At 37.1% G+C, this 71662-nt stretch overlaps 5 protein-coding genes, 4 non-coding genes and 1 pseudogene across 9 annotated transcripts in view; 9 read left to right on the plus strand and 1 right to left on the minus strand.

Moving 5' to 3' along the window:
* The first annotated feature begins 26970 nt into the window (after positions 1–26970).
* LOC137716424 (protein CUP-SHAPED COTYLEDON 2-like) lies at positions 26971–29713 on the plus strand. Its single transcript, XM_068455880.2, has 3 exons — positions 26971–27606; positions 27812–28095; positions 28786–29713. The coding sequence occupies exons 1-3, from the start codon at positions 27423–27425 to the stop codon at positions 29344–29346; spliced, it is 1029 nt and encodes a 342-aa protein (XP_068311981.2). The 5' UTR covers positions 26971–27422; the 3' UTR covers positions 29347–29713.
* Positions 29714–33888: 4175 nt separating this feature from the next.
* On the plus strand, positions 33889–42469 carry LOC137715456 (uncharacterized). Its single transcript, XM_068454795.2, has 17 exons — positions 33889–34084; positions 34174–34237; positions 34420–34528; positions 34849–34911; positions 35129–35232; positions 35378–35444; positions 35562–35633; positions 36864–37025; positions 37437–37510; positions 37619–37713; positions 38377–38484; positions 38604–38701; positions 40105–40242; positions 40455–40502; positions 40975–41089; positions 41659–41759; positions 42154–42469. Exons 1-17 carry the CDS (start codon positions 34015–34017, stop codon positions 42238–42240), a joined length of 1575 nt encoding a protein of 524 aa, XP_068310896.2. The 5' UTR covers positions 33889–34014; the 3' UTR covers positions 42241–42469.
* A 124-nt stretch (positions 42470–42593) lies between these two features.
* On the plus strand, positions 42594–45358 carry LOC137715450 (small ribosomal subunit protein bS20c). Its single transcript, XM_068454785.2, has 3 exons — positions 42594–43741; positions 44025–44188; positions 44953–45358. Exons 1-3 carry the CDS (start codon positions 43585–43587, stop codon positions 45184–45186), a joined length of 555 nt encoding a protein of 184 aa, XP_068310886.2. The 5' UTR covers positions 42594–43584; the 3' UTR covers positions 45187–45358.
* Positions 45359–46605: 1247 nt separating this feature from the next.
* On the plus strand, positions 46606–46800 carry LOC137716639 (U2 spliceosomal RNA). The gene has a single exon (XR_011065706.2). It is a non-coding gene; the product is annotated as a U2 spliceosomal RNA (small nuclear RNA).
* A 1204-nt stretch (positions 46801–48004) lies between these two features.
* Positions 48005–48200, plus strand: LOC137716640 (U2 spliceosomal RNA). Its single transcript, XR_011065707.2, has one exon. It is a non-coding gene; the product is annotated as a U2 spliceosomal RNA (small nuclear RNA).
* Positions 48201–50009: 1809 nt separating this feature from the next.
* Positions 50010–50205, plus strand: LOC137716638 (U2 spliceosomal RNA). The gene has a single exon (XR_011065705.2). It is a non-coding gene; the product is annotated as a U2 spliceosomal RNA (small nuclear RNA).
* A 2125-nt stretch (positions 50206–52330) lies between these two features.
* Positions 52331–52525, plus strand: LOC137716637 (U2 spliceosomal RNA). The gene has a single exon (XR_011065704.2). It is a non-coding gene; the product is annotated as a U2 spliceosomal RNA (small nuclear RNA).
* Positions 52526–55353: 2828 nt separating this feature from the next.
* On the minus strand, positions 55354–56764 carry LOC148697784 (putative pentatricopeptide repeat-containing protein At3g15200; annotated as a pseudogene).
* A 7732-nt stretch (positions 56765–64496) lies between these two features.
* On the plus strand, positions 64497–65663 carry LOC137715490 (ethylene-responsive transcription factor 4). Its single transcript, XM_068454837.2, has one exon. The coding sequence runs from the start codon at positions 64589–64591 to the stop codon at positions 65279–65281; it is 693 nt and encodes a 230-aa protein (XP_068310938.2). The 5' UTR covers positions 64497–64588; the 3' UTR covers positions 65282–65663.
* Positions 65664–70982: 5319 nt separating this feature from the next.
* Positions 70983–71662, plus strand: part of LOC137715643 (Yippee family putative zinc-binding protein) — a 5142-nt gene continuing 4462 nt past the window's right edge. The window contains exon 1 of the mRNA XM_068454984.2: positions 70983–71292. Coding sequence (XP_068311085.2) covers positions 71197–71292 — 96 coding nt within the window. The 5' untranslated portion in view covers positions 70983–71196. The remainder of the gene's footprint in view (positions 71293–71662) is intronic.

Raw genomic sequence — 71662 nt, forward strand, 5'->3', positions numbered from 1 at the left:
TAGCATGGAATTCACCAGTTTTGAGAATAATCTCAGAGGTTGTATTTGATTAAAGATTGAATTGATTGAAAGATGATTACAATAGGAGCCATCCAATGGCTTAAATAACCTGATTACCACACTTGTAGTAACTCAAAGGCCTTAGGAAATTGAATGAAAGCAAAACGACATTAATCGAACGACAAATGAAACAAAAAGTTCGATTTTAATTATAGAATTTAAAATGCAATTTTGGAAGTCTAAATGACCTAAGATGGCCTTAAACACAACAAGCTCATGGTTTTCTACGAGTCACGTACTGCTCATGATTTTCTTCAAAATCAATATATTATACCTCAATTCTACCACCACAATATTATTTGTTGCTTTCTTTTTCAGAATTTGAAACATTTTATTTTATCCATCTTTATTCGTCCTAATTGTTTAATATATTGTCCTACATCATAACGGCACACAGTAACCAATTTGGGTATTGTACAGATTCCCATTCTCCTGCATCGGGGTTCATCATTTCGCAGGAAACAAAAATAAGAACAAATACACCAAATCCATCAATTTTTTTTCCGACAAATGAATATTTAGACCCAAATGATTACATAAAGAGAAAAAGATGAGAGGTCGTGAAAAGTACTTATGGTATATTAATTTGGAAGAAAAGAGATTGAGATGCCAGGCTTGAACATCCATGGATTTTAATGGTGAAAGGGAAGAATGATGTGTTGAGCTGGAGAGAGAGAGAGAGAGAGAGAGAGAGATTCATAACAAGAAAAAGGAAGGGTGTTCCTGAAAGATTACTAAACTATATTGGGTGTCTATAAAAAATGCGTGAGAGTAAATTGAGTGTATATAAAAATAAGGGTTTTCAGAGACAACGTGGGCTCAATCAAGAACCATGTAGAGACTGCCCTTAAACATGGAGCGTGATTGACCTCATTTGATCCAAAAAAAGGTCATGAATGTCATGATAGCTTCCAATCAATTGAATCAAATCAGAGACAGTGTCAATGGCATATCCAATCGGAACATCACCTCCATGTCCTCAGAACCGTCCATCAAATCCTCTTTTATGCATTGTTATGATCATCACCATCAAGTTGTGCTCTCTAGGCGTTGACAAAAGCTTTTTCAGAACCACCGGATTGATGGAAAGTCTGATTAATTTCGTCCAACATCAAGTCTTAATCAGTCACCCAATGTGGTGGAGGGTGCTTTGGAGAATTAAACTGATATGTAATTTTCTCATTTGCTCACAAATGACCATTTTTGTCCAAACATTTTTGTTTTTTCTTTTAGTAAAATATGTCTAAACGTCCTTGATTTGTGATGTGTCCGATTTACTTATTCCGTACTTACTAAAACAATTAAAAAGTTTACGAGTAATTAACCAAAATTAGAATTTAGGGGCGAATCAATATTGGGGCACATAAATGAATGGAACTTACTCTCTTTTTTTCTCAAGTGTGCCTGAGTAATCGACAATCATTAGTAAATACAAACTTATATTGTGTTTGGATGAGGAAAATAAACTTGTAATTTGGTTAAAAGTTAGAATTTATGAGACATGCACCAATTTCTTGGTTTGAATTCATAAACATAGAAATCTAGAATTTCCATATGGAAAAAAAAAAAAAAAACTTGAAATTTGGGATTTTCAATTCTTAAGTTTAAATTTCATATAAATATATGTCATTTTCCAATTTCTATGATAGAAAGTTTAAAAATAACAAATTTTGTATTCAATTTCATTGTTTTTTTAGGTTAACGAAACAAAGAAACTTACAAATTCTATAAAATAAAATCATGTCATTTCAATTTTTGTCATTTTAAAATTTCTTAGCAATCTTAAATTTCTTCTCCCAAACATATTGTTAGGATATTTAAGGGTCCATGAGTTGTTGATAATTTTTAATATGTTTAGTCCAATCTAAGCTACAATTTTCTTGCCTTGATAACGGAAACGTAATGCCAGCGTTTTTCTCGGTATAAACCGTTAAGTCATTAAAAACAAAGCATCATCATTTAGAACTATGGTTTAGTGGTATTCGTTTTCACTTGTAAGTAAGAGGTTTTATGTTTGATTCTCATCAAAGACAAATTGAAACCAAATTATTATGGCTATTCTATTGTAAGACTTAGACAACTCTTCTAACCGTTAGTATAAATAATATCATATATATTTTGAAAAAAAAATGCATCAAACTAGTTGATTTGGACCCGTGAATACGAGTAAAGATGATCACCATAAGGTCCAAAACCACTTGTTGTACATTGACATTAATGGAACGTCATGTGACAAATGGTAAATTTCCTGCGGTAGAAAGTGATCAAAAGTAGAATTACTTGTGGGCGGTAAATATAGACTGATGGAATCCATGCTTTCACGCATTTGTCAATCAGTTTCTCCTTAGATTCCGAGTATACATACCATCAGCCATCGGCCATCGGCCATTGGAGAATCCTGATGCGTTTTCTAAACTGTGCATGTAAAAAGATTACTGACGTGAGTGACAAATTGACAATCCAATGGTACGAAGATATGAATCAAGTTTGCCTCAAACCTCCTTTTTGGGCCCCTTTCATGCGAAGATAGTAGAATTTGACAAAGAATATCCACTTTATAGATCTTAAGGCTTACTTTATTGTTTGTGATCAAGTTACACAAAATAATATGTCAAAATCCATTCACGATATAGGGAGTGTATATCCTAATGACAACCATAAATTTATTTTTATGTCGAATTTAGAGTAGTACAAACAACATTTAAGCGTTGACGGATTCACAAAATTAGAGTAGTATGAATTTATTTTATTTGTGTTACAATATAAATTTTTTATGCAACAACATTTGTACGGATTTGGACTAAGAAAAATGACGGATCAAGTACATTATAGACATATAGTTGAATATGAGATTAGACATTGTGAAACAACACTATAAAATAACACTAGAGCGTCATACAAACAATTTGTTGACGATATGCAGTAAAATTGTGCAAGAACCTGTTAAATGGTATTTTAGGGTACAAAATTAAATTATGATAGCAAATATCATGTAATTAGGTGGCCGACACGTAACATAACAACAACACAACAGTCCAAAACGTCTATCAACATTCAGGTTCAAGCGATAAATAATGGAATCAAGTGCAAGTCCACAAACCCCAAAAGCCAAAAGCAGGACATGTACGGTGGCCCCAATATGATGGAGAGATTTTTAGATGACGGACGGGCCATATACAAGTGTTATAATACAAAATTGAATATTTAAAATAAATAAAAAATTAACCACTTGTATCATATGACTTCATGTGCGAAAATACACTGAAAATTTTCTCCACACGGTGATAGTGACATGTCAAAATCAGAGGAACTCTAAGGTGGCATTATTGGACTGGCGCGATTATTGTAATCAAGGCTCAATCCTCTCCTTCCTTTCCCCTTCTTTTAGACTTGTGGCACGTTTACGTACCCGTAATCGAAAACAATTTACGGAATTGGATTCCGATTACGGCATACACCTTTGTTTACATAATCTTGGGGAATCAAAATACATGTGGGGTCCAAACGCATTAAGGAATCCAACTCCTAATTTTGGAGGAATTGGACTCCCGTATTTCAATTCCCTGTGACTTGAGGAATCCGGAATGGATTTTATTCCAATTATGCCCTCACTTGTTTCTAATTATCCCAACATTACCCTTCATTTGACATTCATTATGCCATCTTTTAATAAATAAATAAAACCTATTTAGATATTTTTATATAGATGAATTTTATTATATAAATTTAATCCAATTAATTAGTATGAAAATAATTTATTTATGTAAGGGTAATTTAGTAATCAACCTAGTTTTCATTCCGATTGAAGTGAATTAGTAAACAATTTATATGGATTCAACATCATTCATGTCATCTTTTAATAAATAAATAAAACCTATTTATATATTTTTATATAGATGAATTTTATTATATAAATTTAATTATGAATTTAATTAAATTAATTAGTGTGAAAATAATTTATTTATGTAAGGGCAATATAGTAATCAATTGAGTTTTCATTCCAATTGAAGTGAATTAGTAAACAACTTATATGGACTCAATATCATTCCTACTTCGATTTCAGACAATTTTAGTAAACAACTTCAACAAAAATTCGATTCTGATTCCACCTGAATTCAATTCCTCCTCAATTTTATTCCTCTCAATTTGATTACGGATTAGTAAACGCACCGCCGAGATGTGCCTTAAGGTCAGAGGGGGTTGCGTACTGCGCATCCACAGTGCACCAGAGAGTGGTGAACCAGAAGGACCCGCAGAACCGCATCGAGCGGTGGAGGGAAGCTGCGTTGGTGGAGGGCAGCGAGGTGATTTCACGTTGTCGTCACGCGCGATTTGCAATGCCAGCGTGATCGATCTCGATCCACGTGCCCCTTGTTTGTTTCAAAAAACCACGACTATAGGACAAACATAAATCATTTTTCCAAAAAATAAAAAAAAAAATTGAAGCCCTCAAATCCCAAAATGTATAAGATTCACATATGAATTTATGTTTTTCTCACTCATTATTAGATGTTATTTAGTATTACGATTTAATGATATTTTTTCATTTATAAATGAAAGGTCTTAATTCAATTATCGTCAAAAATAAATTTGAACTATATTATTATTAACACATTATGAGGCTAAACACACACTATCTCTTTCTTTATGTAACTAATATCATTTGCTAAAATAAAAATAAAAAACTCATTACTTTCTATGTTTCACATATATTAATTTATCTCTTAATTATTACTATGCTCATCAATTTAGTCTTTGCCGACAAACTCTATTGATATGCTGATGTAGAATTCGTATCAGGTGTAATAACACATGGAATAAATCATCTTTTAAATTTTGAAACAATAAAAAATTAAAAATAAAATAAGAAAAAAAATATAAAAAAACAAAACAAAAATTCTCCCTTCCTTTTTTTTCTCCCTAGTTATCTCCTTCCCACTATAAAATTCCGAAAAAGCTAAACATGAACCCTCTATAATTATAACCCTATAAAAAGTTTCTTTTTAATGAACGTGTTTCAAACCATACTCATATACACACCATTAAATCTAAAAAAAACTGGCCAATTTAGAAAGATCGTCAACCAAAAAATTAACAAATCATATTCTACATTTCGGTGCAGCATTTGATCAACCACCCCATCTCGGCATTTCTTGACCAAAATTTAGCCCCATCCCCTTCCAATCGTGATTCCCTCCCTTCACCCTTTACTATGTTTCCTCAACTCCCCCTCTACCACGCCGTCATCGTCCCCCACCCGGCCAAATTTAAAATCAATTGTTCTTAATCATAAAATACTTCACAACCTTTGCACATATAAAATAATCATCACTCACAAATCATTACGGGCATCCAATCATCTTTTCATAATAAAAATAACAGAGTTATAGTGGCACGGTTCATAAGTTCTGCATTTCAGATCTACTAATGGATCCGGATAACAGGAAAAAGACCAGGTTTCCATACTTACTCATAGAAGTAGAAAGAAATAAATAGTTGTTGAATTGCAGACTTTCTCATGGCAATCCACGTAGAGTTTTTGTCCCGAACGTTCTCATACCTACAAAAAGAATCCCAAGGCTAGAATTTCTCATGACATACCTAGAATGAAGTTATTCAGAGAGATTTTAGATATACTCATCGAAACGAAAAAAGAAATAAAGAAATCTAGGATTCTAGACACTCATGGAACCAGAAATAAAGTATACAATGATAACAATTCTATACAAGCCATTTCAGTTCGCAATCATTTCAAGCATGGATATATACATAGGTAATGCTAGGGAGATCAAAATTTTAAACCAAATTTGTAAACCAACTGATGTGGTGGTTGATGAATGGATTTTCTAAATGTTGATTAACGTACTTATTTCCTATTAGTTACACATCATTTAGTTTAAAATTTTAATCTTCCTTGCATTATCCTATATATATATATATATATATATAGAGAGAGAGAGAGAGAGAGAGAGAGAGAGAGAGAGAGATTGATAACTAGGTAATAACATGTTTTTAAATCTACGATACACACACAAAGTATATAATAAGGGAATATTTCTGATGCAAAATAGTTTATCGCATATTATTAAAGTCAACTCACCTAGAGTTTAGACTATTATCAACTAACATGAAGATCGGAGCACTCACACACGATCAATGTGGCAACACCTAAGAAAATATACAAGTTTTATCAGAATTTTTTTAAATAAACAAGACACTAGATAATTCAGGCCACGTTGACTGAAAAATCAACTGTCGATCAAATTGGCTAACATTCCAAGATTCTCCAATCCATACCATCCTAACGTCAGATTTCCGTTCCATAAGTTTCCAAGGGTCCAAGAATCACAATGATCCAACTATCGGAGCATTGTCAGTTACGAAAATTGGACAACGGTATAATTATCTCAAAACTGAATAATCGAACCATTTATTGAGTTTCAACAAATGAGACTATGTATATGGGCCCAAGGCAACATCTCTCTGCCCAAAATCCACATCACTGAGTTTTCAACACGCTTAACGCTCGTGGTGGTTTACGACAAATGGAAATCCAGTTTTTCGATTAACTCCAAATTCTACCACATTTTAGAGGTATGTACAGCTTAACACGTGGAACAACTTTTATGCCTTCCATGAAGTCCAAAGTAGACGGAAGATGAAAAATTTTGCCAGTAAATGCCATGGATGCCGTAAAATTCACGACATCGATTTGCAACCTAAGGTGGTCCAACAACGTCGGGGTTGGTCAGGTTTATGACTGGGATGATGGTCTACAAACCAGATGGTGATGGTCGTCGCCATCCAATGGGTTTGCCAAAGAAAAAAGAAAAAGCCGCTACATTCTATAGAAACTTTGCGGTCTTCAACAACTACGTATGGTTTTTCATCGAGATGGTTATTGGGTGAGTTATGTAGAGTGAATTGAAATTTTCGAGTTGGTGATGGTGGCCTTGACAAATTCGGTCGAAAATGGCCGAAATTTGCGTTTGAAATTGCGAAGAAAACACAAGTTGCGGGTCGATGTTGTCTGGCTTCTGGGTCAGTGGGCTGGGTTGGCTTTCCAGAAATGGAAAGTTCTACTTATGTAAAAATTCAGAATTTCCAAAATAGGATATTTCCTATTTATAATAAGTTGTAAAAGACTAAAATGGCCTTCACTTTCAATGCTTGTAAGTTCTTCGTTTCAAATCCAATTCCACGAGCAGTGTTTGCCTTAATGCTTGCGGGATCAATCTCTATCAATCTATTATAAACTCACATCCAAACACTAAAGTGAAATTTAAAATGACCATAACGCCCCCAAAATCATTTTTTCCAAATAAAATCGATAAATAATCTTCGGGACTGGATATCACAAGTGTAGTTTAGAAAGTTTTCTGTTTTTTTTTTTAATGAAATTTAGAAAGTTAATAAGTGTTTGGTAGAATTATGTTACACATTGTCAGATAAATTATTGAGCTTAAATTAACAGTCCATGGTTTGTTAATTAGTATTACGATTAAGAACGTAAGTGGTGAATTGCACTAATAGTTAAGATCTTTATCTTCATCGACTACAGTTCGGATTCAAGCCATCCCTTCTTCCTTATTGTAAATTCAAGCATTGTGATTAGGAGATTTAAGGGAGTAGGATGATGATATTCGTGGATTAAAAAAAATATTAAAAGACAATAACTCTTGTTGATGTGAGATGTGAAAACTAGATCTTAGACCATCTCCAACCGAAGGGTCCAGAGGGCTAGAAGGCCAAAAAAAGGCCTGGAAAAGGTCTCCAACCGAGGGCTAGCCCAAGGGGCTTGTGGGCCCCACTGAACAAAAAAGGGCCAACTGACTGGCCCAAATGAGCTAGCCAGGCCCGGGCTAGGCCAAAAATTTGAGTATTCTTGTAGGATATAATTGACAGCAATATAAATATATTCCTGTCGGTTATATCCGACAAGAATGTTAGGCCAAATTTTCAAATGTAATGGCTAGTTACCGTTGGATTCTTTTTTTTTTTTTTTGGGCCAATTTTTTTTTTTTATTATGAATTTAAAAAATCTAAGCTAATGTTGTTTTTAAATTTAATTTGTAGTTTTTAAATTTAAGTTGTAGTTTTTAAATATAAGTTGTAGTTTTTAAATTTAAGTTGTTGTAGTTTTTAAATTAAAATAATAAATTATGTTTGGCCCTATGGCGCTTTGGTCCTCGGTTGAAAATGTTTTTTTGTGACAAGGCTAAAACGAGTCATATGGCCCTTTGGGCCTTAGGAGATGAAGGTAAATATGGCATTGTACTTTTCATTAAAATATTAATATCTTGGAGAGCCAGATGGCTAAAACGAGCCCTTTGGGTAGCCTTTGGTTGGAGATGGCCTTATTAGACTTTGTTAGGGGGGGGAATCAATGCGACCCAAGTGATATATTTGAACTTTTGTGGGAAGATGGTCAATTCATACTCTTTGGCAGAATTGAGTGGTGGATGTTTTTGCTTTGTCATATGTATTAACTGATTAAGCCTCGTCTACATATTTAATGGTGACTCACTTTGGGGTTATATATATATATATTTTTTTTTGAAGCAAGGGAAACCATACCAAGGCACAGAAGCCAAAAGAGAACAAGAAAGCCTACAGAGAGGCAAACACGAAGAAGGCAAACAAGTAGTGAACGAAGATAGAACATAAAGACACCTCCACCGAGTGGAAGCGTCACCCCAAACACCACCACAACGAAATTAATGTGGACACAGAAGACCATCATTGTTCAAAACAAAATCAACGAAGATGGAGGCCGATTGACCCAAACTGAATCACTCATCTCTGAAAAACCAACCGACGCAAGCTCATGCGCTGCACCATTAGCTGATCTGGACACCCAAAACCAGCGACAGTTCTGGAACTTCCCCCCCCCCCAGTTGCTTGACCCAAGCCAACAGTGGGTATGACTCCCAACTGCCCATATCAAGAGAACGGGAAAGACAAGTAACAGCATCAAGAGAGTTAGATTCAATAATGACAGATGTGACACCTAAAGCAGCACACAATGCACAACCACGAAGCAAAACGACAGCCTCAACAGCAGCAGCCGAGGGAGCTTTAAGAGAGTACCTTACGGCAGCCACAAACCTCCCCTCTTCATCCCGCATAACCACCCCAGCAAAACCCAACTTAGAGACATTTGACCAACTAGCATCCACATTAATCTTAATGTTAGGAAAGGTAGGAGCGCACCGCCGAGAAACCTGGCCAGCCCGACCTATCCCGTCTAATCTACAAAACCCAAAAACCGTCCTCGCAGCCAAGATAGAACCCAAAGCAGAAGAGATAGCAAAAAGCACATTAAAAGGGTTAATAGGCACCTGGTTAAACACAAAATCACAGCGTGCCTTCCAAATAAACTAACAGGTAAAAGCAATATAAGACTGCAGCCACTTGGCATTTGAAGATGAGCTAAAAGAAGGAGACAAAAGAGCTTGTAACCAAACCACCCAAGAAGGAATAGCTAAACGATCAATTTTATAGTTCAAGGCACCTCCAAACCAGATAGTCTCAACCCAAGAACATTAAAGAAATAGGTGCTCAATAGATTCATCATGGCAATGACAAATAGGACAGGTTGGGGAAAGGGAGGACCTCCGGCGAAAAAGAGCAGCATAAGTAGGGAGGCAATTATGCATAGTGAGCCAAAGAAAATGCCATAGCTTTGGAGGCACCTCAAGCTTCCAAATAACTTTCCATAACGCATTGGGGACCGCACGGGCAATAGATTACCGAGTATCCCTCAAAACAAGCGATCTACTTTGAATCCAACGATATCCCGACTTGACCGAGTAGGTTCCATTCTTACTATAATCCCAAACAAGCTGATCCTTGCGACTCAAATCACCAAGTGGTGTGTCCTTAATAGCCTGTTGATCCCTCACCGAGAGGAAGGGCTGCAGAAAACTAAGATTCCACCACCTCGAAACCAAACAGATAAGCGAACTAACATGCAAGCTTGGGGTGACCGCAACCAGGCCAAGTGGCACAGGATGACCAAAAGGCAGAGTCGGCAACCACCTATCCACCCAAACCTGCACATTCTGACCCCTCAAAATTTACCAATGGGAACCCTCTCGAAGAAAATCCCTACCAGTGATAAGACTATTCCAAGCCCAAGAAGCACGACCACCTTTCTTAGCTTCCCAAATAGAGTAATGAGGAAAATAACGAGCCTTGATCACACGAGCCCACAACGAATGTGGTTCTGTAATCAAACGCCAACACTGTTTAGCTAACAAACCATCATTAAACTCTTGAAAGTTTCTAAAGCCCAAGCCGCCCATGTCTTTAGGAAGACCCAGAACATCCTTAGAAACCCAATGAATTTTGCGAACTCCATCCAAGCTACCCCACCAAAAACCTGCCACTAAGCATCAAGTGCCTGACAAACAATGGTGGGGAATTTGAAAATACTTATAGGATATGTAGGAATAGCTTAGACAACAGCCTTAATTAACACTTCTTTTCCGGCTCATGATAAAGTACTTCGCTTCCACTCTTGCATCTTCTCCATTATTCTCCCTTCACATAAGCAAGGCATCGCTTCTTCGAACGTCCCCATATAGCAGGAACCCCCAAATAGGTCCCCGGATTACTAACCATAGCCATACCAAGAATACTCCCCAACTGGGCAGAAAGGGATTCTGGAACATTAGCCTCAAAGAAAACACTAGATTTCAATAAATTCACCTTTTGCCCCGAAGCATCACAATACATAGCAAGAAGATAGCTCAAATTCCGACAGTTTTGCTCATCTGCTCCCAAAAAAAGTAAGGTATCATCAACAAAAAAGAAATGCGAGATAACCGGTCCCGAGATACCTATTTGCACACCATCCAGCCATCCTTGATCCACCGCACCCTGAATCAGCCGTGAAATGACCTCCCCAACCAAAATAAATAAATAAGGAGAGAGAGGATCCCCCTGACGGAGACCCCTTGAGGGTGCAAATTTCGTCCCAAGTTGCCCATTAAGAAGAACAGCAAACTGAACCGAAGATACACAACCCCGAATAAGCGTTCTCCACATACTACAGAAACCCATTTTTTCCATAACCGCATCTAGAAAATCCTATTCGACCCTATCATAAGCCTTCTGCATATCAAGTTTGATATCCATCTCAAATCTCTTCTTAGATTTCCTCCCTTTTAGAAAATGAAAATTTTCATGGGCGATACCAATACTGTCCTGAATTTGTCTACCCACCACAAAAGCTTTCTGAGAAGGAAAGATAATTGTCGGCAGGAAAACTTTCAATCAATTGGTGAGAACTTTAGACATAATTTTGTAAGAATAATTACACAGACTGATAGGCCTGAATTCATAACAAAGTCCGGATTTAGAACCGTTGGGATTAGAAAAATATGTGTATCATTTAGATTACCTGAGCTAGTGGAGTCCTGAAGCAGCGCTCTGACCAAAGCGGAAACATCCTCCCTAACAACCTCCCAATAAGTTTGATAAAAGATCCATTGGAATCTATCCGGGCCTGGAGCCTTCAAACACCCCATTTTCAGAGCTGCTTCCTTAAGTTCATCATCCGAAATCGGCGCAACTAACGCCATATTAATCTCATTAGAAACCGCAGGAATGATACAGTCCAATAGCGAACCCCAGTTTCGAACCTGATCAGGACGCTCTACCCAAATCTCATTGTCATCCTTAAGTTTCATAATCTTGTTCCTACGACGCCGCTGAAGAGTGGTAGAATGAAAAAAAACTATGTATTAGCATCCCCATCGCGCAACCATTTAACCTTAGAGCGCTAACACCAAAAGCTTTCTTCCTGCCCCCTTAACTCACCTATCAACCGAGACTTCTCCCTTATCACTTCCAGGTTCGGACCCCAATCCCGCTGGAGTTCATCTAACTAATTAAGGAAAACTTGAATTTGATGATCCCGCCTCTTAAACTTAAGATTGCTCCCCCGACACAAACGAGAATGACAGTCGTTTAACTTTCTCACTCATTTTAGCAGAGCATCGCCCTGTTGCTGTCACTCCCAACAAATTCGCACCAATTCTTGACACTCGTCCTCTTTAGCCTAAAAAGCCTCAAACCTAAAAATCTTCTGGCCTTTCGGACCATCCAAATTAGATTTGACAATGATTGGACAATGATCAGACACCAAAACCTTTCCATGCGTAACAATGGACTTCGGCCAAAGGTCATACCACAACTCATTAACAAGGACCCTATCTAACCGTTCCTCCACCTATTCCCCGTTTCTCAAACCTCTCCAAGTAAAAGCCGGCCCATTGAAGCCCAAATCAAACAATTTTGAGGAAAACATAAAGTCCTCTAAAAACCTGGGCCTATTATACAATACCTCAACCCCTCCAGATTTTTCGTAATCCCAAATGTACTCGTTAAAATCCCCGCCACATATCCAAGGAATATTCGAAGGGATAAAGTGATTCATCATCCATCCCCAAAACATTTTTTTTTTCCATTATGTATGGAGTTCCATAAACACCAGTAACACAGATCCACTGGTGATCCCCCTTAGATCTCTGAACAGCATCAATAACATGTTTGGACGAAAAAACAACGTTAACCTCCAGTGTGTCATCCCACCACAAGCTCAGACCTCCAGCCCTTCCAATTGGCAAGACGTTAAAGCCATGTAGAAAACCAAACGCCTCATCACACTATCAATTCTATGATCTTTCATCTTAGTCTCAGATAAGAAGATCATTGAGGGTCTCTTATTTCATATAAGCCCATAAAGAGCCCTAATTGCCGTGTCCGACCCTAGACCACGGCAGTTCCAGAAAATATAACTCATGGCGGACTTGCAGCTGTTGAAGGCCAGCCGCCACCACCCCGAGCCATCTTGCCCACCTTCTTTGCCAAAAGCTTACCTTTGTCAGCATCCGAGACCTCGTCCAATAGCTCCCACATCTCGTGAGACTCACTTGGGACATCCTGGAATTCACCCTTAGCATATATTGCCCGTTCCACCATCAAATAACTTCCTTTAATGCTCATGCTCCTCCACAATTCAGCCAACCTACATTTGCTAGTCTCCTCCGTACCAGGACCCCTAAATTTCTTTTGCGGAGAGTGAGACAGCTCCATACTCTGCGAATCTACCCCTCTTTTGATACCTCTGGGGGTATATTTAGTTTTAGGGTGAACCCCTCATTTTTTATGTAGTTGAAGTTGATGGCCCCAGCGACATCTGAACTCACCCACAACACTACTTTCCTTACTTTCATTCTTACAAAATTCGATAAACCTATTGTAATAATTCGTGAAGATTTTGTATGAGATGTCAGGAAAAGAAATTGGAGAATTATTGTATGTATCATTATCGGATGATTACCAAATTAAAAATAGTGACAAAGATTGTCATGTCACGGGCGACATAGTGAAAACAGTACTATAAAATTAATTTAAGAATTTAGTTCATGTACCATGATTGTCGTTCATGAAGTGTTGCTATAATTAGCATTTTATTTTAACAAGTATGATTCCACCATATCTTAAAAAATATAAATGTTACAATTACACAGTTACCTAATATAAATTGAAGATAATATAAACTTAAAGAATAATTTATGCATATTTATGTTGGAGAACAATTTAGAAACAACAAATTAACAGAAATACATAATTGAAATACTTATAATTTATTATTCAAAATTACTTGCAATACATAATACAATTACACAATAAATACAAAGATTATAGTAATACTAACTTGAATGAATCGATGGTAGAGGCTAGCGCAAAAGCTATGTTCTTGGAACAATATTTCCGTCTCACTCTTGTGCTTGTGGTTCTACAACGTCTGCTCGACCAGGATACAATTACCTAATTCTACAACCCGCACTGGATTATAGAATTCTAGCAAATTGCTTTGTGAGTTTATGATGCGAAATAAATTAAGCACACAAATTAAACCCTCTTCTGACAATTGTAGCAAAGTATGTAAGTAGGGATCGTTCAAAACCGGGGATTAGGAGGGATTGCTAAACTCTTGAAAACTGACCTAAGAACTCCAAAACAAAGTTAAAAACACTAATTTGGACTCAAAGAATGAAAAACCAAAGTTAAAACACTAAAACAAAACAAAAACTCAAAACAGCAACTAGAAGACTCAAAACTGCCTAAAAACCACTTTCTGGGCAGTTTTGAGCACCTACACTAATTTGGACGAAATTGGTTGAAAACTTGACTCAAAACACTTAAAAACATGAACCAAAACAATTTCTAACTAAATTGAGACTTCAAAGTAAAGGGGGATTTGATTTGGACGAAATTAAAGTTGAGAAAACAGATTGCAAAGTAAAACTGATTTTGAAACGTTTTTGGGGTTTTTAATGGATGATGGACTAGTTAGGGGTTCTTTCTCCACACATGACAAGTATGCAAATGACTTGATTTCCAGTTATTCCTTCATAGAATTATGAATGACAATGCCCCAAATTAACCGTGACATCACTAGTTAATTCTCAAGTTTTCCTTGTGTTATTGAATTGGATGACATCATACGACAACCCAAAGCATTCTTCAAAAGTTTCTTACATGACATCATAATAAAGATACAATCAAAGATCATTACGTTCAATGAAAACTATAAGCATTGACAAAGCACTTGTGACTATGACATCATGACACTTATGCTAGGAATTGAACTTAACGCGATTGTGACTAGCAACCTTCACTACTTGTGAATATAAGTGTGTGACAATTATGTGAAACAACTTATATTCTAGCATCATATTCATGCAAGCCAATTAAGTGTCGACCCCTAATTAACAAACACAAATACGTTATTACTCGCACAGTTAAGCCAATTGCATTCACGATTCAAGAACTCATAACTGGAATTTATCAAATCAACTTGCACACATAGTTATGGCTTCGAAATCACCCCTAACCAATAGGGGTTTAGCCACTCATGTTCATAGCAAAATGAAAGGAAAATAAATTAAACATTGAAATCATAAAACGAATTACACCTAGAATGCACCAACGACGAAGCTTGAGCATCCAAGAGTCTTTCCTTCTTTCTCCTTGCTACGGCACAAAGGTGGATGGGATGGTTGGGATGTGTTTTAGGATCAGGGATTATGGAATTGGATGGAGGATAGATGAATGGACGAAAATTGAATGAATGAGTGATCCCCTTAGTGCCTTGCTGCAAAGCCTTATTTATAGGGCTAGGAAAGGTTTAGAACTTAGTTGAAACCAAAAGGTTTTGTACCAGAAATTCTATACATGAAACACTTAAAGGATATATGTGTGTAGCTTGGACAAGGTAGGAGACAAGATAGGACGGCTAGTAGACAAGGTAGGACGACTAGGAGACAAGCTAGGACGGCTAGGAGACAAGGTAGGACGGCTAGTGACAAGCTAGGACGGCTAGTGACAAGCTAGGAGACAAGGTAGGACGGCTAGTGACAAGCTAGGACGGACGGCTAGTGACAAGCTAGGACGGCTAGTGACAAGCTAGGAGACAAGGTAGGACGGCTAGGAGACAAGCTAGGACGGCTAGGAGACAAGGTAGGACGGCTAGTGAGAAGCTAGGACGGCTAGTGACAAGCTAGGACGGCTAGGAGACAAGCTAGGACGGCTAGTGACAAGCTAGGACGGCTAGTTCTTCCAATACAGAAATTAGGCACCATGTGTGAATAGATAAAGCCTTCTAGAAATAAGGTTTTTAGGCCCCCTTGCAGCTCCCTAACTGAATTCAAGCCTTCAAATTCGTCCATCCTCATGCCTTCATGCTTGCACTATCCAATCTTGGCCCAAAAATGCTCTAGAATGCTCCAAATTGCTTCTTTTTGCATAGTTTGACACTAAAACCTGAAATTGCACGAAAATGACTTTAAACACTAAACTAACTAAGGAAAAACAACATAAATGCATGAGAACAAGCCAATTAAGTCGCATAAAAATGCTCCTATCAGTTTACTCTCTAAGAATTTTGTACGGAAAAAAAGAGAGGAAGAAAAGATATGTGCCAATGGAACTGAGGATTCTAGTTATATAGGCTCTTTCATACCTCTTCAAATACCTTTTGGATATATCTGAAGCTATACAACTCTTTCCAAAGAGTTGTGTCTATTAATCAAAATGTTTTTAATTAATTTAATTAAAAACTTAATTCGAAATTAAAACTAATTAATCAAAATGTTTTTAATTAATTTAATTAAAAACTTAATTCGAAATTAAAACTAATTAATCAAAACGTTTTTAATTAAGGCCCTTGTCATGATTAATTAATATTACGGTATAATCATTAAGCCTAATCCACACAATTAGTGGCCCAAATCTCAATCCTCATTCCAAATAGTCCAACACCTAATCACTAATAGAAAGGACTTGACCTATATAAAAGCCTTTGACAAATGGTTGTTTCCCGATGTGGGACAAGAGGAGCTCAAAACTCCATCAATTTATGCACGCGATATAACAAGAATAAGTTGATAACATGACGTAACAACATAAAAGTCACAAAGAATTGTTTTACATCGTGTCATCAGTTTATTCCTGTTATATCGCGTGCACAAATACACAAATACATTCCATAGTTAAATTTTGGAAATAGTATTCGTGACTCTAATAAAAATTGAAACGTGTGCTATCCTCTTTCTATTTCCAAGCTGTGTACGTAAACCATGTCATAAGATAATCTCATGAGCAAGTAATCGCCTCTCCTTTGTCAATCCTCAATTCACAGAAGTTCATAGCCCATATTCTAGCTGCCAAATCCATGCAAAACTTTGCACCATCTCCGATCTTTCGAACAACTGAAAGCAGCAAATTGCACTCGAGACATTACATAGTTGTTTACGTCTTGTTATCGAAAACGGAAAAAGTTGCATGCAAGATAAATGTGTTATCACTAATTTGTTTATATATATACTAGTATATGGGCACACACAAAGTGTGTGAGAAATTTTTTTTTTTTTATGTTTTTGAAATAGAATGAGAGAGAAAGGGAGTGATAGAGAACGTGGGGGTGAGAAGTTTTTTATTTTTATTTTTATTTTTTTATAATTAGAGATATGTTAGGATTACATGTAGGTGAGACTTTGAAAGAAAAAAAACAAAATTTGGTTGTGTGAAATTATATTTTTGCTCCATATTTCTTATTCATGTTTTGTTTTAATTAGAGGGTTAGACTGGTAATTTCATAGAATTTTGGTTGACAATGAGTGTTTTATTAATTAGTAGAGATATATATACACACACTTTCGAGTTCCCAAATCCCAAACGTGATGTAATAGTCATAATGGCCGAAGTAAAACGGCTGAGTAGCCACAGCCAGCCAACTCATTGACATATCGAATGGAGATGAAGGGCAACAAATGATCGCTAGAGAGAAGCCGTGAAACCCTAGCCATAAAGCAAAAGTCACAAAGGCGGCCAAAATAGGAGAAGATCGTGGGGGATTTCTTTCCTTTTCTGTTAAACTATAGTTATGAATTGCCTTGGCAACTATAAATATTGAATGATAATATTTAGATGCTCATCTGAGTAATATATATTATTTTTTATTTGACAATTTTATTTTTAAGTTCAAGAAATAAATAACATTTATTTTTAAAACAATCAAATGTGCTAAAAATTATTGGATTAAAAAAAAAAAAAAAAGTAATCACTAGTGAATGTCCAAGTATTATTCAATATTAAACTCGCAAAAGCTACATACAATGCATATATATATATATATATATATTATAATATTATTCTATATTGTTCATTCTCCAATACCAAATAAATTAAAAATGCAAATTTTTATTTTAATATATGCATTGTGGAGAGTAGCTTATGAGAATTGGTTTAAAACTGTAACATTTTGGAAAGAAAAACTTATATATGGCAATTGTGGAGCAAAAACTAATCAAGAAAATTATGGAAGCGACATGTGTACTTTTGGGTTAAAAGGACAAAATTACCCTCGAGGCATACCGAGATTCCCATTCACATGCAACATACAATAACGGTTCAATCAAGGAAGAATCAAAAGTGATCAAAATGGTATTTATTCAAAACTCTCTCATCACTCCTGATCAAATCCTCACTTAGTAGGTAACTTCCAATTTTCCAATTCAATTTGGATTAATTGCCAAGTTAATTGCAAGATATTATTTCACATAATATCTTGCAATTACACTCACAATTCGACCATATGTGGCCAACCTTTATTCTCCAAATAGGGCCAGTCACTCCCTTATAAATAGCCATGCTTTCCCGCTAAAATGCCAGGCCATTCTCTCCCAAAAAATTCCTAAACACTCTCTCTCAAATTCTAATTTTGACATCGGAGATTCTTCTGCCAAAACCCCCCATTCATCGTGGGCGCGTGAGGCTTTTGGCCTTAATCTTAGGTGTTATTATTTTGCAGGTCCATTTTCGTCAAAGGAGAAGACAGCGGAAATTTGCATCCAAAAGTTGGTGCTTTCATTGAGAGTTTGATTCATGCGCTCAAAGAAAAATCTCGCATTCAAAGTTTCTCATTTCTCGTTCGTTTGTAAATTTTTCATACTTTCTTATTTCTAGAATTTTTTTAATTCTAATTCGAAAACCACGACGAATGGAACTTCCTACGTTCAAAGATTCAAATCAAATGATGGAGGACGGCACGTAGCTCTACCACGACGATCCGCGAAGCTCAACACGATGGCAAGATGAGCAACTTTGCCACCACAGAGCGCCATCACCATGGCACCCACAAGGACCACTGTGGTAGTGGGGAGTGGGCCAGCTCTATGGCAATGGGACCATCAGGCCACGGCCTAAGAGGCGCAAGCCCTGTAGGCAGCCCAGCTTGTTGCCACTTCAGCAACACAGGCCCAAGAACAAGCATAGGCCCAGACGCAGCAGCAACAGCCTGGCACGGCCAGGCCCATGCCACATAGCAGTGCTAAGCCAGGCCCGCATCACATAGTAGCCGGCCCAAGCTACTTCGATGAGAGAGGAGGCCCAGCGCACTAGCACTTTCACTGCCCAGCCCTGGCCAGCAGTCTATCTTGGTCTCGCGACCCAACCCATTTCCGTGGTCCAGCCCACTCCCGTGGCTCACCAAGCAATCCCAACCAGTCCAAGACCAGTTCAACCTTCTGGAGTTCATATTTCTAGACCGACGATTAAACTGGGGGTATTTTCACCCCATTTCTCCGTAAATTTGACATATCCCAACACAAATCTCGCCCCCGGAGTCCATTACATTTCCACTACTCAAAGAGATGTATGCCATCCAAGTTCTTCTATCCCAAATGGTAAACAACACATGTCTCGACAAGTTATAAAGTTAACAAGCGCCCTTGCGCAGCAGACGACCTTGGTGAATCAACTTTTGTAGCACACTGAGATGCAGCGTGCCCAGACGAGGTATCCCAAAGTAGGACAAGGGCATACAATAAACTTATCCAGCAGCGTCCCGACAATCATCCATTCGACCAGTTACGAACCAAGGGTTCTGGCAGCATACACTCCCGACTGGGCCCTCAAGATAACGTATATTCTCGTCTTAGCGCGCGGATGAGCGTGTACTCTCGATTAGTCCCACATATAAGCATACATTCACGGTTGGGGCCACACTCTAATAATCAACATGAGCAACCTTTCAGCCGTAGTGTACATTCGCGGCTAGGTCCGTAAGAAGTATCCTCCACCTCACATCGGAGTAAGCAACACGATGAAATGAGAGAAACGGTCACTTAATCTGGTTCAAGTTCAACCAGCAGCATGCGAATAATTCACTCGCCTGCTAGGAATGTACGACATACACCACAACAATAGAATAAACGAGCCAAGCACAAGAAAGAGCATCCTAGACCAACAAGTCACGACCAAGGGTAGCCGGAAGCTTTACTGCCTTAGATAGGCAAATCCAGGAAGAAGTTGAGGGGCTCCTGATTGCACGATTGCATGATTTCCAACGCAACAAAGCTACCGACAAAAAGCTCTGACGAGAAATGACCAATATAAATAAGTCACCTTTCATTGACAAGATAGAGCAAACGGAACCATCCCACAGACACTGGCGAATACAAAGACTATTTCTGTTCCGACAAACGCAACAACTTAACTTAATGGCACATTAAGGGTAAACGAGTACAAGACAGACACACTTGCCTAAGAATCGAAGGAAGGTCTTGTTCTCAACACTCCAGACGATTCAATACTGAAGCAGCACATTACCAATAGCCGAGCATCACAAACCTAGTGATCTAATTCCTCATGCTGCACCCAACCTGGCCCAAGCCAGCCCCAGCTCTGCACTCATAGCCATGCTTACCTGCTCCACAGTTCTCGGTAACCCTTGATCTCTCACAATGGCTCCTAATTGTGCCAATCTTACACCACAGCTCACATTCGTGCTGATCTTGCAATGTGGCTCGCGCTGACCAAGCCCATGACACTCTAAACTTCAAAGCATCTAATGATGGAGCAGAAAGCAAGGTTTTATTAGTAGCCCCTACTAGCGAAAGACTTAGCGATAAAAAAGCTTGTAATCCATTCAGATTCTCAGCTGATCAGCAACCAAGCTTTAAAATGGCATATGATGAAACATCTAACGATGTTGCAATACTTGAAGAAAGTCTGGGAGCAGCTCACTGCGCTTCCCACGTACACCTTTACGTGGAACCACGCGGGTTCCACAAACAGTTTGAAGTCTCAAGCATAGGGCTGGGTTCAGTTGGCAAACCGTACCAAATTCCTTGTGCCACCTGCCAGCCACATATACATAATTACCGAAAATCAATTACCACTAGCCAACCGTCTTCTTGCGATTGCCAAAAATTGGTTCAGCCAAAATTATTGGCTGGTTTGGTTGGTAAATGGCACAACCGGTGATTTCCACTTCTTCCTCACTATCTTCCAGTTCTAAGGGCTCAATTTGATTTTCAAATTGGAGTGCTTGTTCGATTGCATTGTGTGGTTCATTTTGGGTTAATCCATGTTGACCACTAGCGGTTGATTGGCTAGACTCAATCATCCTAAACATAAGCAATGCATATACATTCAACATCATATATATGTACGTGTGTATATAGTATTAGTAATCATCATGCTATCAATTTTGTTAACAATATTTTCTATATTTATTATGGCATGAATCATATACATATATATATATATATTTTTTTTTTAAACCCTAAAACTAAGGAGTCATTTATTTTCTAAACCCTAAAACTGAGGAGTCAAGAATGTAAAAAATTCCTAAAATATCTAAATAGAAAAACAAAATATACATACATACATACATATATATATATATATATATATATATATATATATATATATATTGGTAGGTATGACATACCGTCGGCATACAAAATCAATTACCAAAGCTATGCCATTAATTGTCGGTTTCGTAAAATGCCAAATGATTATGAAAAAATACCAAAACTATATCATACCATTATGAGCCGACCTGTATGGTTCGGTCGGTGAATCGGTTTATGGCAAAATTTCACACCCCTACTCAAGCAGATCGCTAAACAAGACCTCACAGGCTGAGGATTATTTCAATTGTTTAACAGTCTAGTTTTCCTCAACTGCACTCACGATAATGACTTCCATGCTCTCTAGTGCGATAGGGTAAACCAATTCTCCGACACCCATATGGATATGTTCTCTAGTGTGAGAGGGTAAACTAATTGCTCTCCAGTGCGAGAGGGTAAACCAATTCCCTGACACCCATATAAGTCTATTCTCCAGTGCGATAGGATAAACTAATTGTTTTCCAGTGCGAGAAGGTAAACCAATTCCCTGACATCCATATAGGTTTGCTCTCCAATGCGAGAAGGTAAATCAATTCCTCGACATCCATATAGGTCTGCTCTCCGGTGCGAGATGATAAACTAATTGTTCTTCAGTGCGAAAGGGTAAACTAATTCCCCAACACCCATCTGGGTCCACTCTCCAATGGGAGAGGATAAACTAATTGCTCTCTAGTGCGAGAGGGTAAACTAATTCCCTAACACCTATATGGGTCTGCTTTCCAATGCGAAAGGATAAAGTAACTGCTTTTAAGTGCGAGAAGGTAAACTAATTCCCCAACACCCATCTGGGTCTGCTCTCCAGTGCAAGAAGGCCACACAGCTCAAATGATCGAATACTTGAAGACTAGCTAATCAACAAATGGTCAGGGGGCAGCAACCATTTCGCACTCAACAGTTCGCTCATCTAACACTTCATCTTCAACAGCTCCGATCTTAGCAACTCCATCTACGGCAGCTGAGAAATGAAACTAAAGCAGTTTCTTCATTCTTGGCAAGCAGGCCAGACATGGCAGCCCAAACCGTGGCCCATGCCACGCCACTTCCTTGACCCATGCAGAGCCAGCGCTTGGCTTCAGTCAAGCTAAGCAACACAAGTTGTGGCCCTTGCCACACCATCTCCTTGGCCTATGCCAAGCCGACTTCTGGCCCCTGCCAGTCGACGTGCCGCACCACCACGACGGCTGTTCCGTGGCAGCATTACCCAAAAAGAAGACAAAGAAAATTAACGGAAGATGGTTCTTTGTAAGGGCAAGCAAAGAAAAGTGCTAAGGGAGGGGGAGCAAATATCCTCTAGCTTTCTCTTTTTCTTGTAGGGATAAATAATTGCCCTCCGAAGTTGATTTAATCCCCTACTTAAGGTAGGCTTAAATAGGCTTTGGATGCTATTTATTTCCCTTTCCTAGAAAAATCTAATTCCAAGTCCAAGTGGGAATCTGCATTAAAGTTGGAGATCTCTATACCTGCTACCCTTTCCTGCGAGCAGCCCAGTAGGTATGGGGGCATTTGTGGAGTAAAAAATAATCAAGAAAATTACGGAGACGGCATGTGTACTTTTGGGTAAAAATGACAAAATTACCCTTGAGGCACATCGGGATTCCCACGCACATGCAACAGACAATAACGGTTCAATCAAGGAAGAGTCAAAGGTGATCAAAATGGTATTTATTCAAAACCCTCTCATCACTCTTCATCAAATCCTCCCTCAATAGGTAACTCCCAATTTTCCTATTCAATTTGGGATTAATTGCCAAGTTAATTGCATGATATTATTTCACATAATATCTTGCAATTACACACACAATTTGACCATATGCGGCCGGCCCCTATTCTCCAAATAGGGCTAGTCACTCCCCTATAAATAGCCATGCTTTCCCACTAAAATGCTAGACCATTCTCTCCTAAAAATTCTTAAACATTTTTTCTCTCAAATTCTAACTTTGGCATCGGAGATTTTTCGACCAAAAGCCTCACGCAGGCCAAAAGGCCCCCCCCCCAACGTTCATCGTGGGTGCGTGAGGCTTTTGGCCTTAATTTTAGGTATTATTATTTTGCAGGTGCATTTTCATCAAAGGAGAAAACGACGGAAATTTACATCCACATTAATATGTTATTAAAAAAACATTGGCAATATGTTATTAAATAAGACATTATGTGATAATGAACTAGCTCAGTATATTTAATTGTTGTGAGATGAGATCATGAGAGCTTGTGGGGATTTTTTTTTTTTTTTTTTAATGAATACTTGGCTACTCAAATGATGAGTAGGAATTCTTACTCAAAATTAATTTTTTTATCTCATAGAACTTCATGTTTATAAACAGAACTGTTTATATTATAAATCACTCTATAAACATCGCATTTGCAAAAAATCAATTAAAACTAAAGTTGCTTAGTCGTTGAACTATATAAAAATAAATAAACGAAATTAGTAAAAGTATTACGCTATAATAGATTGACTAAACAATTTTAGTTTTAATTTATATTTTGTAAAGATAATCTTTATAGTGTGATTAATAATATGAATAATTATGATCGTAAGAACAAACTTCTATGATTTAAACATGGAAAATTTTAAGGAGAAATTTCTACCCTTTCAAGAGTTACGTTGATCGTAATTTGTCCGGCCTAACTTTGTTTTATGAATGTTTTTCTACCTTTCAAAAAGAAAAATATATGAGATCATTGAGAGAGGGAGAGGGAGAGTGAGAGACCCAAGCATGCAGATAGAAGATATGATTTGATGTAGAGCCTGTGCGGTGGGTGTGGGTAGGGTTCTTGTCTCAAAATCCGAGCATGATGTGTCTAAATCTGATCGCATCAATCTCTTCCCACCCCCACCTTCTCTTTATTTCTTTCTTTTGATTTTGACCTTAATTTTGATGGATGGACGGATGGGATGGCTGAGACGATCCATGCATGCTTAATTTAATGATTTAGTCGGTTGAATTTTGAGGCATTTCATTTTAAAAGTAAATTGTTATTAGTATTTTAAAAATTTTCTTCTACATTTTAAATTTTTTATATTAGAAAAAAAAATACACTAGTAATGAACGTAAAATGAAAATTTTAGATTGTCAATAACACTTCTCTTTTCAAAACTGATGCTGTTTTTTGTACAACCCGTTCGTCCAAAAACTAATGAGATTACTTGGTTTTTCAGAATCTCGTGGTTATCTGATTGCCATGATTTTAATCCTAAATTGTTACATCCTCAATGTTTCATTTTTTATCAATATAACGTTTGATTTGAATTTCTGATTAGTTTAGCTTATTTATTTATTTATTTATTTTGAGAATTGTTGAATATTGTAAATGAATAAATCATCTTCACCAAATTATAGACTAGTAGACTACAGAAGAACCCTAAAAAATGTCACTAGTTTTGTTGGGAGTAAAATCACTAAATCAACTTCACCAACCATTCCTACCCGTTTTTCACTTTCTTTTTCACCTTTTCACCCTTTTGTCTGATAGAATAATGTCCACTTCCACTTCCACTTCCAGTAAGATATATTTTACTACCATTGTAGAGCATTGAGCGTAAATATGGTATAAAAGAAGAGGTCGGGGCTCTCAGGAGCTGTGCGTTTCCTTGCACCTTTTCAGATTTCAAGTTTTTCAACTTTAATTTTAAAAATACAAAATAACGAGTATTCAGATTTTCACTTATATTGTTGCATTACGATTGTGATAATAATTACGATTGTGATAGAGAACACAGAATCCCGCTTCTACTGTAGACAGCCAAATATTTGTCATTTTGTTTAGCTTGATATCTGGAAAATGAACCAGGATCCTTGCCGGATCCATTCTTTAGGAATCCTAGGGATCGCACAATTGTGTTCGTTCATCGTATATCGTGCAGTCATAAATTATTTAAAATTTAAAATTCAAATATAAATAGTACCTAACGAAAACTGACCGTACGATATACGATAAACGAACATGATTGCGTGATCCTTAGGATCCATAGGGAATGGATCTGGTGAGGATCCTGGTTCCTGGAAAATGATTGCAAAGTCTTTTCTGTATAGTACTAGAAATTGATTTTGTACAATTCATCAGTTAAATATAGCATCATCTAATTAACTACTACATTAATTATTAAACAATTTAATTTAGAGAAAACAAAATATTGATCCCTAAGAGCATTGGTTGGAAGTTTGTCTATAAGTTTAAAATTTGTAAGTATTGTTATTTAAATTTGTTACAATGTGGAATAATGGTTATTTTATAAAACACGGCAAAAATTTCTTTCAAAATAAGGAGTTTTAAGGACCAACTAATTAAAAAAACAAAAGCTGTAATGTAATTACTCAAAAAAATCATTACTCTACACCAATGCTTACGAATTTTTAAGTCTATCACAAAGCTCCAATTCAATGAAAGTATAGGAACCAAAGCTCTAGTTTTCTTTTTAGCTTATTCTTGTAATACTATTACACTACTGTTATACCGTACCTTTTCGTTTCATCTTATTTATCTGACTCTGCCCTATATAAATTTTTGAGGATCGACTTTACTTTTAGCTACTTCCTGACTGTAATATGTTACTCTCCAACAGTGTTAAAAAGTAAAGCAGTAGTATGAAAATCCAATCACTCTCTCTGTCTCACTTCCAAAGCTTCAGTTCTTTTACCAAAATCTTTATACGGAAAAGTGAATGCAAAAAATAATGCAAAGGTTTTGCAGAATACCAGAAACCATGCATGCTTTTTTTTCTTATGCATTAGTTTCGCATGTTACTTTCAGGACACAACCCATGACGCAAAAATTAATAAAAACACATATTGTATTGGTTCTATAGCTCGTATGTTTGATTTCATTAGTTTTCTCATGTTTTTAGAGAAGTTAATTTTGTGAAGAATAATTAACTGCTCTAGGTCATAATATAGACTTGGATTGTACTTGATTTAGGTCAACTTCCAACGTTAAAAGGAATACCTTAATTACATTTTGATAACAAGGACTCAAAATACCTTAAACCCTTTTTTTTTTTTTTTTTAATTATTTCTCTTAAAAGAACATAAGCTCGCCAAAAAAGTACTGGCATTATCAGACATCTCTGCATCGCATTTACAAATTTGTACTTATCAGAGAAAATGTAAACTAAAATAAAATAAAATAAAATATTTGAAATAATAAAAATTATGATGCTAGATCGATGGTGTGTATTAAATCATCAACGCTCTCTGTGCTTGTATTGGATTTATTAGTATGTACCGTACTGACATGAGAGATTGAGAACAGCTTTATCGAAACATGGTGAAAATCTCTACATCTCCTTTTTTCTTATGAGTACTTTGGAAATGGAAAATACAAAAATTAAAAATTTGTATTCCTCTCTCGCAAAAACCCAAAAGGGCTTTCGAAGGAGAGGATTATCTTCTTTTTTTTTTTTTTTTTTTTTTTTATTCTTATTCTCTCTTTTTTTATTTTAATTGTCACAATTAAGTAACGATCAAATTTTATATTAAATTTTTTTATTAAAAAAAACAAAATAAAAAACGTGAGAAAAAAGAATGAAAAGAGAAAGAGAGAGTCCTAATTCTTCTCATAAAACTACTTCCTGTTCCCTCCCTTTCGTTTTCTTCACTGACAGAGATTACCTGCACACTTTCTCACGCACGCACGCATACTCAAAACAGACTCCCCTAGCTCTGCACAGCCCACTCCCTCAGAAACATACATCACTCTCTCTCTCTCTCTCTCTCTCTCTCTCTCTCAATCTCTCTCTAGAGAGGAGAGAGAAAGGGGTAATGGATATGGCAGAGAGGAAAGAGGACAGAGCAGAGAAAAACAGCCACAGAGATTTTTCCAGCTATATCATACCTTATTGTATCTTCCCCTTCACTTTTACCCGGCTGCCATTCAGATTCATTAAACCCTTTCCACACTCTTCCTCTCTCTAAAACCAAATATTGCAGCTACAAATCAAACGCTCGCCTCCCCCCCCCACACCCTCAAAACCCCTCACTACACTCCACTTTCCCAGACCCCTCCAAAATTCCTTTGGGGTTTTCTTCCCAACTACTTTCTCTCTGGTTTTTTTTTTTTTTTTTTTGACTTCTCTCTCTGAACACCCATATGGACATGAACTTCTCCACCCACTTTGATCACGACACCTATCTGCCTCCCGGCTTCCGCTTCCACCCCACCGACGAGGAGCTCATCACCTACTACCTCCTCAAGAAGGTCCTCGACGGCAGCTTCACCGGCCGCGCCATTGCTGAAGTCGACCTCAACAAGTGCGAGCCTTGGGAGCTCCCTGGTAATTAATCAACTAATCAACTCCGCCTCATTTTAATTAATCCCAATATTTATTACACATAACTTGAAATAATTTACTTTACAGTGTTGGGTTTCGATTAATCACAACATTTTTTTTTTCTAAATAACTTGAAATAATTAATTTCCAAATGTTAGATTTTGATTATAATTAGTTTACAAGTGTTGGGTGCTGATCAATTTTGCAGACAAGGCAAAGATGGGCGAGAAAGAGTGGTATTTTTTCAGCCTGCGCGATCGGAAATACCCGACGGGGCTCCGAACCAACAGGGCCACGGAAGCTGGCTACTGGAAAGCAACCGGGAAGGACAGGGAGATTTACAGCTCTAAGACATGTGCGCTCGTCGGGATGAAGAAGACGTTGGTTTTTTACCGCGGCAGAGCCCCCAAGGGTGAAAAGTCCAATTGGATCATGCATGAGTACCGCCTCGAGGGCAGATTTGCCTACCACTATCTCTCCAGAAGCACCAAGGTCCTCTCACCCACTCTCTCTAGAAAGTTAATGGAAACTTTAAGGATCATGCATTTCTAAGCAACATTTTAACATGTAATAAAGTTTTATTTTAAGAAGTCTCGTATCGTTTATAGCGAGGGTTAGGTAAATTAGTTGGTACTGTGGGGGTTGCTAGCTAGGGTTAGGTAAGTATAACCTTCTATGTAGATTGTACTGATGAATTACTTGTCAATTAATGGCATTTACTGGTAGAGGATCTCTCTGTTGGTACTCCCTATATTCTCCTCCAATCTGTCTTGTATCATAACATCAAACACCTGAAACTTGAAAATTTTGAGCATAAATAACAACTCTGAAGCAAGATCTCAGTTACTTGAAACATTCATATATGCATGTGAAAGCCCGAGTTCAACTTCCTCTCTCAAATATCACTACATTTCCATGTAATGTTTTTTTTCCACATTAATCGCTCGATATTTTTCTAATGTACATATAGTTTATCGAAATAGGTCACATTATTATTCTGCTATTAATTTCTATAAGCTCTCCTCGTTTTCTGCAATTTAGTTTTTTTTGTTGGGCATTAATTGCATTAGGGTTTAAATCATGCATACGGGAACGTCACCACCTACCCTTACTAATTTTTCACAAAAAGCTGACTCTTCTTTTCACCAATGTCGCCCATGGCATTGATTCACACACGTGCAGGACGAGTGGGTCATTTCCCGGGTTTTTCAGAAAAGCGGGTCGGCTGCCAACGGACTGGGATCCAAGAAGACCCGGATCGGCAACGGCTCCACCAGCAGCATCTCCCTCTACCCAGAACCCAGCTCCCCCTCCTCCGTCTCCCTCCCGCCCCTCCTCGATTCCTCCCCTTACCAACCCGTCTCCGCCGCTGGCGACGGCTGCTCTTACGACAGTCCAATCTCAAGGGAGCACGTGTCCTGTTTCTCCACCAACCCCAACAACAACGGCTTCAACCTCTCAGCCTCGTGCTTCGACTTGGCCCGCCCTCCGCCGCCCCAGCCGCAGAGCTTCGGCGGCGTCTCGGCCTTCCCGAGCCTCCGGTCTCTGCAGGAGAATCTCCAGCTGCCCTTCTTCTCCCCAGTGCCGTCTCATCCCCCTTTCCACGTCGGCGGCCCTTTTGCTGGCGGCGGATCCTCTGTCGATTGCACCGGGAACTGGCCTCCGGCACCTGAGGAAGCCAGGGCCGTGGGGCCCACGGAGCTGGATTGCATGTGGAATTACTACAAGACCGAGTGCCTTTGAAAACCCTAGAGGTTCCCACGCGTGCGGGGGCGTTATAAGACTTTTCGTCTAAAATGATCGTTGTGCAGTGCAGTTAGCAGTAGTGGGGATAGTTTCGGTATTTCAGATGACTTTATCAGTAGTTTATGCTTGTTTTATGCTATGATTAAAACTCTGTGGTGTTGTTTAATTAACTAAGTAATTAATTTGAGGGTAAATTCAGTAAGTGCTTATTTACTGTGATATGCAGGGCGGTATATGTGTCTGTAGTAATTGATCGGAACAGTGACAGGTGAATCTGATTCACCTGCATCTTGCATAATTTAATTAGATATTCTGATGCGGTTTGCAGTAGCTTTTTCTGAAGAAAATCTGGGTTTGCTTTAAATGGTAATTGCACTTATTCTTTGTGATGATGTTTGATTTGTCATTGGGATGTTATTAAGTCGATCCGGTGGGTTTGGGATTTGCCCCATTGATTTCTGCATTGGGTTTGCCAATTATTATCTTACAGATGTAGACTTCGAGTCCTGTGTCATGGCATTATTGCACTTGTAAGATAAGGCATAAAAGATCATGAAAGGGACTTGCGCTACCTCTAATTTCTTCGTAGTCTTCATTTTCTTAGTTGGAAAAAGAAATAAACACTATCTATATATATACTAGCTATCAGTGGTTACCTTGTTTATCTAGATACTAATTTCATTGATTACTTTCTTTATCTTGGCACTAATCTCATTTCTTAGCGTTTCAAAAAGTAACTTGAACGGTTTTCATGATCTAGTGTTGTGTCTGAGCATCGCTCTCTTACCCATGCTATTTTCTTCTTGGTGAGCTTGGTGTACGTCTCTATTTTTCGTTCTTCTGCATTGTGACAACCTTAGTATCACCTATCTTGCTGCTAATCAGATTCATTAAGCTCGTACTCCGTATATTGAACTCAATTATCACTTCGTTCATGATGAGGCAGCCCTTGGCAGTCATAAGTTGTGCTGCATCTCTTATGTTGATCAGCCTTGATGACTTGTTTAGTTTCCCGAGGGTGTTGGACTTAAAGAAATTAATTTGGAATTATCTCCGTAATTATTGGTTGTAAATTTGAAATGCAATTTTCAATTGTATAACTACTATAGATTCTTACCACAAATGGATTCAAGGCACCCATATATGGTGTTATATTATACTTTACACAACGTTACTACAAGGACTGATATTTTCTACAGTACATTTGAGATTGTGGTCCAATTTAATGGATAAATTTTTAGTTGAAACGAGAACACGGATGATACGTCACGTGTTTTTATGTAAGTAATGAAAAATTTTAATTTTTAAGTTATTAACCTTTTAACACACATATTCCACCATTTATATGGAGACACATGGTGTACCATCTCGTGTGACGGTTACGCTTAAAAATCTCTTAATTTAATGAGTTCAAGCACTCCTTTACAAAGATCAACAAATATAGGATGTGACACTTGTCCCTTCTAATTATAATAGGATTATGTCATGTTTAGGCTAACAATTCAGTTAAATTTAAGGAAGGGCAGTTAGCTTCCTCATCGTCTAATGGCGCGTTGTATGAAAGTTGAAACTGGGCAAACTACATTGTGCGAATGAATAATGACATGATTTTCCTTTCGGTTTTTTTTGTTTAAAATATGATTAGGCTAATTGCGAGTTTTAACATACCAAATCTGTGTTTGTGATCTTTCATAATCGGTTTATTTTTTTGGTGGATTATTGTTGTTGTTGAGACCTGCCACAGACGTGTATCATCCAAATCAATTAATGGTGAGTTGAATTTGGTAGACATAGATGGTTACCTTTCACATGTCGCACAGAGACTCTAGGGGTAAGCATAGAGACCCTTGAGGCTTGAGGACACTGCCCTACCAGTGGGGTACTCCCGGCCCCTAGATATATAGTCCTGTAGAAGGGATACATTTAGTACTCTATCTCTCTGTTACATTACATTGTATTCTTTCTTTGTCAGCTTAGCTTATTAGCTTAGGGGAGGGACCATGCATATATCTCACCCCCATAGCTTGCTAGCAAACACATTATGCAACCTTGCATTTACTTTTCCTCACTGTTTGGACGGCTGCATTACTCTACTCATAATTTTCATTTCTTTGGATGAAACCAGTAGTGGGAGAGGAGGAAATTAAACAGAGTCTCGGATATGTAAAAAGGGATGTTCTTATAGCTTCTTCAGTGCTTAGGTAGGAGTTACCGCCACCTGTACCACTCTTTGTCCCTGTTCATGCTCGAATGAGAGAACAAAGGGGCGTAAGTAAAACACCAGGCCAAGCTTACTATAAAAAGTGGCATAATTAGGGTTTAGATTATATCTTGAAGTGGGGGAGCTCTAGTTTTGCGCATCCTATTGGAGTCGTGCTCCAATAAGAGAAGAGGGGGTGTAAGTAAAACACTTAAACTCCCATTTAAGGTTTAGGTTATATCTTGAAGTGGGATAACTCTCATTTAGCTCATCCATTGGAGCGTAGAACCCTTGACATCCCCATTTCCCTATCCAAATGTACAAAGGGAAACCCTAAAACCAGCTTTGCGGAGACGTTTTTACCCACTTGAGCTAAAAATTCAGTCTCATTTTTATCCTTAGTAATGTGAAAAAAATAAACAAACGAACAAAAGTTATTAAACGGGTATTCTGCTTATGCAAAAAAATGGAAAATCTGTCGCCAGTTGGTGTTTAATTTTGGAACAATTACTGCCCGCGGGGCCTTGTCATTTTCCTGCAGAAACCCTAAAAGCTTGGAAAAATCCAAACAAAGATGGATGGCATGACAAAATACTGTGCAATCATGCAAGCTGCTCCACGTCGATCTCCCGCCACGTGGAAGGAACCCATTGGTGGAAGTCCATAATGATGGTGGATGATGACATGTGGTCAGCAGTTTAAGGTACATTAAGGTTGATATTGGACGGGTATGATCTGTGTATATATGGGAAAGCAATGAGTAGTGTGACATTTTAGGGTATGTGTGTTGTGGAGGGCACGTACGCGGGACCATTTGGAGGACCATTGGAGGATTTGTTCATGGAAATAGCATGGCACGCGTTGTACCCTGTTTGGTTTTGGTTTTTAGACTTTCCTTTGCAGAGGGTGAGGGTATGAAAGTATATATGGGTCTGAAGCCAAACAGAAAGAAACCAAACAAGAAAGAGCCAAACACTAAAAGCTAGGGTTTGGAATTTATGGAAGGAGAAGTGAATTATGAGTCTCTGTGTAATTTTGGTTGTTATATATATCAAGGCCTTTTTTCTTATGCGTATGATTGCATCTCTGGTATTTCTTGGCTTATTATTCGTATCCTCTTACACATCTAACATATATATGGATATGTTTATAACAATGATTTGATTGAACAACTTGACATTGGGATTATCTTGATTTTTATAGAGTTGGGCGAAAATCGTGTGAACAATAATGCCAGCCAAATCAAATCAATCTGCATCGCGCACAATTATGAAAAATTAGTTATTTCTTATTAGATAGTGATATCAACCATTTTATCTCCAAGAATAAAGTTGTAATTTATTTTCTTCAAAATCTCCATATCAATTATCAAATAGTTCCTTTTTATTTGATACATGTAAAAGAATACAAAACGTTTGTTTATTTACTTATGATGTCAAAAGGATTGAATCCACCGACAAACCAACTAAAATGGACTGGTTTGGTTTGTTTATGTAGATTGAGTTATATTTTAATTTTGTGATACAACGATATAGTTTATACTAACGGGTGGAGTATTTGGACTATGCCACACAATCAGACACCATAATAATTTGTACTAAATTTACATTGAACGATAATCAAACCTGATACATAAAAGATATATACTATAAGATTATAGTGGCGGGCTAAAGGCCCAATGCAAACAAAAAGTATCATAGAAGAACTGCCATTCCCCCAACTCCATATGGGCCTAGACACCCAAAATGTCCTTCATTAGTCGCAAAAGCTAGCGTCACAACTCAAATCAATATTTAAAAATGAAATGAAAAATGAACCAACCTTATCAAATTTATAGACCACATATTAAGAGGATGTTAGTTGTTAATAAAAATTGTCAATTTGTTTGATACTTATGAAAAATGAACATTTCTAAATCGACTGTTTTTAAAAGCATAACCATTAAATAACAAATAAAAAGTGAGCGAATTTTTAGAATTCTCCACTTGAGTTCGAATTCTCACAAATATATTTTTTGGAATCATCAACTCTGATTTGGCATATCATCTGACGCGATAACTAAAAGTAAACCACCTTATGTGGTATCAAAACAGGAAGAATATTAATTTGGCACATCAACGTGTGGTGAAATATCTCTATTGGTGTGCAAGTGGTCCTTTATCACAGTGATAGAAAGATGTTGAGCTCTTACATGACAACATGGGTTCAAATCCTGTCGGTGACTAATCTAACAAAATCTATCGTTTGAGTAAAAAAAAAAAAAAAAAAAAAAAAAAAAATCTCTATTGGTGGGCCATCAGGCTATGAATTTGGCCCAGTCCACAATCTCAGACTGAACCGACACGTGTTAATTTCGTAGTCCCCTCTACTCAACGCGTGTTAAAGTCCATTGCTGGTTTGCCAGCACACACTCTCTCTCTCAGAACCATAGAAGCGTTTCAGTGCGACTGCTTGTGCTGTAAGCTATGGAGGAATACTCGGTAGACGACCCAACTCAGCTACTCGAAGCTGCTTCCGATTTCGCGAACTACGCCGGTAAGCACTAACCATTTTCCGCTCGCTTTCCTTCCAGTTTTTACGAACCAATTTTTTAACAAATATCACTGTTTTTTTTCCTTTTGCAGGTTTTCAAAACGACGATTCAGCTAAGGAATTCCTCAATCGCTTCCCACTTCCCGTCATTCTCAAGTAAGCCCTTTTTCTGCTTCTACCCTTAATTTTTTTTTCCAAGTTTTTGTGCTCGATTTCAATATCCTCGCAATTTTTGGTTGTGGGTTTGTGTGCATGTCAACTGTTTGATGAAAGTCGCCAGATTTTTCATGAAACCTAACCGTGGTCTGTATTGAATTTGTTTTGTTTCTCGTCTGCAGTGCTCTGCAAACGAAAACCGATGTGCCGGGTCTGGAAAGCACACTGGTTGCTGTTTTGGAAAGGGTGTTCAAGACAAAATATGGCGCTTCTCTCATCCCCCAGTTCATGGTATGCCTCATTTGTTGTGCTAACTGATTGCATGTCGTTGATGAATTTATTCGTGTTATTGTGGAAAAAGAAAGCGGGGTTCTCCCGAATTTGATTAGGATACAGTTAATCCTTCTTTGATGACACTTGAAAGCTTTCGTGTTATGATGTATCGGAATGCCGTAAGGGATGCTCTGTCGATGAACATGTTGCTCTGGTTCAATCAAATAAAAGAAATTAAGCCATAGTATAAACCCCATTAATCTTCACAAATAAAGCCGCTTTTGTATGTATTCTGTGTCTATCTAGATTCTTAAACTTCTCCCTTTGCTCTTCTTCAGCCATTTGTACAAGTTGGTCTGACGGCAGAGTCTCAGGAAGTCAAATCTTTAGCTTGTACAACGGTACGTATAAAAACTTCTTACTCTTCTTTGCTTTATTTTGAGATTGCTGAATGTTATTGTTCCTACTTCCTAACTAGATACTTTTTATCCGTTTGTTATGGATTATTGTATATTTGATTTCAATTTGTTTTTTGGGGGAGTTGAAAGTTGAAACTTATGTAAGTAACTGGCAACTTTATTGGCTAGTGTAACCTGTTGTCATGAAAACAACCTTCAGGTTTCTTGCCTTCTCGAGAATTTGAATGAAGGTTCTGTTTCTGCAACACGCCTTATACTTGACCACGATATATATCCTCTTTTGCTTGATTGCCTCATTCATGGGTAAGGTTCAAATTTTAAGTTGAAGATCAATACTTGGATCTTTTATTATTTTTTAGTTTTGTTTTTTTTGGGGTAAATTATTTCTCGTTTTCATTTTTGCCTTTATCTTTGATGTTCATGATAATGTTTTTCTTCTGGTGTCTAGCAATGAAAAAGTTGCAACTCTAGCAATGGATGCAATAGAGAAGATAGCTGGTTCTCCCAAGGGCATAGTATGGACATCGCATTTACTGCTCTACTCTGACTTTAAATGTGATCTCCTTAAATGTTGTTTTAATGAATACCTGCACTGTGATAACTTATGAAAATCCCTTGCTGTCAATATGTAGGATATTGTTTTCCCAGCTAATACTAAAGAAGCTACACATCTTGGGGCTCTAGCAGCCCAATGCTCGTCAGTGGTAGGGTGACTGTTACTTTTGTGATTTATAAATATACAGTTAAACTTTCCTGAAATTTGGTTGTTATTTTAGTGAAAGAACTGTAAAAGAAAACTAGTTATCAGCGATGCTGGTCTTTCGCGTTTTTCTGTTACACAACATTGTAGTGATACTTGACTAATTTGTGCTGTTGACATGTGCATCAGAGGCATATATTAAAGTGGTTGTAAGAAGTTGAGGATAGTTTAAGGGTTTTTTTATTAACACCCCACATGTTGCTGAATACACCCCACTTAAAAATGTACTTCTAAACAACTTGTAACTCTAATATGAAATGACTATTCGAGCCCTCAAAGCTACTCTTACTCTCCCATTGTAGAACAAAACCCTAAAAACACAAACAAGTTGATGAAAATATATCTTTTGATGTATGGAACAAAAAAATCGAGTTTTGCTCCTCGTTCATTCATTGGTTTTCACATTCAAGAAATTATTTAAATAATGGAATAAAAATTTGACTTTTTGCAAAGCCCTGCTCTAGTTGGAATCCAAGAAATAGGAAGAAAACTGGAGAATGTTGTAAAATTTTAAGACGTAATAAATGTAATATTCTTGCGGCTGTTTGATGATGAAGAAATTCACTGTTTTTTGGCTGGTTGGAACTGACATGACCTTATAAGAACATTCCTACCATTTGTTCATCAGGCTTCTTAGAATCCAACATGATTGTTCAAGAAAATTTGACGGATGTTTATAAATCAAATGGCAAGATGGAGATTTTATACAATTTAATTCATCTTTCTTGTCTGTAAAATGTGGATTATTCTATTGTGTGAAAGAGATGAAGAGTTTGATGTGTGGTTAATTAGTTGATGATTGTCGGGTGTGTGAGATGTGAGGTGTGGGGTGTACGAGATGTGAGGTGTGAGTTGTGAGGGTAGTATTGGAAAATACATGGGGTGTGTTAAGAAAAATTTTAATTTAAAAAGTAAATGTGGGGTGTATTAAGTACGTGGGGTGTAGTCATCAAAATGTGGGGTGTTAATAAAACAAGCTATAGTTTAATCCATTAATATATACGTACCAATTTTAGACAGTCAAACGAAATGTTTTTGTATGCATTTACAATCTCTGTACAAACTTCCATGTATATTGATATTAGTCATATATGCTACTGCGCTTGATTTTAGATTATTTTCTGATTTTCTCTGCTTAAGTCTTTTAAAGAAAAATCATATTAATGTTTTGCAGGGACGGGTCCGGGTTCTGGCTTTGATAGTGAAGCTAGTCTCTGTGTCCGCCGATGTAGCATCAGTAGTTCAAAAGTCAAATCTACTTGGACTTTTTGAGGCAGAAATCAACAACACAACTGATACCCTTTCAACCTTGAGCATTTTGGAACTTTTGTATGAGGTTGGCCATTGGTCATCTACACTGTTCTCTCTCTCTCTCTCTCTCTCTCTCTCTCTCTCTCTCTCTCACGCACAATCTGCAAAACGATCTTCTGCATGCTGTGTTGAAACTTAGAAATCAGTTATGCAGAACAACTAAGCATACATATATTATATTAAGATGAAAAAAGCAGGTCCACTACTTTGTTCGAGGACCAATGTTTAGTACACAATGCTTAAGAGAACTGTGGCCCTTAATTTGTATGTTTTATCTCCAAGTGAATGGCATGTATTAAGTTTTCTCAATTTTTCTTTTACAATCCAATCGATAAAGAATTCCAAATTTCTGGTATTGTTTTCTTTTGACAGTCTATTTCCTTGCTTAAAAACCGTATGTTGAGATGTTCTTGTTGTATGTGCTCAAATGATAAAGTTGTCAGAGATCGAGCATGGTAGAGAGTTTTTGTCTGCAAGCACCCTTCTGCAACTGCTTAGTTCTATAATCAGGTGCTTAAACAACATTTTTGTTATCTGTTTCGTTTTGAATACTCTATATTGCCTAAAGTCTTAGAGACAGAAGTGACACAACATAATATCATTGTATAACATTTGTAGCAACAAATCAATGGAGTCGATTTTAAGAACAAGGGCAATGATGATTAGTGGAAGAATTCTGTCCAAGGAGAATTACATACTTGCTGATGAATTAAGTAAGTCTCACAGATTTGGAAATTTGTAATATGATGAATAATATCTGCTCACATCATTCCAGAGTATCATAAAATCATTGTTTTTTCCTTTCATCCTGCATATAAGATGCCCCTGTAGTCTAGTGCCTGCATATTTCTGGCACATTTGGTAGCTTTTTTACCTGTATTACGAGGACAGATATCATTAATCGCTGTTAAGGTGCTTGCCATCCCATTCTCTGACCAAAAAAGAAGAAGAAAAGAGTCTGCTTTAGTGGACACCCATTATTTGTTTCTTAGTTTTAGTTTTTTGGCTTGCTTGCTTGCATTGATCCAATGGAATCAAGGATACCCCCAAATCTCCAGTTGCAATTGGCCCCCAATTTCCCATTAGGTTTTGAAAGAGAGCGCTAAAATAATATCTTGGACCATGGTATGTCACTCAAATCACTTAGTGATCCAGCATATAACATTAGGTGAATTTGCTATATACATACAGTTATACAAATATATTTCTTCTGTCGCATGCTACTTATTCTCTTTTGAAATGGGGACGATCTTAAATGATTTCAAAGGGTAGACTTTGAGATTTGTTACTAAAGAAAAAAAAAAAAGCTTTACCAAAGATCGTAAAACCGAAAAAACTGTCACGAATTGCTTTTGATACTAATTTTGATTTTCCAGGTGTAAAAACCGTATTATCAGCCATAGACGGGATACTTAGTTCATCCGATACTCAAGAAATAGATGAATGTGAATCTGCTCTTGAAGCACTGGGTCAAATAGGGTCATGTAAGTATGCCAGTACCTTCTCTAGGCTTGGGAAATGATTTTCATAACGTGAAACATATCTACCTATCATCATCAAGAAGTTAATATTTATACCTGGTTTTATGGGAATATGATCTTAGCCATTCAAGGAGCGCAGTTTCTATTGTCAAGTTCACCACCAGCTGCAAGACATGTCATCTATGCTGCCTTTGATAGGCACGGACGTGGTAAACAACTGGTTAGTGAATCTAGTCTTTTCGCTTTATGGGTTTAAGTTCTCCAGCCCTCTTTTCTTGTACAATTTTTTTATGTTCCTTATCATGTTTTAATTTGCCAATTTGATTGAATCTGAAAAGCTTCTCCTGTATCGAATAGTGTGTTTGTGTGCATCTTTAGTAAGTAGCGAAGCTAACCCTAACTATAAGATCCAAGATTAAAATTCACAGTGAGGATTAGAACACTCATTAATCTTCGTTGTAGAAAGAGATATAGTGGTATAAGATAATCTAGCTACAAACTAGTCTGTCTGTCTATTTGTAATAAAAGTACATGCAAAGAATACAGAAATAAGAGTAGAAAAACTAGGCATTGCAAGAACATCATGTTTTGCATGGTCATGGTATACACCTTTCAATTGGTAAAGGAAGCTGATGACAATGACGAGTATGCTATACTACAATTTCCTGCTTTTTTTGGACTATTGAGTATGCTGTACGACACTCTCCTGCTTCTAAATCCGCTACCTGTTGCAGCCTACTAGATACACCTTGCGTGCCAAATAGGGGTTATGTGATAAATATGGTCTGACAATTTAACTTCCGCAATGAACTTGTAAATGAAAATTTTTAATAGCTCCTGAGCCGTGAGTATTCTTCTCCCAGCAGTTGAAGATTGTTATCTATAATTAAATGGGGATAGTTGAGCTTAGAGGTGTCATGGGAGTATTTATATATATATATATATATATATATATATATATAAATATATAAACTTGTTAGGGATTAATAATGCCGTAGTCAAAAAAACGATTTAAATAATCAATCAGCTTTGGATAATCTGAATGCTTGCCAGTGTCTTATGATGTGTTTTCTAGAATCTCTGACAATTATTTGACCGGATGAGGCTTCGAAGTAGGAAACTAATTGCCACATACTTGTTGACTCTGTTCACTTGATGATATAGTGTCCCCTAACGGGCCTTGTTCCCTTGTCCCTAGGAGCCATCATATTTCACACCCTTATTTAAACATTACTTTTGTGCTCCAGCCCATCTCAGTTGCCATATCATGTAAACAGGGATAACAGATTATTACACGTACCTTCCTTTGGGAGAGAGATTAGAATGCCTTCTATAACGTACTTGAACACGGATGATCTTATGTGTTGACCACATCTAACAACAACCTTCATGGACCCTAAAACAACTTTATTCCTTGATTGCATCCATTGGAATATTGGTTTTGCCCGATAAAATGATGAATAGTTTGGATTGTAAACATGGGATATAATAAGATGTTTCTAATAATTGACTGACAACTGTTTTTGTGATCTGTCCAAATACTTGGTGATGATAAGAAAGATAGTGTGTGTTGTAGTTTACGTTCAAATTCTTACTTCAATGGTTCTTTGATGAAAAATTAAGGCTGCCTTACATGCCCTTGGAAACATCTCTGGAGAAACTCGGCCTGTGAACAGCATGATACTGACTAGTGATGCAGAAGAAAGCCTTCGACGCTTGATTTATGAAACAGCATCTAAGAGTTCAAAGTTGACACCATCTGTGAGCATCTTTTTCCTTCTTAATTTTTGTCCCAAAATATTATTTCATAAACCTCCAAATTTTTTTCTGCACGTGGGTGCAGGTTGCCTGCCTGGATTTTCATCCTTTTGCATGAATCCAACAATTTCTTTGAACAGATCAATTGTTTTTCAGTGTCATTTAAGTCTTTAAAATGTGTGGAAGTTTTACTTAGTTGTTGATGCAATTGGCAGGGTCTTTTCCTATCAGTTCTCAAACAGGATTCGGAAATTCGTTTGGCGGTGAGACGTTTAATAAAATCATGAATTGTGGATTATTAGTGGTGTGACTGTTGAATACTTTTTTGAACATGTATATAATTGAAAGTTTGGAGTTTTAAGTAACATGCTCCATTTAGTTTGGTTGTACCCCTTAGACTCCATCTGTAAGTATGATACTTAAATTGGCCGAATATTTTGTGTTTGTTGTTTTGTTCGTTACTGTAATTACTAATTACTTTTTGGAAGCACACTACTTTTATATTGTGGATGACCTTTGGAAGTGTTTATCAGTAACCAAAGCACTACGCTTTGACTACGTGGTAAAGAACAATGTGTAAAGTAAATTTAAAAATTGGAAGTTTGATGATACTTCTGTAGGCATATAGTAGAAATTTAGATATAAAAATTTATCTTGTTAGTACATCTGATGCTTATATTTGTAATTTTATATATTTTTGCTATTTATTGTGGTTATTAAATGTGGATAATTCAGGGATATCGAATGCTGTCTGGGTTGGTGGCTCGCCCATGGTGCCTGATGGAGATTTGCTCAAAGCAAGAGATAATAAATATAGTAACTGATCCAGTTACTGAAACCACTAAACTAGGTCTGGTTCACTTTTTCTCTACTCACTCAATTTATTACATTGCAAGTTTATAAATACATAAAATTAACTACATGGAATTAGTTTGCAGTTTGTACTTCTCTAATAATTTATAACAGATAATTCTTTCCAGTGGTACCGTAACTACGTGATACATTCTGACTTTTCAGTGCTCAGTTGTATGTATTTTGAATGATAAAACCAATACTTATTATCTTGCATGGGCTAAATTATTATTTTGGATTGGTTCTCGAATGAATTTCTAAAAGTCCATTGACTAGAGAGTGAATTGACAAAAGGCGTTATATAGAATCATCGCATGATCTTTGTTACAACGATCTCTCTGATTTTCTCCTGCTTTATGCTATATCATTTACTTTTCCCTCTGAATTGAAGTTTGGTTGCATATTTCAGAATTTGGCAAACCCTTAATATGCTTTCCTCTGGTGTCTGAATTTCCTTTGGACTCGGACAAAATGACAACTCTCGTTTCTTATTTTGGGTTCTGAAATTCAATTGGCTTTAATTATTTGTATCTTATCTATTTCACGTGAATGAAAATTACTGTGCAGGTATGGAAGCCAGATACAATTGCTGCAAGGCTATCCACACCGCTTTAAACATGTCAAGTAAACTTGCCAGCGACCAATCTCTTTCTGGGATTGCGACAAAGGTTAGTTATAACCGTCATTCATTTTTATATTTCCTAGAGTGGGGGAGTTTTTGGGGATCCTTGATTACATCACGGAATAATTTAAACGGTCGGACCTAAGTGTACGCTGGTGTACATATCATTTCTTGAATTTTGTTTGTTCCATATGCCCTAGTGCAATTGCCATCGTGTGCATCTGTGTGAATTGTCTGGTGTATGTGGGGGGAGAGTTGAAAACCATTGAAGGGAAAAGTTGTGGAACAAAAAACTGAAAATGGTAACCTATTGGTTTAAATAAGAAAATAAAATGTTTTATCTTTATAATTCACTCTTTTTCTTAAACAACGAATCATTCGTAAACGCTCATGTTACCATCTCATGTATCTTCTCTTGTTCCTTTCCTTTCGGTACGCAGTTGCACGAAGCTGTTAAAATGGGTCCGTACCTTGCTAGGAAGCACCTTGAGGCTCAACCCGTGGTGGTGACGGAGGACAGATTCTAGACTTACACCAGCCACCGTGTGCAGCTTATGAGTATACTCTTACCGTATGTTGCCTACAAAAGTTTGTTCATATTAACAGTGGAAGTGTGTTTAGATGTGAATTCTCCTGAATTTTAAGCTGTGAATTTAAAGGAGAATTACTGCCTGCTGTTCAGAACTTAAATACGTAAAGCTAGAGCGGAATTTGGAATTCCATATAGCATCAAAGACAATTCTCTCAAGTTTCTCAGGATACAGAATTTTCCTTTAATTCCAGCTTAAAGGTAGAAATATTGGTTTCAGTACAAGTATCGGTTAAAACTACAAAATCATGGAAGCCTTTTTTTTAGATAATATATCGGTGTCGGTAAAAGTATCGGTTAAAACTACAAAATCATGGAAGCCTTTTTTTTAGATAATATATCGGTGTCGGTAAAAGTATCGGTTAAAACTACAAAATCATGGAAGCTTTTTAATCAACATGAAAATAACGTTCGACATTTTCACAAACTCCAAAGTCAACATATTCGCCTGGAACAACATATAGACTTCGTAAAATAATGTAGTGTTATAAATAGGTAAAAGTTAGAGAGATGATCTTGACTAGTTACAGGAGCGAAATAAGTGTAAAATATCACACTATAATTGTAACACAAGGGAATGACTAATAAAAGTGCGAGGAATAGATACTGATGTTATTTATCTTTTCTTTCTCTTTTCTATATCTGTTGATAGCAATCGGAGTGCTCTATTTATAGAGCAACCTCGTATTATTACATGTTGAAAATTTACAACACACCTTTTGAAAAATGATCTCCTTCATTTCCAAGTCTACATATCAACACTGCCAATGTTTTCATTCATCTACCAATGTTGCAAATCCAATCTGCGTGGGTATTGAAAAAGTCTACCAAGGTTTTCAATATCATTGTGGGCATTCATTAACCCACTAGCATTTTCAGCATGTTGTAAAAATTTACCTTCCATTACTTGTTTCTTGAGGCATCCCTTCGGTCCTGTGGCCGCTAAACCGGCCAAATTCCGACAACTCATAACAGCGAGTCCTACCCAACTCAGTCGTCGTGATCAGGGTGGCCGCCCTCTTTCCGGCAACGATTTACAAACTAATGTACCGTCGGCCGGCAGGGCCAACATCCAGTGCAGACAACCCCACATTTAAATGTAGGCCGCTCCTTTTTAACAAAATACTAGTGAAATAAAATTATCATGGACGGAAGAGTAATTCCAGACATCCAATTCGCCCAGGGGTAAAATAGGAGTTTCATATCCGTAGTGGATAAAATTCAGAGAAAGAGCATTCCCTCTGCACTGCAGACAGAGAGCTTCAAACAATTTGAGAGAGAGATGGCAGCTGCAGTTCATTGCCTATCTCCATGCCTATCCCTCCCTTCAAGATTCGGCAAGCTTTCACTCAATATCCCTTCTACTTCCTCTGCCACTACTCATTCCACAACTTCCCTCAGTTTCTCAGCCACCCTTTCTCCCAATTTCTTCTCCAAAGGTAATCAAAGCTCTCTCTCTCTTTAAATTACTGCATTTTTCTTCTCGGAATTTTGTTTTAACCGTGAAAATTTTGAAACTTTTCCTATTTCAAATATGGGGTTTTCGAGATACGAAGAAGCCCAGTTGTACAAGTCCCAGTCGTGTTATTGGGGTGGAAGATTTCGCATTTTGGTGTAAAATTTTGGTTTCTGTATCATATTATCACCAATTTTTCAGCACCTTACAGTGCAGAATGTTAAATCAAAAGAGAAAAATTACATCTTTTTCTTGTCTATTTTCAGGGTATTTGGCTGTGAAACCACTTCAGAGGCCGGTTCGACATTCCATTGTTTGTGAGGTCGCTACGAAGAAGCCCGACTCTGCTGTGAAGAGAGCTCGGCAGGCCGAAAAGAGGAGGATTTACAACAAATCCCGCAAATCCGAAATTAAAACCCGAATGAAGAAGGTACTTCTCTTTTCGGCAAGTTAATTAGATTTTACCTGATGGGTTTTGCTTCTTTTGGCTTGCATTGTATGTAATATAAGTTTATTCTGATTGGATTCGGGTTGAAGGAAGTACTTGTCTTACATTGTTAACTGATGGGTTTTGCTTCTTGTGACCATGTTTGATACTTGGATTCTCATCTAATTGTGCAACCATATCACTGTCTAAATTGATCTAATAATTTACGTTAACGACCAAGTTCTGCGTTGGGATTCATCATTTGGTTGGTTAAATTATACTTGTTCTAAGTTAAGGACATCTTTCCAGAAGTGGATAGGCAATTGTACCTTTACTTCTTAATCTATATGTTTGTATTGAAGAGCATCTTTCTATGAGCTATGGAAAGGCAATTGTACCAAAGATACTGTATGGATGGTATTTGGTGTAACGCAAGTTGTGCCGGAGAAATTATTTTGCTTAGTGGTTTCGGAGCATCATCTTTTAAAAAAAGAGTAATTTCAGATAAAAATGTTAGCTATGTGCTTGTATACTGTAAGGATACGTGGGCTAGTTTATATGTTTGCAGAGATGGTACGAGTTGTCATGAAAGTTTTTGTTTTATCCGGTGTTTCTGTTATTAAATTGTGTTGTTTCCTTCTGTTCTCTGTTATTAAATGGGAAGATAAAGTTTGAAAGACCCCGTTAGCGTTGTTACCTGCTGAGAAAGGAATGGTTAGCATTTCAAATTGGAATGCCATTGATTAATATTTGGCGACCTTTTCCAGGTTTTGGAAGCTCTGGATGGGCTGAAGAAGAAGCCAGATGCTGCACCCGAAGAGGTCCTTTCTATTGAGAAGCTCATTGGAGAGGCATACTCCATTATTGACAAAGCAGTAAAGGTGGGAACTCTGCACAGGAATACGGGAGCACGGAGAAAGTCTCGACTGGCTCGAAGAAAGAAGGCTGTTGAGGTCCACCATGGCTGGTACACCCCAACTCCAGAAGCTGCTAGTGTCTAACACAACCCCTTTGTTGGGTCGGTCTTTTGTTTCCCATAACATTTTGCCTTTGTAATGTGTAGCATTTGTCCTTTGAATGTATACACTTCTCTTTTATTTGGTACATGATTAGCCGTATTCAAATCGGGAAGTATTCAAGGTTCAATCAAATAAGATTTAAAGTCATTTTTCACTGATGCTGTAACTTCAGCACGAAGTTTTTCTTCCATGATCCAACAAGAGCCGACATCTTCGAGTGGAAATCATTACACAGAAATGCGAATGTGAGAAGAACAATGCATTGACGATGGGAGAGAACTCGATCGATCTATTACTTTTCCGTAGGTTTGCCAGTAGCTACCTGAAACTATACACTCATAAAGTCCCTCGTCCAGAAGAGGTTCCGGTATGTCAGCTAGTTGGTCAGCAAGTTCAGAATCTCCCCCAAAAACTCCTCCATTTCTTCAACTACTTCCATTACACACTCGACCATGCTCTCGTTTCCTACACATTCAAACAAAATTCGACTCGGTTAATAGTCTCTCTTCTCAAGTAAAATTTTCCCGACATATATAAAGTTGGAAATGGCAACAGCTACTGGCTAAAGCTAGCTAAGTTTGATCAGTAGTACAGGGAGAGTCCTGATTAGTGGAAGAAGTAGGAGAGTGTGACGATCCTTCTCCTCCTCCTTGTCGGATTTCAGTGAGCGGTGATGTGCTTTTTTTGCTATAACAGTACCCGGAGTTTAGTGTGTTCACCAAGCGAAGCATTCTTTAGGAGCAGGTAATCAATCCCGTTCAACCTTCTTGTATACTTTGACAACAAAAATGTTTGAGGTGCCGTTCATCGTGTTGATTTCGAGACTGCTTAATTAGCAGCGTTTGGGTTCAGACACAACCCAACTGCAGGCAATGAATGCATGAACTTTCTATGTACTGTATGTGCAAATTTCTCCCCATGTAAATGCAGAAGAGGTTTGAGATTTGACATGAACTTTTGTTTTCTGTTCTTCAACGTCTTTGTGTGCAACAATTCTAAGAAATTCTAAGAACGAAAAACAGATTAGCATCGATCATCTACAGAACTCAAATATATCGAAAAAGCCTTCGCCGTCTTGTTTCAGATCATTATACCATCAAGAGAGGTAAACTTAAACTCGAAAATAAAGCTTTACCTTGCTGCTTTTGATGTCGCCTGGCGAAAACAACACAACAATCGATCCTTTATCGGTTCATAGAAACCATTAATCCGTAAAGATAATTGAGAAGACAAAATATGAAGGATACCTCTGATGGTTTTACCTCCTAGCTATGCTAGGAAAGGGATGCATGTATCCTGACTTAGACTCGCATCACCAATATCTTAGTCCCACACTGGCCACAGCAAGAATAGGTAAACAAAGAGACAGAATAAATAAGGTTGCACGAAACATTACTAAGCATACCTTTCTCGGCCTTTTGGCTAAGATCAAGTGTAGTATCTGTTCTTATCAGTTTAATATCTGATATGTGGATCAATGGTCCACACGATATTAAATTAATTTTTTAAGGGGGAGAGTTTACTACAGTAGCTTGCTACTAGGGCTCTCGAGCGTCGCCTAAGTGTAGCACTACTGCTTGGGCTGGCGCACCCCACCAAATCCAGTTTTAATATGTTATAGTTATATGTGGATTGATCTAATTCTTTTTTGTAGTTGTGAGTTTGCAATTCTAGTTTCATATCCACACCAAATGAATCAAACTTTTAAAAGAGAATTTCAGATCGTAAATTCATTCAACCCTTTTGCATTTTTTCACTATTGAATTTCAGGTTAAAATATGTTTGAGATGTCATCGATCATGTTGTTTCCAGATTGCTTAATGTAGCAGGTTCAGATTCAGACACAACCATTTAAACTGCAAGAACTGAAAGCAGGAACTTCCTATCTGTGTGGAAGTTTCTCCAGAATGCACAAGAAGTTTGACATCATGGAGCAAGTGTTTGATTAAATCTCTTTGGTTGGTCATATTTTTTGTTTCCGATGACATTGTTCCTTTCGTAATGTGTAGTATTCATCCTCTCGATGCATACACCTCTCGTTTTATATGGAACAATAATTTTATTCCATCTTTTTGCGCAATGTAGTCTCTTAATCGACTTTGTCTTGACCACCAAATCTTGACATGGAACAAAAAGAGCAGAATGTTGGAAAAAAAAAATTAGCAACTTTGAGTAGAAATCAATACAGTGGAAGGTGAAGGCATGCAGAAGAGCAAGAACTCGATCGATTTATTTCTTTTTTGTAGGTTTTCTGGGAGCTACCTGAGACTTTACACTCATAAATTCCCTCTTTCCACAAAGCTTTCAAGTTCACCAGCTAACTTCTCACAACCATTTTGCAACAAGCAGCAACACCGCCACCCTCCCACAAGCCATATAACCACTTATATTCTCTTTCGCGACACTTTCCGGCAATATTACACCCACCCTCCCCCAGGCTGGCGCTCCTGCGTCCTACACATTATAAAGTTCAGCTTGATTAATAGTCCGCATCAAATTAATATGATATGTCAGACTGTCTTGCAAGAGAAAATTTCCCCGTCATATATAAAGTTATAATTAATCAGTGACAACAGCTATAGCTTATAGGAGTACGATCCTTCTCCTCTTCTTGTTGGATTTAAATGAGGGTCGATGGGAAAGGGAATGCAGGCATTAGCATTGCATTGTTCTAAAACTGTGGCTAATGTATACTTACTTAGGACTCACGTCTCCAACATCTTAGTCCCACACCGGCCTCAACAAGAATGGGTTAAGCAAAGATACAAAATAAATAAGGTTGTACGAAACAATATCAAGCATACCTTTCTCGGCCTTTTTGCTAAGATCAAGTGTAGTATCTGTTCTTATCAGTTTAATATCTGATACGTGGATCAATGGTTCACATGATATTAAATTTATTTTTTTTGGGGGGAGAGTTCATTACAATAGCTTGCTATTGAGACTCTTGTGTGTCGCTCAAGCGTTGCATTACTGTTCGGGCTGGCGCACCCCACCAAAACTAGTTCAATTCTTTACGGTTTTATGCCTAATTCTTTCTACTACAATTTTATGCTCAACTTTTATTTCCATAGATGATTTTACAAAGAAGAAACATGTCATAGTTCTTTCTTTTTTAGTAGTTGTAGGTTTTTGGCAATAGCAACGCAGTGATTTATTGATTTTATGCTCAACTTTTATTTCCATAGATGATTTTACAAAGAAGAAACATGTCATAGTTCTTTCTTTTTTAGTAGTTGTAGGTTTTTGGCAATAGCAACGCAGTGATTTATTGTAAGTTCTTGTAAAACAACAAAAAATTCAGATGGTAAACTAACAAAAAATTTAGATGGTAAACTAACTACCCAATGATGAAGTCATATTAAGCACGCCTTAAGCCCTGATGTTCGTAGGGCACATCCCACCACAATAGGTGAGTAGAAATCACTAGTTCATAATCTTGAGAGGAACTCCAAAGATGGTGATACCTCACCTTAGCGTGCTCCTCAACCAAAGTTCTAAAAAATGCTAGGTGCTAGTCGAGCGGCAGGTAGGGGCCTAGCACCTGGGCGCCTATGTAAATTTATTATATATCTTGTAAATAAGTGTCTATTTACACCTAAAAAACTTTACTTCTATGGATAATAAAATAAGGATAAAATGCAAAAATAAAAGTAGAAGACTACATAAAGTATATACATCCAAAAAGACATAACCCAAAAAGACCTTGTATGTTTAGTTATTTACAAAGAAAACTCTAACCTAAAGATGATAAAGGATTCAACAACTTCTAGATATTTTTTTTTAATTTATTATATATTCTCAATCCATTATTAATTAAACAAGTCATTTTCTTTGTTCATTGAATTTCTGACACTCAACTCTCATCTTTTTTCTTTATGTCGTCAATTCCAAAGTCTTCATCCCTTCTCTTCACTTCTCCATCAAAACGCAAATCCCTTGGGTTAAACAACCCAGTTACCCTCTTCATGCAGTGTCGTCCTGTCATCGAGCAAACAAGCCTTCATCTTCATCAAACTGCAGATCCCGACCTACCCAACCCAAAAATCAATTGAATTGTGTGGGTCAGTGTAGTGGTGATCCCCAATGGCGATGGTTTCAAGAAGTTTCAGATGGCTCTGGTTTCAAGAAGTTCCAGATGGCTCTCTCTCTCTCTCTCTTCTTTCAACAACGAAATTGCATATCTCTCTCTCCTTCCTCAACAGATCACTCTCTTGTCATCAGTACAAAGAGTTTTCTTTTTTCTTTTTTTTTTTGGTTACAAAACCAAGAGGCTGCCAAGGCCGCCTAGCCCAAGTTGCCCGCCTAGCGGCCCCCTAGACCGAGTTGCCCGCCTAGCCCGTGTTTTAGAACACTGTCCTCAACTCAACTCCTCGTCCGACGATCATTTTTTTTGCATCAGAAAATATAATATATACATTAGTGAACAAATAAAATGAATAATCCAAGAATTAGAATTCTTGCTGAAAAAGAAAAAAAAAAGAATTAGAAAATTCAAATTCAAGCATGGAAGACACAATAATTTGATAATCTCATCACTGCGAGCACAATAATTCGATAATCTTATAACTGAAACAAAAGAATTTGAATGGCATAATTCTAATGAATTGTGAGCAATTTTTGAATTTTTTTTTTTTTTATGATTGTGGAAGTAGCATTGGTATTAACAATTTAAGCATTTTTTCTAACAGCATGGAAGTTAGCCCCATTTTCTCAACTTGTTATATGTTAATCCCACACCGGCCACTGCAAGAAAGGGCAAAGCGAAGACAGAATAAATACGGTTTTACGGCTCATTACTAAGCATACCTTTCTCGGCCTTTTGGCTAAGATCAAGTGTAGTATCTGTTCTTATCAGTTTAATATCTGATACGTGGACCAATGGTCCACACGATATTAAATTAATTTTTTAAGGAGGAGAGTCCACTGCAGTAGCTTGCTACTGGGTCTCTCGCGTGTCGCCCAAGCGTTGCACTACAGCCCGGGCCTGGCGCACTCCACCAAATCTAGTTTCAATTTTTACAGTTTTATGCCCTGTTAAACTTCTAATTCAATTACGTGATTCTAGTTCAAGTGGTGGAGGAAAAGCATATGAACCCTAAGGGTTTACATCTCTCTCGGAATTTCGACAATTTACAGCGTCGATCGAAGCTGACTAAACTCTTTTAACACAACCATGTTGCGTCACATTTGCTAATCCAATTTCACTATTCTACTCCTGTTCGTTCATAGTGCTGTATGCACGTATGAATTTTGTAACTCTGTCGTTCATGGTCCCAACAATCTATATAATGTTGTTTATGAATACCTGGTTCATCGATTATATTGTTTTCCAAGGAATGGAAAATGCTACTGAAGAGATGAGCGAGAATGGATGGGTCTGGAGAATGTGACCCGCACGGTAATTTCTCTATCGTACACCTGGTTCAACCATGCCCGTTTATTACCAGAGGTTAACCTTGTTCAACTCCCTGTCCTTGTCATTGTTGGATTTCAGTGAGGGTTGATCGGAATTGATTTCAGTTTTCTTGGAGTTGAAGGAAGTGATTCCATGTTCCTTTCTGTATATTTTGACAATAGAAATGTTTAAGATTACGTCCATCGATCGTGTTGGTTCAACACTACTTACGGGTGTGGGGTATCAACATTTATATGGACTTTTGTTGAGTTTTTGAAGTAATATACTTTCACGGATTTAGTAGGCTTTTACTGACTATTATAAGCTCTATAAAAATTTCAAACTTTTAATGATATATTTTTTGTGGAAAATAAAGAAGTTTAACGATAGACTTTTGTAAAATTCTAGAGAGTTCAATGCTAGAATTTTGTGGATTGTCACGAACTTTTTAATAACCAATTTATTAATAAGCATTATTATTTTTAAGTTTTCATTATTGAAATGGTGATCATGACCATGATAAAGTGGTCTTATGAGGTGCTGGCAATGGTAGTGGTGAAAGTTTGTCCCGTGGTTATTGTCGGCAAAGTGGTGATAGTAAAGCCGGTGACTATGGTCGTGGAGGTAATAGTAGGGGTGCTGATTGTGGTGGTGTGGTGGTGGAGGAGTAGCGATGAGGCGATGGTGATGGTGATGGGCTGGTGATGTTGGTTGTAGAGGTGGCAATTATGGTGATATATTGTTCCATTCTCAAACCATTTAGCAGGGGCGTTACCTCACCTTTTTTTTTTGGTATGCGGTATGCTGCTCCACAAGCAAGGAGCATCCAATGTGTGGTGTGGCGACTTGGTGGTGGAAGTGCTGATAATGATCTTCATTGCACTATGGTGAATGGTGGAGTACATCATTAGAGAATTGAGAAAAATAAAATCCATCAACATTTTAGGGGGAGAGAATTAGTTTGCTATGATAAAATAATAAATAAATAAAAAATAAATAAAAACTTACTATAAAAGCACTCAAAGTCTATAAAAATCCATGAATTCGAAAATCTTTTAAAATAAATAAAATTTTGAATACACCTGAATTTTTGTAGACTCACAAAAAGTCATAATTGAATGTTCATAGAGTTTTAAAAGCCATAAAAGTCTTTACTTAATACAGAGTCACACAATACACCCCTCTTGAATGTAGTAAGGTTGCGTTTTAGACACAATACTTTAGAGGGGTAGTAAGGTTGGGTTTTAGACACAATACTTTTTAACCGCATGCAACGAAGACATGAACTTTCTACGCATGTGCAGACTTCTACCTCTGTGAATGCACATGAGGGTTGAGATATGACTAAAACCAATTGATTTTATTAAAGTTATGACTGAGTATCTAAATCTTGATGAATTCTTTCGTTATGACTGATTTTAATTTGCACCTTTCGATGTTGTTTGGCGAAAACAACACAAGAATCGATCCTTTATCGGTTTATCCATCCCTAATGATCCTAGAGCCATTAGTTTTTAAAGAGAATCGAGAAGACAAAGTTTCAAACGTCCCTGTGAAGGTTTTTACCTCCTAGCTAGGAAAGGGATGCATGCATGCATTGTAGTAAAAATGTGGGCGATGCAAACTTATTTAGGACCCATGTCATAACCATCTTAGTCCCACACCGGCCACAGCAAGAATGGTTAAGCAAAGAGAGAATAAATAAGGTTTTACAATTTTTTATTAAGCATACCTTTCTCGGCCTTTTGGCTAAGATCAAGTGTAGTATCTGTTCTTATCAGTTTAATATCTGATATGTGGACCAATGGTCCACATGATATTAAATTAATTTTTTTAAGGAGAGAGTCCACTACAATAGCTTGCTATTGGGACTCTCACGTGTCGCCCAAGTGTTGCACTATTGCTCGGGCTGGCACATCCCACCAAAACTAGTTCAATTCTTTATGGTTTTATGCCTAGTTCTTTCTATTGCAATTTTATATTAAACTTTTATTTACATAGATTATTTTACAAAGAGAAACCTTTTATAAGATTCTTACGCGTCGCCTAAGCGTTGCACTACTGCTCAGGCCTGGGGCACTTCACCACATCTAGTTTTAATCTTTTACAGTTTTTATGTCTTGTTCAACTTCTAATTCAATTACGGTGATTTTAGTTCGAGTTTCATAAGTCTATTTCATATCAAATCCGAGTCCATATTAAACACTTGAAAGTTGAAACCAACAACTATTAGGGATGGAGGAATGGTCCACACGATATTAAATTAATTTCTTTAGGAAGAGAGTCCACTACAATAGTTTGTTATTGGGACTTTCATGTGTCGCCCAAATGTTGCACTATTGCTTGGGCTGGCGCACCCCACCAAAACTAGTTCAATTCTTTATGGTTTTATCTTATGCCCAGTTCTTTCTACCGCAATTTTATATTAAACTTTTATTTACATAGATTATTTTACAAAGAGAAACCTTTTATAAGATTCTTTCATGTCGCCTAAGCGTTGCACTACTGCTCAGGCCTGGCACACTTCACCACATCTAGTTTTAATCTTTTACAATTTGTATGCCTTGTTCAACTGCTAATTCAATTACGGTGATTTTAGTTCGAGTTTCATGAGTCTATTTCATATCGAATCCGAGTCCATATTAAACACTTGAAATTTGAAACCAACAACTATTACGGATGAAGGAAAAGCGTATGTGCCTCAAGGGTTTCATCTCTGATTTTCGACAATTTACAGCCTCATTAACGTATAATTCTAATACCGTACGTATAGATTTAGATTTTTGATCACTTCAGACTTCGCAAATCTGTTTTCATGATTGCAGAAGGGGGAGAGAACTGTATCTAATTCTTTTTTATTCACAATATTTTTATTTGAGTTTATTTGGTTTTCTTTCTTTGTTTTATGGGTTACTACACTCATGCCTCACTCAATTTTCAATTATTTAAAGACGACTTTGATGATTTTCTATTGGAATGATCTTGTCACTGTGTACATCGCTGCATGTTCAAGGCGCTCCTCAACATCTCCAAAATAAATATGTTATCCTTTCGGCGGTCCTCTTTCTTCCTGCTCAAAATGGTTGCTATCAAGGTTCTAAATTTCTTTCTCAAATCTAAAAATTTAATCAACTTTTCTGATGAGCAACGAAAAACCATCAAATCCACGAACGAATAACGAGAAATACATACAGAATGAAAGTGGTGTGATCACTAAAAGGTGTTGTAGCCCGTGACACTCCCAACAGACTTTGGCAGCTAAGGCGACTGGTGGCGTGGCCATTTTGTTGCAAGTCAAAATTCTATGTTCATTATTACTACCATATCAATCCATGTTGCCACCTCCGTTTTGGCCAATATTTAACAGTATGATGGTCCCATTACTTGAATGGAATGATTGAGTTGATCGACGGTTCATGTGAAGTCACGTGATTGTATTCCGACGAACAATGAGAATCGAAAGCATTTTGATTTTCAGAGTTTCTGCAGCACCTTTGGCAGTGGGTAGGCAGTACCCATTACTTGAAACCAGTTCTATGGCAGCAATGGATGAAATTCCAAGTAGACCTCATACAACAATCGTCCTAACTTTACCGTATCTTTTGTTTCATTTCTTTTGGAACAATCACTACACTTTTTTTATTACGGATCTACTATCAGAAATTCAATGCGTTATCTTAGCATTCAATGTTTATTCCTAAATAATCTCATTTTTCAATTATTCAACCGAGCGAAAAAACACAATGCATATGATCAACCAAAGCAAAACTATCCTTGCACGCCGCCAATAGGATTGAAATAAAATTTCGGTGTTAGACCTTGGCTTTTTAAACAGATCAAAACTGCGATGTAGAAGACTATATATGTCTCGTTCAAAAGTGGTTAGTTCCAAATGAGCTTTTTGATAGGCTCACTTTGATGAGATTATGAAACTGATAGAAGTGGAAATCAGTGAAAAACATCAGAAATGCAACAGAAATTTCTTGAAAACTATTCAATCTTCATAATACTATTGACTTCCATGATTGAATGTACCTCAGGGCAACCCTACGCCAAGCAGTTTCCGGTTACAAACAAAATTACAATCCATGAAAAATTTCAATCCGTTTTCTTGGTGGAGGAATCAGGGAGGACTGAGGGGCATGAGTAAGATGATTTTAGAGCGCGTCTAACTACCGCCACCAGCCACCAACTGCGCACAGGTGGGTGTCGCATGTAGGCAAGGCAACGTAGATAGGCTTAGCTTAAGAGATCTGATCATATTTTATATTTTTACATTATTCATTTCCAGTTCCAAAATGTTAATTTGAGAGCATCTCCAAAGAAGATATCAAAATTACCACGTAGGCATACAACAGTAAAAAAATGGTACCAAACTCTCTTCAACCGAGCTTTCAATTTCTTAGGTGGGGCTAAGTCATTTGAAGACAAAGCCTTTTGCTGTAAAATTTGATAGCAGATGTCAAATTTATTAAATGATATTTTAATAGATTAATATAATATTTAATAAATGTTTTTATGTTTTTGAAATATTTGATTGGTTGCTTAATCATTGGACTCCACAAAAAAATAAAAAACTTATTAAATGATATTATTATTTAACATATTGGGTGAAGCAAAATATTGTACAAAATGTCAAATTGCCACATAAGCTATCAACTATCATTTTGATGTTTTAAATTTGACATCTCATTTGAAGATACACAGTACAATACTTTTCGTTAGTTTCAAAAGTACTTCGCAAAGTTGGAAAATTTGAAATAGGTCCAAGGAGTGCATTTTGCAGTTCAAGTAGACCTACAACTAGAAAGAACGTCTTACCTTGTTCTCAAACTTCTGTACCCAAAGGCCATGTCAAACTGTCATTTTCCTCTGCTTGTCCACCTTCCTTTTTCGACTGGACATTCATAGAATACATCAATATTTCGGTCCTTGGCTCTGGCATCATCCCCTTTGATGTCATCTCACGGAAATAGCGCAAAGTTTCCTTGACCCTTCTCTTATCATGGAACCCATGAATCATAATGGTATAAGATCGCCGGTCAGGTCCCAACCCATTTTTCTCCATCTCGTCCCACGCACATCGCACTCTTTCCTGACAATCCCATTCCATATACAACTACAACAGCAAGTTGTATGTGTCACCAGTCAGGTTGCATCCATTTTTCTGCATTCTCTCCAACAGGCCAGGAACTTCCTCTGGTTTCTTCGACGACTTAAGCAAGTAATTGAAAGTTACTTCATTGGGCAGACAACTACCCTTCCTGTGTTCCATTTCTTCCAAAAGCTCGTAAACCTTCTCCATACACCGTACTTTGCATGTTTAATTAGTGAGTTGTATGTTGCTGCATTTGGGCGACATTGTCGAGCATTCATTTCCTGAAATACTTCCAATGCACGAGGAAACCTCTTCTTGAAACAAGGAGCATCGATTATGCAATTGCATGTCACCACGTCTGGGTTGCAACCCTGATCCCACATTGCTCGAAATAACTTGAGTGCCGTACCCAACTTTCCTTTCCTTTCCAAAACCTTTCCTTTCCAAAACCTTTTCGCCTCGCTTCGCTCGCACACACCATCCATTAAGAATATATTCCACGTTTTTATATCTTGCCCGAACTCTTTCCCCTTCACGTTAAACAAAGCTTCCGCAGCTTCTACATGCTTATACCGGCATAACCACAGTATGAGCTTCTGAAACGCAACCAAATCAAGCTCGAGACCAAACTCTTTTCTCTTGTAAAATCTCATATGTTCCTTCACTGATAAGTCCCTCTCTCTAGTGCATTTCCACGAGCACGTGGTAGACTTCATTGAAAGCCCACATTTTCTTCAGAATCTGCAACTAAGTGGACGAAACAAATCGTGTTATTCCTACCCAGAAAGTAAAATAGGGAATTTTTAGTGAAAGTTTCGAGCTTTGGATTCGTTGGGATCTGAAAGTTGTGAAATTTGGAAAGGTAGGAGACGGGTTTGTGTGAAATCGGATAGCGAGCGTGATGGTTTTTGGTTTGGGTTTGGAATTTTAAACTGAAATCACGCTGGATGTTATTTTCCCGGGAAAAGATTATCAACGGTCGGAACTTGAAACGCATGTTTGTTTTTCTAATGCCGGGCGTGTTTGGGGTGGAAGAAAATCATTTCCTAGATTTATAAACAATATTTTGCTACTCAAAGATTAGTAGACACTCCTATTCAAAATTCTTAATGTTTAAATCGCAGAGTTTTGTGCTTATAATCAAAACCATTCATATGAATCACATTGTAAAGATCATCTCTGCAAAAATTAAATTAAAACAAAGATCATTTAGTTAATCTATTGTAGCAAATACATAGACGGTTCATAATGCTTTCACTAATACCGTCCATTTGTTTTTAAATAGTTTGATGATTAAACGACTTTAGTTTTAATTGATTTTTTGCAGAGATGATCTTTATATAATGATTTATAATATGAACAATTATGGTTATAAACACGAAATTCTATAGATTGATAACCAACAATTTTGAGAAATTTTAAGTAGGAATTCCTGGTCATCTTTGAGTAGCCAAGTATTGTTCATTTATAAAAGAGAGAGATACGCTCATAAGGATTGAGAAGGAATTCCCTTTTAAAATACTTGATGGCCTATTTAAATAGGATTCCGTTTAAATTTTATTATTTAATTATTCATAGTTTTGGAAAAATGATTTCCAGGGCGTGACACTGGGTGCGTTGGATACTTAGGGTGTGGCAGGGCGGTGGAAGCTAACGGTTTGGTGCTGAAGTGAGGGGAATGTATAGTGAACTTAAGGGGACGGTTGCCATTTGTAAAAAAATAATAATAATAATAATAAAAATAATATAAAAATTTTGAGTTTTAATGATAAAGACAAAATAAAGAATGAAGTGAATAGTACTATAATTGATTTTTAGTGTAAAAATATAATTTTTCGTTAAAATAAACAGTATCGTAGGCTATTCGTTAAGACTCCCTTGTAAAAATTATTGGGTACTATTGGATTTTAGAAAGATTCATTAAAGTGGTATTGTCGCTCTGCATACTTCGAGAAAAGTTAGAATTTTCGAAGTACCTCCTACTTAACTTTCTTTTTCCGCTTCCTCAAAGAAAGTAGCTTATTTTTCATTTACCGAATACATACAATAGCTATAAAAATAAAAAAAAAATTAAAAGCTGCTTTTTGAAAAACTTAAGCAATCCAAACTAGTACTTAACAATTCATCGGTTTGCCTAAAATTGAGAAGGAAACCAATTCAAACTGGATCGTAATTACACCAAGAAATTTTCAAATGTACAATAAAGTATTCTTTTTTATATATCCAACCATGAAATATTCTATATTCCATATGTTTTAATTGTAATCTCGATATAAAAAAATACAATAAATAAGGTCTAACTGCTAAAAACTATGGAGGCAGATTTTCTACATTCCCAATTCCCGTGTCCTTCTATGCCCTTCTGTTTTATGTGGTCACGATTAAGTGACGTCAATATTTTATATTGTTTTTTTATAGAGATAATAAGACAAAAATAAATAGTAATATAAAATGTTAACGTGACTTAACCGTGATCACACAAACAAAAGAATATAAAAGAGCACGAAAAGTAGGAGCGCAGAGAATCTGCCTCCAAAAACTATAAAGTATAATATATACCGAAGCACCAAATTGTCAAATATTCAAAGGAAAAGATTTCAAAAGTTAAACAAAAATAATCATTATTCTTGTTTTCCTAGAATGACACACAAGTACTTTTGTTTCTTTCAATTTAAAATCAGTCCAATATACGGAGAACTTTCCTTTGCGGTGGCCTGCGCAAGAGCTGTTAAAACCACCTCTACACGTGGCAGCATCGCAACAAGCCAAAGACAGTAACAACCGTCGGATCCGATGCGACCAGTTCAAAAAGTAACGAGCCATCTCACGCGGCGAAGAGCCGGGCCCATGCCGACAATATTCGTACCAAAGCCCAAAAAGTCCAACAAAACCCAAACCCAAACGCCGCCACAAACTTTCCGTCTATCGCCATAACACAAAAGAAGCGGCAGCACGAAACGCGACGACAGCGCCGTCATAACCGCCGTTAGGGAAAGCCGCCCTTCCATCGTCCTCGCGCCACGTGGCCCTCACCAGAAACGCGCCAGCGCGCATCGCCGCGCTTTGTTATCCACATGGGCCCCACCGAGTGAGAAATCTGAGAGTGTGCGCGTTACCGTGTGTGGGTCAAACGCCTCGTTGACCGAGCGAATACTTTTCTCTTTTAGCTCTCGGTGTTGGCATGTTGGGCGCACGGGCACGTGTGGCGCGTGACATCAACGCTCCATGCGGGCTCTCCTACTCATTTCAAATTCAAAGCATTTTTAGAGTTTTTTTTTATTATTTTTCATTCGTTTTAATTCAAAGCAAGTCGAAATCCTTTTTCTTTCTTTTGATACTTTACTAATCATGTTTTAACTCTAATGTCTAATCTTAATTCCTTTTTCACTCTAATCTCACATTAACATGCATTGAACAATTAGAGCTTTAACTTTATCCTGAGAAAAATTTAGAGCTTGAACTTTTCAATTGAGAGGTTAATTGCGATAGAACAAAAAATATTGGTAATTAAACTATTTAAATCTAAACACAGGACTTTGAGACGTTCAAATTTTCAACTCCATTGATGTCTAAAAATGATATTCCGTAATAATTATTTGGGTGATTCTTGAGTTAAGTCTCATTTGTTTTCTTTTATACATTTTAAAAAGTGCATTATGCTTACTTCATGTGTGTTATTTAAGGATAATCAAATGAAATGTATACAATAAAAGAGCAATAAGAGATAACTTGTTGCAATTTGTTAACGGTTCAAAATTAGGAGGTCAACACAAGACCAATACAGTCAACCCTTGGTGGGTTCAAACTATAAAACTATATTATGGCCAATATAGTAGTGCTTCCCCCTTGAAAATGGGTTACATCCACTATAGTGGTTTGGTACATTTTTGTTGCATATTACAATAAATAGCTCTCAAGACAATGTAATGTAATTTTACACTTGCGGATTCGACCGTTTATAAGGGGTACTCGACCCTTTTTTATAGGCCCTTAATGAGCTATAAAAGTCTTGGGTCTTTAATTATGTCACCGTCCTACCAATAAATTAGTTGAATACGGAGGCACTGTTTGTAAGCTACTTTTCCACTATCCATTCGAAACGAAATTTACATAGGGTTACTCGCATGATTTCTCGGATCAACTCGTCTTGGGCACAACGCTCGTTCAAGAGTGATTGGAATGCACTTTACCTGAGTGCTAGGCTTGAAAACATTTATGTCACGTCGTAGACTTCTTTTTCATTGTTGCGATAGTGCTCTGTTTGCTGAATTTTTTGGACCAGCTTAAAAGCCTAATGTCTTAATCATGTCATCTTTTGTGGCTCTTTCAAGACCCATATATTAAGTCCAAACAACTATACATTATTGTAATAGGTCTAAAAGGATCACGCGTTAACAGTATTATTAACAAACAATGAGATAATTGTAGGTTTTGCCACGATTTACATATTGATATATTCCTTTTTAAGAAATTTCTTTTTTAATAAACAAAATTTGTTCTATTAGTTTACCAGCTATGAAACCGGCTAGGAAATTTCATTAAAATGCTAATATTTGTCTCAAAATTATACATGTTTAGTAGCATATGTATCTAATTCGTCAACAATCATATTTAGTAGCATATGTATCTAATTCTTCTCGAGGATGTTCGAAACTCAAATCTCATAAACAATAACGACGAATAACATAAGTAGCCATTAGAACGTTGGTTGGGCAGCCAAAAAATAACCCCAAAACAAAAGAAACAAATTAAATAATGTAAAAGGATGATTTACAAGGTAAAATAAAATTTTGAGAACTTATAGTTTTCTACTTTAATAGTCAATTTTCATCTTCCAATAAAGAAAAAAACTAAAACTAAAAAGGTTTTTTCTAGAGAATTCTTGAGTTAAGTACTATTTGTCTTTTTTCAAAATTGTGATTTGACAAGTGTATGTTCCTTACTTTTATTTTTTGACAAGTGCATCATGCTTACCTCATATTTGTTATTTAATTTAGAATGATGAGAGAATACAACTTTATTTGGAGTAGTATTCTCTCCCCTCTTATTTTCATAATGTGACATCCCACATCATCCAGGGGAGTGATCCTTATATGTATATTCTCATCCCTACCTAGCATGAGGCTTTTTGGGAGCTCACTGGCTTCGGATTCCATGGGAACTTCAAAGTTAAGCGAGAAGGGGGCTAGAGCAATCCCATGATGGGTGACCCACTGGAAAGTTGCTCGTGAGTTCCCAAAAACAAAACCGTGAGGGCATGGTCGGGGCCTAAAGCGGATAATATCGTGCTACGGTGGTGGAGCGGGCCCGGGAAGTGGTCCCCCTGGGCCGGGATGTGATACATACTCTTTTCTCATCTCCTCTCACATATTGTTTTTTGTCATATTGTCTCGATAAAAAAATAAATAAATATAAGATGTTGATGTGACTTAACCGTAATCGTTCAAATAGAAAGGGAAGGAAGGAGAAGAAGATTAGAATGGGAGATAATCCTCCTCCACTTTCTTTTAGCCTCAATGTTATTTGATAACAATAATAAATCAATTTTATTGTTGTTGTAACAAATAAAAAAAAAATCCTGATACATTATTTTATGTAAAATTTAAAGTCTACATTAATTCGTTTGGATAAATTTTAACTTTTAATCTAAAGTCTTTGGTTTTTTTTTTTTTTTTTTTTGCTTTAAATTTTTATTACCTTTAAACTATCTGTAAAACATGGATAAAATCAAATTTTAGTAACCAATTATTTTTTAATATTTTTTTAAAAATGATTAGTTCCAAAGATAATATGGTAAACAAACCATATGAAAAAAAAAACATACACACACACACACACTCTAGGTGAATCTTTATTAAGTACCACTCGTCGTCTTCTTTTTTACTTTTTCAACATTGTCATCTTGAAAACATAAGGGCTATAGTTGTAAAAGCCACATTTATCTCTCAATTTACGTTTTTGGGAAATGTAATTATGAGTTATGCTTGAATACGAGATATGTAGATTTGGGGGCTCAGTTACTTTTCTCTCTTTAACTAGAGGAGTCTACCTGTTAAAGATGTAAATATATACTGTTATTAACATCTTCGGATGAAGACGAGTATTTTACATACCGGCACTAGAAAGCTTTCCAGTTAACAAGAAATGCAAAATGCCAATTTTAAGATATTTTGCATCTTTTATTGGAAATGCTATAAGGAATAAGAATAAGGGTAAGTTTGAACTCAGAACGCAATAAAATAAAATAAAAGACCTTAACTACTAAGTCAATTCACCACTTAAACCGACCGTGACCATTGACTCATTAAGCAAGTTAAAATTCTATATATATATATATATATATAATATTAGTCTCCTTTTTCTATGTTTCATCTAAACTCTTTGCTATTTCTTGTCCTAAAATTTGATGATATGTAAATCATTCATGGATCACTGATCAAATCATATATGCTTGCAGTTATGAAAAAAATATATATCTCGAAGATAATCTAATAAATAGACAATAAAGCTTTTTTGTACAAGAACACTATGAAAATTAAGTGTAAATAATCTTTTTTTTTTTTTGGGTAACAAAATGTAAATAATCTTCATATATACTAAAATGCTATTGAGATACTAAGGTGGGAAATCAATCTATTAGGTTGTTAATAGATATCTGTTAAGACCTGCTTAATTTGATATCATATAGAAATGTGATTGGTAGTGGTGATGATGATGTAAGATGAAATTAAACTAAACATGCATTAATAGATAGTTATTAACAACTCAAAATATTGGTTTGCCACCTCTAATAAATACTATTTAGATGGGGAAAGCCAAAAAAAAAAAAAAAATGTATTTGTTTATTTCCCTCATTGAAAAAGGCGAAAGTATTACGTTTGGGGTCAAATTTTCATGAAACTTTTGGATCCCTTTTTGTGTGACAATAATTTACATTCTTCTTGTTGTATACTTACCGATTGGGAATTGTGGACAAGTATGATTTAATATATCATTTATCAAATACTGTTCGTTTTCCTTTTCGAAAGGAAAGGGAGAGCATGCAATCATATATATGAGAGTAGTTTACATGACGCAATTACAAAGTTATTGTGGTCTTATTTGTACATGATACGACATTGTAAAGAGAACCTCAGACATATCGTTATATTATTGTCACATAAGGTTATGATAATAGTGTATTCATGTCATATAAATCATTTTTTCATATGCAACCCAAAAAATATGTATGTTTGAGTTAGAAACACCTTATTTTCATCACTTCACACTTCAAATTTCAATGTCTATATAATTTTCATGCACTTATTGTGTGAAAAGGAGTAAAAAGCATCAATGTCGTTGTTTTAAAACCAGAATCTGCTCGTCTAATGCTAGTAAGCAAATAAGGAAACAAACCCATTTGAAGAATAATGCTATAAACTCAAAAATTAATATATTTCCAATAAGTTAGATAACAAATCAAATTCAACCCTACAAAAACAGTAAACGAAATTGACACAATGATACATATTTAATATGGACCTAACCACTATACAAAATCAAGTGCAGGAGGAGGAATATGATCTATAGGCAACTTAAAAACTTGTACATTGCCATTCTACTTCTAGAAAAAAATCATAAATGTTCCCAAACCACCGTTCGTCGAGTTGAATTTTGATGGCTCTGTTAAAAATTCGACCTTGTATGCTTAATATTTGTGTAAGTCATAAAATAAAATAAAGCTAGGATTTAGTAATGTTTTATGTGATGAGCGTCTTCTTTCTGAAATGGTTTATTATGCACGAATAAGGCTATCTCAAAGGCAAAATTTTAAACTCAAATTTGACTTTTAACATTAAGTATGTGCATTTGGGAAGAAAATGTTGGATTTAGAACTCAAATTTGAGAATGTGGATTCGGAGATGGTTGGTTTCAAAACGCAAATTGTCACTTCCCGGCCCCGCTTCACCACCGTAGCACGATATTGTCAGCTTTGGACTTACCATTCCCTCACGGTTTTGTTTTTGGGAACCCACGAGCAACTTCCCAGTGGGTCACTCATCATGGGATTGCTCTATCCCCCTTCTCGCTTAACTTCGGAGTTCCTACGGAACCCAAAGCCAGTGAGCTCCCAAAAGGTCTCGTGCTAGGTAAGGATGGGGAAATACATATAAGGATCACTCTCCTGGTCGATGTGGGATGTCACACAAATGTTGTTCTTCTTGTTGAAATAACATTTTTCCTTGTAGGTATGAGCTCCACCTTAGATGAAACCCAAGTATTAGTTTTAAATTGACTAAATTTTTTATATAGGTTTTAACTTTCCACTGCATTGTAGTGAAAAAAATTGTTATTTGGACTCAAATATAACATTTTAAGTTCAAACTTTCTGATGCATTAGAAATGACCTAATAAATAAATTTGTAATTTTATGGTAAAAAAGAGGTTCAAAAATTGAGTGCATAACGAGATTTTATTGATATGAAAATGAAAAATTTTCCATTGCAAAAGGATATATATAAAAAAACATCTAAAATGGAAAAAAAAATCTTTTTACTAAATCTTAGTTACCAAACAAGGCAAGAACGTTGTCGTATAATCCGAACTACAATGTATGTATAGCGTACCACAACCAGCATTGAATTTGGGAAGGGAGAAAATACGTGGCGCGAGGTGAGAGGTGGTCAGAAGTAACCGAGGTGGTTCGTGCAAGAGAAGCCACTTGTGCACTCTCCACTCTCCACAACACACAAGCGCCCGAAAAGGAGCGTCGCTTTTACACTCTCTCCTCGCTATAAAACCCACCTTCACTCCCCTCTCTCACCTCAGCCAACCCTCCCTCTCTCTCTCTCTCTCTCTCTCTCTCGGCATTTTTTACCACAAAGCTCACATCTTTCTCCAAAGCAGCCATGGCTCCGACGACGGCGAAGTCCCTATCCAAAACCGGCTCCGAGGACCCGAATCCGACATCCAACGAGATCCGGTACCGAGGTGTCCGGAAGAGGCCTTGGGGACGCTACGCCGCCGAGATCAGAGATCCCGGGAAGAAGACCCGCGTCTGGCTTGGGACCTTCGACACCGCTGTGGACGCAGCGCGTGCGTACGACAAGGCGGCGCGTGAGTTTCGCGGAGGCAAGGCGAAGACCAACTTCCCCACCCCCTCTGAGCTCCAGCTCGACGTCGTCAACATCGTCAACATGAACAACGCCGCTAAATCAGCGGCGGCGACGAACGTCAGCAACAGCCCCAGCAGCCAGAGCAGCACCGTGGAGTCCTCCTCCCCGCCGCCTCCGCCGCCACTCGACCTTGCTCTCAAAAGCCCCCGTTTCTCCACCGGCGGCGGCTACTTCACCGCCGCGAGCGGCTTCCGCCCGCTCCCCGTGCCCCGTCCAGTGTTCTTCTTCGACGCCTTCGCACAGGCCGACGGCGCCGCCGCCTTCCAGCTCGCCCGCGAAACTTGCAGGTTCGACCGCCCGGCTCCCATATCCGGCTCGGCCCACAGCGACTACTCCGCGTCCTCGGTCGTCGACTTCGAGCGTAGCTCCCGCAACGTACGGCTCGATCTCGACCTGAACCTCCCTGCCCCCTCGGAAGTCGCCTAAACTCCCGCCGCCCGCCGCGAAAGATCACCCCTTTGCTTTCTTTCCGGTCCAAATTTGTTCCTTTCTTATGGTAGGAAAAAAAAAAAAAGAAAACAAGAAAAAGAAAAACCCTGTTAGAAAACGAGAAAGCTAGCAACGCTCGAGCTGTCATGTATTTTGAAATTAGCCCCTACATGCAGTTGTATAATGTTAAACTGTTCCGCAGCTCCTTGTGTATATAAACCCAAAGCGAAAAGAAAAAAAACCCACCCGACCTTTTTCTAATTTTCCTTTTTGTTTTTAAATCCCATCCGAGAGATCTTAGGTTTCTCTCTCTGTTGTTCAGTTCGTAGTTATATGTTCAGAAATCTTGCTATGAAATGAAACATTTCATCCTGTATCATCACTCGATTATTATTTCGTATTTATTGTTCGGATCCGAACAACAGTCCAACAAAACCCCTTTTTTGTTTCGTGAAATTTACGTTAGATTTATCTTGTTTGGATATTATGTGCCGTCGATCCAACAGACATGTCGCCGGCATTGTTTCCCGAGTGACAAGCCTTGTCGCGCGGCGCGGTTGCGACACCTCTAATGTGCGCAGCAGCCGCCTGTTTTCAATTTCAGGTGCGCACGTTAGATAAAAATCTCCCCTGCTTACGTCACTTTCTGGACCCGCTGCCCGTTATAATTTTTTATGTATAAAAAAACACGAGTCGGTACACAAAATCACATTACAAATTGTTAAACTTTTTTTGAAGTATACATCTATTATGATGCTCGATGTATCAGATTTGATGTATCGCTATGCTCTCGCTGCACTCGTATCTCCACCCATCAATGTAACAAATTTAATGTATCAGATTATGTTTTCCGCACATTTATTCCAACTCGGCTTTTGTTAGCAAATTGGAGAAGAAAGTAAACATTTAAAAAACTGAAAATAAATAACTTAAAAAAAAGCTGTAAGACACGGTGCGGCGTCATGATTTGAAAGCATGGGGCTCTCGCTCCTTCTCTCTCTTTTGTCTCACACGGGTGGGTCTCGTGATCTGTGTACCATCGCACGGATACCTGATCAGACGGTGAGATGCGGTGGGTCAGGGTGAGTCTGTGAGGGCTCCTTCAGCATAGCGATTCTCGGTTGTTCCAGCTTTTCTTTGGATTTTATTTAGGAGGCGGCACCGACGGGGAAACCGCTGCGTATTTTATGAGGACCGAATCAGAAGAGAGTGGGTCCACGGATGGGGCCCATGCGGACCGTGTTGACGAGGTACATGTCGGGATTCTTGTTGTCGTCACGTGCACCCTACTCTCACTCGCCGTCCAGTAATTACTAATTCTGTTTCAGACTTTTCGTTTATTTTCTTTTTCGCCCCGTCAGTTTTCTTCCGTAAAGATTTTGCCCCTTTGGTTGGGAAATATTTACATTGGAAGAGTAAAACTAAAAATCATTACTTTCCCTTTTGGTGTTTTAGTTAGTTCAGTGCTTAGCCCAAATAGAAAGAAAAAAGATTGCAACAAAACACTATCCTGTGGATGGAAAACATGATTGGCTGTCAGTACAATCATTAGTGAATAATTAAGAAAATAACAATAAGAATTTAAAACATGATCAATTACCGTTCTTTCGTTATGAATAATTCACATTCATTCAACAAATGTCAAATTGAGTTAGTTTCTTGTTTATTTCAAAATCGATACACTAACTTTTAAGTGGCTCTATTTTCTATCCAACTCTAATTTGTCATGCTAATTGGTACTTTTCTTTTCACACTTTTCTACCTTTTGTTTTTAGAGGTTGAGAATCGACAAACAACAATAAGTTATTTACCAAAAAACAATACTCTTAAGTAATTATTGCTTTTTCTCCTGTTTAACAAAAGCTAGCCTAAGTGCGTTTTCTTGTATTTCTAATTTGTCATAATTAACTAAATACCTTCGTTGGTAATTGACGATATCTACTTCATACTCTAGCTCATTATGATGATATATAGTTTTTATGTAAGAATTATCAGTTTTGAGCTCTAAATGTTGATGAGTCAACAGTACGGACTATAATTTCCTACCAACATGAAAACTCATCTTAACACTATCATTTCTTCTTGTCGCTTTAACAAAATTTCGGTCGAGTGAAATTCTATCTTTGTCTGCTTCATTATAACTGAATAGCCTGATCTTAGAAATGAACGTTTGTGTCATCATATTGGTAATCACTTAAAATCCTAGAACAAATAAATTCTTTGATCATTAGAGTATTAACAGTAAAAAAACTTCTTTAATATAAAACGACATTCTCATGTTATTAGTTACTTTGTCCGTTTAACAACAGTTGTCCTAAGCGCATTTTCTATTTTGTCTAGTTCATCATACCGAATACCTTAAATCGTAACTCACCAAATCTGCGACAGTTATACTCCAGCTCATCAGGATGTTTTGCCTTATGTAAGAATTATTGGCTTTGAGCTCTAAAGGTTGGCGAGTCAACAACAAGGTAATATAATTCTACCAAAAAAAATATTTTGACATCATCATTGCTTATTGTCAGTTAACAAAAGTTAGATTGAGCAAATTCCTATCATTGTGCGCTTCATCATGACAAAATACCTTGATATCGGACACAAACTCTTGCCTCAAATTGGCTTGCACTTAGATTTCTAAACCAAACAATTTCTTTGTGAGAATCGACAATGAAACACAAAATTATTTATTAAAACTGTTTATTAAGCAGGGTTAAGTCAGCTTTAAAGGATGATGAGTTCACAATAAAGACCCACAAATTCTTTGGTAATAACTAGATTGACATGATATATGATTTTTCTCATCGAGTTAGCAAATGTTAGTTAGTGTGCGCTTCTATCGTTATGTAGTTCATCATAACTAAACACTCTTGTAAATAAACGTTTATGCCATCAAATTGTACACCTAATTTTAGAGAAATACAATTAGCGTCTAATTTAACTGTCTTAAACTATTTTTTGAATGCATTTTAACTTACCATGGTTATGTAGGGTTTAGGGTTCCTCACTACAATTAGCGCCTATTTTAACTTACCGATTTCAAAGTTTGTGCATCCACTGTAAGATGTATGAGATGATTAGTACATCTCATACATATTTTCATAGCTTCCTTACTACACCTACAACGAGTTTAATCAGTTGCCTACATACTTATAAGATCAATTTTTTTTACTTTTACTTATTATTAAAATATATAATTTAATATCACTACGTACTGTTACGGTGAGCAACAAAATAATCGATTAACTTGCTGGCTGAAACCGTCATCTAGAGTAATTAAAAAATCTAAATTCGTATCTAAGGTGTTTTGATAATATTTGTATAAAAAAATTGAATAAAAAAAAAATAAAACCAAGGCGGCCAAAAGTTAAAAACCGAAAACTATCGGGGTGATGCTGAAAGATAATCACAATATTTTTCACAATTTCACGATATATCCGTCTTAGATAAAACTAACTTTTGGGGAACAATTAAAATGTCCACGTAAGAAAATACTGCTCTTAGGTGGAGGCGCGGCGGCCGCTTTGGTCCGGGCCCACACATCGATCGTGTCGTCTGGAATTCACGAAGTCCACAAGTTTGTCGCTCCCCATGCAGTTGTGCATGACGCTGACACGTACCGTATGGCGCCCCGCCACGCAAGCCGCCTTCACGTGGGCGGGAATTACGGACGCTCGCTGCGTTGCGACTGGTGTGGCGGTGACGTGCCCGAAAGTGACAGCGACAGCCTACGCGAAGGGAGCGTCGTCGGAGGGAGTTGCGTGGAGGAAACGGTGGGTGGGACCCGCGGGTGATGTAAAGGCTCCAGGGTTAGGTCACGCAAAGTGGGGGCGTGACACGGTGCCACGCAAACCGCCGAAACGCAATAAATGGTAAATTTAAAAAATTAAATTAAAATATGTGGGTTTAGGGCGGCTATTGTTCTTTGTGGGCTGTCACTCAGGTGAGCCAGTACGGATATGGGCTTCTCTTTTGGCCGGTGGGAGATTTATTTGTATTTTTTTTGTGCCAAACGGAAGATTCTATTAGAATGGATGTTAGATTTGTCGGCGACAGAGTTCAGACTTATATCGTCATGCAATGGTTTAATTTAGTTTGATCACTGTGGTAAATGGTTACTTACTATTTATTTATTAATTATCCTAATATGCTACTTGGGGAATAAAAAAATACTTTACTGAAAAAACCAAGAGCTGGTTTGATATTGCTAATTATTTTAAAAACAGTTTATTTATTTATTTAAATTTTTTTAAAGTTGGGGCTACAATTGTGTTTGGTAATGAAAAAAAAAAGTGTTTTTTTGTCAAAATCATGGATTCAAAATAGTAGAAAGCAAAAGCAGTTCTACCCTTACTTCTAAAAACAGTTTTTTTTTTTTTTTTTTTTTTCGCAACAGCAACCCCAAACTAGCTGTAAACTATATAATAATTAAATAATTCATACAGTTTGGAGGTTTGGGCAGTGATGGTGTTTACCTTTTCTTAGTTGGAGGTAGATTCTCTGCCCTCCCACTTCCCGTACCCTCATATTTTGTGAGGTCACGGTTAAACCAAGTCAACATTTTATATTATTTTTTTTGTAGAGATAATAAGACAAAAATAAATAGTAATATAAAATATTAACGTGATTTAACCGTAACTACACAAACAAGAGGGCACGGAAAGTAGGAGGGCAGAGCTTCTTAGTTTGGTGTTTATCTAAATGGCCATATCCACTAAGGATTTTCTAAGCCAAAATATCAAAATTTGAAATAACATATAAACATAGATATTTAAACCGATTCATCTGTTATGTCATCATGTCAGGTCGACTATTTGCTTGTTTATCTCCTCTCTCTATTGGAGTGGGAAAATGGAACAAAGAATCTCGTACGGCTAACTGAATACTTTAACTACTTGAACCACAAACTGTTTAGTAGCGTAAGTGTTATAAAACATTATTATTAGAGTTGAAATTGCCTATATGTACTTAGCCTCGAAGATGTGACCAATATAGACCAAAGCACTAGGCCCAATTAGAGATGCGGTCCATGGGCCAAGTTCACTACTCTGTATTGGCTGCTTACCCACAATGCTGAACTAGAACCCCAACCCAAATATATAAAAATAAATAAAAATAAAAAGCATGTAAATTATAGGAAAAAGGTAACGCACATTTTTTTACCTTTCATAAGTCCTTAATAATTTTGATCATTGTTTTTCAATTTATTCGATCTGACAGCTGAACGTTGAGAAGAGTATATGAGAAGTAAAAATATCGGTGTGAATAGTTATACTCAAATTATATTAGTGATGATGCTACCCCTACTCAATATTGTATGACCCACCTTTTGGGTTGGCCAAGTAAAAATTGAACAGGCTGGTGATTTAAGTATTAATTAATTAGCATATCAAGTGACGCATAAAAAAGTAACAATATTTTATAATTTTCTTTGGTAATATTATATTACAAAAGAAAATATTTGACTCATCACGGAAGCGATAATTTGGAAATGACCTTGACAATCCACCTGCAACGTGGTATAAGCATAAGCATTGTGTTGTTAGTTTATTTTTTATTATTTAAAGTGTAAATTGGATAAATAACGTCATTTGAATAGCAGATTACATCATAAAAAAATTTCACCTTAACTTATAAAAATAATTTACATGAAACAAATTCATTGGTACAAGAAGTCCCAATCTACTGCAACTCCTTTCCTAATCCACACTTGTCACGAATAAATGATTGGGGTGTTGGCAACAAGCAGAGTGGCACTGTGTGCCCATCCTGTTTTCTCTCTCATATATAAAAAAAACGCTAACAGAAACATGTATATATTGGTTCCGAATCCTTGAGATATACATATATGTATTCGGAGTAGTGAATCTTATTGACTAGCAACTAGCAAGGGAGAGAAGCTGAGGAAAGAGAAGATGGGAAGGATATTTGTGGTAGAGCTGGAGGGAAGGTGCTACAGATGCAAGTTCTGCAAAACTCACTTGGCCCTCTTCTCCGACTGTGTCTCTCGGGTAACTTTTTCTCACTCTTGCTCTCAATTTCTGCTCAAAGATTGCATCTTTCACTCACAACAACAATTACCCATCATCAATCACTGTAAAAGTTTCTCTCTTTGTTCCTCAGTAACTGTAGTTTGTCACACAAATTTGAGTTATTGAAGCTTTTTTTTTGTAAGTGCTTTTTTAATTCTGCTTTTTGTCCTCATATGTTCATCAGCATTAGTTTATCTGATTTGGACCTTATGTAAATGCATAGAAAGTTAGGTTGAATCGTCTAATTTCAGTTTCAGAGTGCTTTTTGGTAAATTTTTTAGTAAATGCTTATTGATTAGTTTTCTAATGCTTATGTTGTGAATTTATCGTCTTTGATTTACAAATATAG

This window comes from Pyrus communis, chromosome 3, assembly GCF_041283825.1.
Source record: "Pyrus communis isolate YQ-2024b chromosome 3, ASM4128382v1, whole genome shotgun sequence".
In the NCBI taxonomy this organism is placed as follows: Eukaryota; Viridiplantae; Streptophyta; class Magnoliopsida; order Rosales; family Rosaceae; genus Pyrus; species Pyrus communis.

What these genes read in the sequence shown, in the direction of transcription:
- LOC137716424 (XM_068455880.2), top strand. Translation starts at nt 27,423, where the DNA reads ATGGACATGAACTTCTCCACCCACTTTGATCACGACACCTATCTGCCT. An exon ending in CGAGCCTTGGGAGCTCCCTG is followed by an intron (nt 27,607 to 27,811) that starts GTAATTAATCAA and finishes TCAATTTTGCAG; the next exon opens with ACAAGGCAAAGATGGGCGAG. An exon ending in ATCTCTCCAGAAGCACCAAG is followed by an intron (nt 28,096 to 28,785) that starts GTCCTCTCACCC and finishes ACACACGTGCAG; the next exon opens with GACGAGTGGGTCATTTCCCG.
- LOC137715456 (XM_068454795.2), top strand. Translation starts at nt 34,015, where the DNA reads ATGGAGGAATACTCGGTAGACGACCCAACTCAGCTACTCGAAGCTGCT. An exon ending in CTTGATTGCCTCATTCATGG is followed by an intron (nt 35,233 to 35,377) that starts GTAAGGTTCAAA and finishes TCTGGTGTCTAG; the next exon opens with CAATGAAAAAGTTGCAACTC. An exon ending in ATTCGGAAATTCGTTTGGCG is followed by an intron (nt 40,503 to 40,974) that starts GTGAGACGTTTA and finishes TGGATAATTCAG; the next exon opens with GGATATCGAATGCTGTCTGG.
- LOC137715450 (XM_068454785.2), top strand. Translation starts at nt 43,585, where the DNA reads ATGGCAGCTGCAGTTCATTGCCTATCTCCATGCCTATCCCTCCCTTCA. An exon ending in TCCCAATTTCTTCTCCAAAG is followed by an intron (nt 43,742 to 44,024) that starts GTAATCAAAGCT and finishes GTCTATTTTCAG; the next exon opens with GGTATTTGGCTGTGAAACCA. An exon ending in TTAAAACCCGAATGAAGAAG is followed by an intron (nt 44,189 to 44,952) that starts GTACTTCTCTTT and finishes GACCTTTTCCAG; the next exon opens with GTTTTGGAAGCTCTGGATGG.
- LOC137715490 (XM_068454837.2), top strand. Translation starts at nt 64,589, where the DNA reads ATGGCTCCGACGACGGCGAAGTCCCTATCCAAAACCGGCTCCGAGGAC.